We start from the raw sequence: 72,089 nt of genomic DNA, 5'->3' as shown, positions 1-72,089 counted from the left end.
CAACATTGCTGAAAATGTGCTACTTATTAAAAAAAATGAAAATGTAACGAAACATAGCAAAGCCAAAAGCGCGTGTTGGTCGCAAATTTTTTGCAAGTTCAGTGTGCGGTGGCGCACAATTACGCGCGATAGCCGCCCCCCGTACGTGCGCCGCCCCTGCTGACCTTCCTCCATAAATCCCGCGCCCTGGGGCCGGGGTCCCCGGCACGCTCCTGGATATCACGCCAGTTATCCGTTACCCATTCCGAATGAATTATTGAGAGCTATGAATGTCGAATTCCCATTTTCGTTTCCACTACAGGATAATTGCTCTTGGTAGGCGTAAAGGAACCCCAACTCTCAGGATCGGAGCTTTTTTATAGTGACGTGTTCTTTACACTACACATGTATGTGTGTGCATATTATTATATGAGGAATCGATATCGAACATCATGTAAATGTAATGGATAATTTAAAATATATGTAAACAAATTGAGTTGTATATATAATGAAACATTTTCATTTTAAAATAATTTAATAGAATATATTTAAAAATGAGTGATAGTGAAAGGTTTATCCAATAAATTGAATAAATCTTAAGTGTTTCGCAATTGTTAATTCGCATTAATAATCTCAAAATTTTTGCAAAAATTGCTGCAGAGTTTGGCTGTCACCGATGGAATATTTGCAAGACTGAGCGATGACGATGAAGATGTACATAAAGTCGGGAAGAAATTAATAGTTTTTAGACAAATTTCATAAAAATTCAGTTTTACTATTATGGTAATACTTTAATATATTTATTTCGGTTTTTTTCCGTTGCTTAGTTTACTGTAAATGCCTGAAGTCTTAAAAGGTATTCAAGTGTTACAGCATTATTCGTATTTCGTGTTCAACGTAAATATAGAATGAGATGGGTACTAGAAATGCCAAATTGCTCGACTTTAAGTACGTGGGTAGTGTTTTCCTTGTATGTATGTACTTGTACCCGGAAATTCCGGGAATCCGGGAGTTAGGGCCAAAAATTTCAAAATAAAATACTGATTTATATATGATGTACATATATGAGTATAGTATATACAGGGATTTTGACACTTTTGCAATGTTAAGAACTCGCTCGAAAAGCCTAATGTCAAAATGTTATACTAAGCTACTTATCTAATGCTGAATCTCGTAGTTTTATGAACGCCAAATGTTTTTGGTCTTACACTAAGACAAAATGCAAAAATATTGATTTGATAAAAACAGTAAATTTGAATGATAGTGCTTAGATATGTGTGAATTGTTTTTTGAGTTTTTCTCATCTGTACACAGCAGTGATGATTGCTCCTTTTCATATATGGACGCTCACACAGACTATTTATTGCTCGTATTGCCTGGATAAGATTCATATATGTACATACATACATATGTACATATGTCGATGGAAGGGAGATTACTAATATACTATTTAATTTGGATGTAAACAAAAGAGCTGGACCTGACACATTATCAAAGCTTGTTAGAACCTTTATTTATAATATTTAACAACTCCACCATAGGCATGTTTCATTTTTTTATTTTTTTGATTAATTGATTTTTGATTTATTTGATTTTTTGATTAATCAAAAAAATAAAAAAATTGAAACATGCCTATGGTGGATATAAATAGCATATTAAAAAATAATTTGGAGAAGTCTAATACGTTTGTATGGATAAGGCGCTGGGGTCCAGCCCTCTTAATACTCGTACACAAATGGATGTAAAATATACAGATCTTAAAAAGGCCTTTGAAAAAGTTAATCATGGTTTTGCTTATTCTAAAGTGATGTTAATTTGGAATTCATAGCAATCTATTTAGATGGTTAACTTCTTATATAATTTTTTTTTTAGATTTTTTAACTAGTTAGGTGAAATTGCTGCAAAAATTAAAATTATGTTGTTTTGTATGTATGTACACATATACATATATTGACTTGCATATTTTTGTAGAGAAATGTATTTAAATAAAAAGTATTCAGTCATGTGTCGCAACACAAAATTTTTTTATTGTCGACAAATGACTGTCATAAAAAGGTTTCTGGGAAACTCAAACTAATTTATGCTAATGAATTCTGTTCTTGTGTACAAAATAAAGTCGTAGTGCCAGCTCTGTGCTCTCTAGGCCTTATCTTCGGCGTTTGAGCCATAACAGTTTTCTTTTACAACGCGTTATGAAACCGGGCAATTAAGTTGAAATGTACATGCACATGATAAAGGGGATGAGAGAGGTCGAAACACACCACCCCTTTATATCCCTTGAAGTTACCCCCAGAAAGGCTTTTTGATTAAGCGATATCATATTGGACCCTGCATAAAATCCCCATCAGAGGTATCGAAATTGGGACGCAAGTATACAGGAAAAGGCGTTTAATCTGACAATATGATGATAGCGTATAACCTTTGCCTATATTAAATTAAAAAAAATGATTTACCCGTGCTTTAATTAAAAAAATGTTTTTATATTTATATATATTTAATTATGAAAATTGCAGATTCGAGATACAATAGCAAGGTTTATTTGTTAGACTTAAAAATATAAGTTTGACGTAAATTATATATATATATATATATATATATATATATATATATATATATATATATATATATATATATATATATATAAAATATATTTCACTTAAAAGTCTTCAATTCAAAATGTAATATACATATGTATGTAACATGATACTTATATAAGCTAATGAAATTCATAAACGTACGCTGAAAGCATTAAACAAACATTAAAAATTGATGTGAAGCATTTGCATAGTTTTACTCAGATGCGATACGAGAAAATTAGATATGGTATAAAATTCATAAGCATATTTATTTTATCTACTTATTTGAATACTATAAAATGCCGCGTGAATGGAGGCAGCAAATCTGAATAATTTTGGCAAACATCAATTCCAGACGTATTCGCCGCCAACATGTAGTAGGTGCAAATCTGATTTCATCCACTCAATGCGATCGTTTTTCCTCAAACGTATAAATTTTGTATGTGTGTGAAGGTATTATATTCGGTTTGGGGTTATTTTGGTACTCCACGCACGGACGACTGCTCAGCTTATACACCTTTGCCGACCTGTAACAAATGGCACTTGATAATACAATTCCACTTATTCTGGGAAACAAAAATCCCGAGATGCCGGCGAGAACACATCGAATGCGAAAAATCTAGGATTTCGTTTATAGCTCGGCATTACGTAATATGGAAAGCGGAAACGAGGAGGAAAAGCGGAAGGGAAAAATATTGTCTTGTGAGGACGCGCTCTTATTATAAAAAAGAATACCATTCAGAAAAAATGTTCAAATGATATAAATTTTTACAATACTTCTTTATATTGAAAAAAAAAAATGCTATTTATAATATTTCACGTGTGTTAATTTTAAATTTAATATTGGATAGGTGTTATACATAAATACATGCTTTTAAAATTTTCTTTTGAATAAATGTTTCTCTTTATTTGTTACAAAGACAGCTCAGCACAACATTTTACGAGTAAATTTTTCTATGACTCTGTGAGTTTTAGTGGAAAAAAAAATGCATTTCCTAAGTGCATGCTCATAAAACTCTTTATTTTGTGAAAAGAAAACACGCAAAACTGCCCACTTATTTTAAACGTCGTATGAACTTTCTTTTTCAATATTATTATAAATTTAAATGAAAAACTTTGAAATATATACAACACACTTTTAAAGGAACGTTTTTTTTAAATCCCACTTTCTTGAACATTGATTCTTGGATTACAATTTTTCAGTTTCTTCAAGATTTTCTCGAGCACAGAACTGCTGAAAAAAAAATAGAAATAATACCAACTCTCTATACTTATAACACAGAAATGCGAAATAAAACGTAAAAATCATAATAATTTTACTTTTTATTAAGTGTCAAAGCTAAAAATGATTTTAGTGAAAATTTAGCAATCGAAAATTCTACACATATTTACCTGAGTTTTATGGTGCATATATGCATACTTATTTACCAATTTAGTTATATATACATACATATGTATGTATATACATTTTACGTCCTGTCAGTGCACCTGAGAGTATTTGCAGCGGCTGCCTGCACGTTTCTGTTCAGATAAGTGGGTTTAGCACCGAATTAAGTTACAGCCAGCCAGTTTCTTATGGGGTTGAATCAACCCTTTTCCTCCTAGGAGAGAGATACTAGGATCAGGGGCGGGTTTCGTGTGATGCACCCGAATAAATACCGTTAACCGTTGTGCGGTCCGTCTGACTACGAGCTACGAACGTGCAACTCGTTTCCGGTGCGATTTTCCAACCCAAAACTATTGCTTTGACTCTTTGATTTAGGATAAAATTTATTCTCAATATTTTTAAATTAATCCATCGACATTAATTAATTTACTCGATAGCGTGATTTTGATAAATTACGATTATGTTTCTTATGTTTTCAAATCTATGCCAAAAAGTAAAAAGAGGTGCTCTACCTACGCAAATTGAGAAAAAAAATCTGAATGGAGTTTATTTTGAAATCGATTTCGTTCACAAAGGAAACCGTTTGTTTCGGGAGCTTCTAATCGAATAAAAAGTGGATTTGGCTTAGAGTTTGAAATTTTACGGACTCGGTTCGAGATCGAGCGTTAAATTCGGGGCTTACGCTTAGTCGAGTCGTTCGAACTTCGATTCAAGAATTCAAATGATACGGATCAGTTACTAAAAATGCTTCGTATTATTTAATTCATTACTTACTTAATGTATACATAAAGTTAAATTATATACATACAAATGTACGTGAAGTTTTGATTTCAGTGACTAAGACAGAGCATGGTTGAATTATTGATATTAAATGGGATAAATCCAGTGGTGTCCCTCTAATGGTTGCAATGAGTTTCCGGAATCCCATTGTTAAAAATCAAAAGTTTCCGGAAGCCCGTTATTTAATATGAAAATTCATAAAATTTTTGTCAAAAATTGTACAAATCTTGAAAATTTTATGAACTTTCATGTAATAGTGCCGTTATTCAATCTAAAAATTCATATAATTTTTGTCAAAAATTGTACAAATCTTGAAAATGTAATGTACTTTCATGTAATAGTGACTTGGACGAAAAAAAATGTATATACATATGTACATACATATTTTCTAAATAATTTGGAATCCCGTTGTTCCAAAATTGGGGTGATACCACTGGATAGATTTGTAATATTTTTAATTTATATACGAGATAACAAAAATTTGGATGTGTTTTTGAAATTTTGACATTTTTGGCGAGAAGATTGAGACAAGACAGGATGTGAAACAAAATTATTTAACCTAGTGTTAGAAATTTTGACTACTTCCGCTTGGCCTTGTTAAATTAAATCATAATATATTATTTAAAAATAAAGTGAAAATATCAATACAAAACTAAATAAAATGATTGCCAGCAAACTTTCCAGCCGCTTTGAACAAATTTCAAGAGAAACTTTATCATTATTTATCATGTGTTCATATGATTGCATTTCAGAATGAGTGTTTGCCACACAAAGTTTCACATTCTCTACTTTCAGTCACAGTCAAGTCCTGTGTAAATACAACCCCCGTAAGCGTGGACCAGTTAGCGACCATACATACACACATACATACATATATATGTATACAGAGTTATGAGGGTGTGCATAAAGTCCCTTATTCAGGGCACGCACGTTCAATCCACGATGAGGGTCGACAGTCCGTCAATCGGCAAATGGAGTTTCGACTTTCCGCGCCTACGGAAGATACCTTGACACACGAGAGCACATCACATAACAAAGGGGGACGCTGCGCGCATATTGTTAGCCAGAAGCCATTCATGGAAATCACCCGCCACCTCCATACACCCACCCCTAAGTTGAGTCCTTAACCTGCCCCCGATACCTTTCCTCGAACACTTCGCCTTAACGGGCACTAAAACCAAGCAATACCGCTCGTCAAATCTGAAAATGTTCCACATAAACCGCGTACACATCGTTCCTTTCTTTGAACGAATAGAGTGATTGAGTCATATTTCAGACGACCTTATCCTGGCAGCTCAAAAATATTAAACTTCACACTGAATAATATAAAAAAGTCGGCTGACGGACTATTGGCCGAATAGACACTTGACCGACGGAAATTAGACCAGTGGCATGGATGCTTAGCATACAGTGGCCTCGGTTCGATTCCCACTAGTAGCTGATGGCCAGACCTTGGTTTGTGACTCCAAGCCGATCGCTTACTATCAGAGCTTGCCAATTTTTCTGATTATCTGTAAATTGGCATCTCTTTCCAATCTCTTTTGAGAATATGAAGTTATTCAGCGTCTTGAGGATCGTCGGTTTGTATAGAAAAATGCTGCAAATTTTTTTCCATAGATATCACTATGGATGATAATTGTATGAATTCGCATTTGCATAAATGCTTGTATTGATCGTATTATATTTGCATCAGTACAATCGTTGCTTTGGAGCATGTTCGAATGAAATAAAAATAAAAATTAGGCCGATGGATGTTTGGCCGAACGGACACTAGATCGACGGACATTTGACTCAATTAAATTTTTAATTGGGTAAATTTATCTTGTTCTTCTTCTTAGTGTTTTTTCCGCATCCGGAATTTGGCGACCACTTCGTCGATTATTTGTAGGTATATGCAACGGCTCGAAACCACTTTCGGCGCTCATATCGGTCCACATGCGCATGTTTCGAAAGCCAAGACCACTTTTTCCTTCCAATTTATTTTCTTCCCATGGTTATCAAACGGAGGAATTCATATTTTAGACCCTGCATCATCCGAGGTACTCCACCTTTCTCCGTTTGATGATAGACACAAGTTCCCTGCCTCTCCCTATCATGCTGATGCTTGAAATGGCTTCAATTAAAATGCACGCAATTTTTTCAATTGATGTTGGTTATCAATGTGTAATCTTATATTAAAAAAAACGTAACCATTTTGAAAAAATCAGGAAAGGGTTTGAAAATTGGTTTTGATCGGATTTGGCGACCACCTGAGGGCGCGTTTGTAATTTCACACAAAGCCTTATTTTCAATTAGCCTTCAATTAGGCATATTTTGAACGTCGACTTGGCAATTACGCCTTCATGCCCCCACTCGAAGTCGCTTCCTCCCTTACTTTGTCCCTTGATCTTTTTCGCTGTGTTCACGTACACGCACACCAGCGCACACATTTCTTACCCTCTTTACAAAGGTGAATTTTCGGGGTTTGCGAAAACTTTTGGCTAGGTGAGGAAAGTAGGGGGTGAGTGGTGAAAGTTGGCAGGTCGCCCCACTTGACACCAGCCGCTTGTTTGGCAAACTACTCCGATGACAAAATGTTATTGAAATGACTTGCGAAAAGTTTAGGGGCGCGAGAGCGGGGCACGCTTTCGCTTGTTATGCCACCGACGAAAAAGCTGTTTACCAATATAAATAAGCTTTCGACGCGAAAATTTTATTTCATGTGGGAATTAAAAAAATATCTGAACAACCCTTTCAAATAAAAATAAGAAAAAAAAGCCAACAACAAATGGGTCCTTTTTCAAATGGAAGTTTTTAACCGATGCGATTAGGTAGTTTTATGTGAAGAATTTAAGGCCTTTAATACCTCTATTACTTATGGAAAATAAGTTTCATATATAATACATAACATAAATTCAATAAATGTACATATATTTATCGAATTATAAATGTTTTTAATAATGCAATCAGACAAGACTGCTTCAGACGAGTCGATGTAAACTTTTGCAAATCATAACATTTGAAATTTTAACGAACTTAATTTACAATTTCCATTGAAATGTATAATGCAGAAATTTTAATATTAAAATTTAAAGTTAGCCGTATAAAATGGAACGGGTAAATGTTTTGTAATAATTACAGTGTTCGTGTTTGAGCAAATTTTGAATTTTTTTGGCATTGTATGTATGCAATATATAAGTACAAGTAATTTTTTTCTAATTAAAAAATATTGAATATATACATTATATATCATTTGATATATGTATGTACTTACATACATATGTACATATGCACATTAGGCCGGAGCGAAAAACGTGAATTTTAGATTTTCATCGATGGACCTAGTGGAAAACTGTCATCGTACCAAGAAAACTTTAAATTAAAAAAATCATTGATTTTAAACTATGTCCTATGCCTCCACCAATCGATTAATTTCGACAAAAATTTCTAAAATGTCGGTTTTTTTTTACATATATCTCAAATTATGAAAATAGTTTATATATTTTAACTATTTTAAAAAATAAACGCTTAATACTCACATTTTGAAGTGTATTTGGGCGGATTATGGTAAGTTTTAACAGATTGACGAGAAGTTAAACTCCCCATACAAATCGCCCCGTGCTCACAATGGGTGTTTGTATGGGGGAAACGTTATTATAAGAAAATCGTCATTTTTTTCATGTTTCCATGATCTATTTGAAAATAAAAGTCGTCAAGTGCTTCTTTGAGTATGCGGCTTTAATTTGAATACTCACGAATAAATAAGAAAAAAACTAAAGTAAGGAGGCCAAAATGACCGTAAAGCATGACATTTTTCCGTTGTCGCATATGAGAATAGGAACTAACCACTAACAAGAAAGAACGTTTTTGGTAAAACTGGCAAAATTCTTATGAAAAGATCTAAAAATACCAATAATTTGAGTATACAAAAATACATTAAGTGCAATGAATCAAATAAAGCTAATTTTGAATGTAACGATCTCGTCTGGTAGATAAAATTGCTTACCTTTAACATGTCAATATTCATCTGAATTATTAATTCCATTCCAATGTATGTATTTTAAAGCTTGGATGATCCATTTATTAGAAGTCAAAAGTGGATCATATACTTTTAACTAAGAAACCATACCAAACTATACATTCACGTAACTTCAGAAACATACATAATTACTATTGAACGTGCAAAGCATGCCATTTAATTTCGCATGTCTCGAGCTGATTTTGAAAGCTAAATAAAGTTGGGATGCGGTATATTTGACGTCAAGTTCGTTCCAGTTTCAACAAGTCGGTGGTAAATATTTGTTGGATGCTCAACTATTTAAACACCTAAAACCACCTCTCAATTTTGGAAATTCTTGCATACCCCACACAACTAAGATATCGCGTTTTAATCTTCAGATATGACAATATTTGATTTAATGCCATAAATAGAAAAATGTATTCCAAGCGTATTTTTTTTTATAATATTGACAACATACGTTTTGCGCGCTGCACACGTGCATGCAGATTTTGGATCCTCCGCGAGATGTACATACACAGTTCTAGAGCAGATGCTGAAGAACATGCAGCAAGTTTTCTTGTGCACCATATTAAGTATCGAAAAGCCTCTTACGTTAAAATGCGCTCCGATGTTTATTTCTACGGCTGAGTGCACCGTGAAGCTCGACACGACAATAATAGTACTTGTCACGTCACTTAAAAGTGCACTTTAATTTATGCACACACATGTGTACTATTACAACTGACAAGTGCACCACGCGCTGTACAATTTCACATTTTCACATTTGCCCCTGCATTGTATGAACTTATGTACCTACATATGTATGTATATATAATATATGTACATATGTTCATACATATAAAGTGAAAAATTTTCGTGTTTGATACAAATATATGTATATATGTATATATATACATATATGTACAGGTGTCCGGTAGGTCGATACAAAGCCTTGAAGGGTTGATAGCTTTCATAATTTCCAACATTTTGAGCCACACATACCTCAGTCCAAAGTCTTACGGTTTTTTTTTAATTTCATTTTTAAAGATTTTTAATAAAAACACCAAAATCTCACAGTTAATTGCTAATACTGCCCAAGTTAAAAGAGGTATGTTTGTCCGTTATTATTTAACATTATCAGAATGTTAAATTACAGAAAACGCAAATATCGGAAGGCAAAGATCGAAAATCGAAAGATCTCAAGTCGAAAGATCAAAAAAAAATGGTGCATGGTAAACGGAATTAAATGTACATATATATAAAAATGAAAGAAAAATAAAAATATACATTCATGCATTGAATTTTTTACTGTTAAGCTACGATATGAAGTTTTATTTATTTGTAGATATTATGGTATGAAAATTATTTTTTTATTAAAAAGTTTTGGCGCCTCCCCTGGCAATAGTCCGCGCCTCCCCTGGGAGGCGCGCCTCCCAGTTTGGAAAACAAAAATTTTGATAAAATTATTTATTGTTTATGTTCAAATGCCAATTTCAAATGCATACTAAAAACACGTACTTTTCATATTATACAATTTCAACTGTTTCGGTGTTAACTTCGGTTTCATAATTTTACTATTATTTTTTATTGCATAATTTGATTGGCACAACCGATTCACGATTTCTGTTTCATTCCGATTCCGATTAATTATTACTATTCATATTGTAACTTTATTTCAAATCATGTATCAATCCGAAAGCACCCGTTGAAATTTCAACAGGCATTAAACTATATGTAGAATAAAAATGACGTTTATCAGCGCCAACTAATGTATTCAAAATTCTTTCACTCGTCATCGTGATTATTTCCGTCGGTATGGATGGATTAGTGGAGAATGTTGAGCATGAAAGTTGGGTTCCGTGTCGAGTCCCGGTCACAGCCGGCGGGTCAAAGGTGACCGTGTGCCTAGCACCAGAGGAAATTAAATTTCGCAGGCTCCGCTAATCTTTGTCCAACGACCGAGAGACGGTCTAACGGCAAATTTCATTGGAGATCGCCCGAGTGCTCGACCCTGCCGTCATTTTTATCCCAATCCCCCACCGTCCACCCCCACGTCGCCCCTTCACATCCTCCCCGATACGTTCATACATATATGTGGGGATAAATTTATTAAAGCGGAGCTTTGCGACAAAAAAGCTTTGCCGCCGTTCAATTAGTGACTTCAGAGAACCGTGGATAAAAACCAGAATTTAAGAGTCGAAATATTAATATTCGTACATGTATATCTCTTTTCGAAAACGATGACAGTGTTTATCGCGTACGACCCGATACTCTGGTATGTACATACATATGTACAATATTGGATGTGTAGATTAAATTTAAATTTACAATATATGTATGCATATGTACTTCGCCGACATCAGTGATTCGTTTATGATACAATGAACTCTAATATATGTATATAGCTACATAGACATATACACAATCGTATATTCAAATCGTATCTTTATGATGGAAAACTGGCTACCATAATGCAACATGAGGAGTATAAGTCTTTTTATTTTTTTTGTGTATGTGAGATATATTTTTATGGTTTTGATTAGCGTGGACTAGTAGTTAGTATATTATGATTTCAAGTCGAGTGGTCACGGGTTCGAGTCTCACTAGAGTCAGACCTTGGTTTGTGACTACAGGTCGATCGTTTCCTATCAGAGTTTGCCAATTTTTCTGATTTTCATTGAAACGGTTCCTACAAAATTGGCATCTCCTTTGCTATCTCTCTTGCAAATCTCAAGCTATTCAGCGTCTTGAGGTTCGCTGGTTCGTATAATAAAATTTTATGTCACTGGATGATGTATGAATGGATGCCACTGTGAATGATGTATGAATTCGCACTATTTAAAAATGCTTGTATCAATTGTAATATTGTATTGTATCTGTATGAGTGCAATTGTCGCTTTGCAGCGATTTGTAAAGGCGAGTATACATACATACGGCCCAGCATACATACATATATGCAGGGCCGACGAGAGGGGGGGGGAAGGGTATGCGAATAACCTGGAGCCCGGCTATCGAAGGGGGCCCATGGCCCCCGTAAATAATATGTACATTTTTAGCAAAAGTATAAAAACATTATTTGGCCTTAGGGTTAAAAGTTTAGCTTTTTTGGCCTTAAGATTAAAAGCTCTTAGAGTTTTTTGGACACCAAATAAAATGGTATATCTGTTTTCGAGTGACGGATTTTACCTACTTTTTATGGCATAATAAAATTTAGGGAAAGTTCCGTTCTGGTGTTCAGAATGGTCATTTTCCTCGTCACAATATCCAAAACAAAATAGTAAAATAACCCTTGGCCGATTCAAGCAGGTAACAAGCGGACAGTTAAAAGTCGAGATTAGTGCACTTTTACATCGATAATAAAGATAAAATCTTTCACATTTACCTATTTGCAAATTTACTATGAAACTTTTAGCTTAAAATTGCAAATGTGATGCACGCGCTATTCCTAGAATCATTTAACAGAAATATACTAGTAAATGATTGATTTTGATCGTTAAAAGTATCCGTTTGTCTTTCGACTTTAGGAAAATACGTTATTCAAACACGTTAAAATTTTGGTGTCTATTTGGATAGGTAGACTGGATTTAGAATATTTTAAATCAAAGTTAGTTTTTTGATTAATAATATTTGTCGTTTAAGAATTCGTATTCTGCGCGCGCACATTAATACGGGAGGAAAAGCCTGTTCCTCTTGTTCCTGTTGTATCCTGCTCGCGCAAATTAAGTGAGTATGCACCGTTTACCATGCACTATTTTTTTTGATCTTTCGACTTAAGATCTTTCGATTTTCGATCTTTGCCTTCCGATATTTGCGTTTTCTGTAATTTAACATTCTGTCTCCTCACGGAGACCGACATATTTTATATATTATTAACGCTTAATATTGAAATTCGCACCACCCCCGGGCTATCTTTTCTTCATCATCGTGCTACAAGAACAAATATCGATCAATGCATCACCCGGACTAGGATTATAATAATAATTTTTATTTATATAAATGAAACTATTTTTTAACGTGTGAATACATATGTTTTAATAATTTAATTTTTCATTTTATTGTTGTTATATGTAGTTTATTGTTGTATTAAATTAATTTAATTTGTTTTACCGTATTGTATTTATGTATATAAATTAATATGAAATATATTTTTATTAATTAGCAACGTTTTTAATTGAAATACCCACAACAATTTTTTTTTTACTAAAATGGGTTAAGGGGGGGAGCGAATTTTCAAATTTGCACCGGGGCCCAAATTTTCTCTATACGGCCCTGCAAACATGTTCATTTGAAATAAAAAAGGGTGTTTTTTTTTGTAGATGTTTATGTGGATGATGTTTGTATAAATTCGTATTATAGAAATGCTTGTAATGGTACTTTGTGACGTTTGAGCATAGATGTTGTATATAATGTAAAAAATATAAAATTATAATTATGTATTTATATATAATTTAGTGGAGTTCGGTCTTTCGTGTCATGCGGGGAAGACGTGCTTCTGCGTTCTCCCCGCTATTACTCGCTTAAACCCGGCTATTGCACGAAATTTAATCTAAAAACTTAACCATCTACTCACTTATTTTAATAATTGCATCCTAGTATAATTTAAGTGTAAAAATAAACAGCAAATCGGTCGTAAAAAGCGGTTTTATATCAGTTATTTCGAAAAATTTTGTGCTAATTTTTGTGTCGAATCTGAGCAAAAGCATATACGAACGAGATACATCTCCTAACCTGAATACAAAAAAAAGGGTCCTTCGTCAGTCAATGTTCGGTCCCACAGAAGCAATAAATCTTCCACATAATTGCTTCCAGCCAAAAGAATTTTAACGAACTTTACTTAATAGAATAATAGCAAACAGAAACGGTGTTTCCCAACTGTCTGTCAGTTCTTTTTCATATTTAAATTATATTAAAGTAATTCGTGTAATTTTATATTCTTTACTAAAGTTATTATTAAAATATTAAATTGCAAACCGCACTCACATATATAAATCCGTTGTCTCCAAAGAGGCGTCTCACGATAAAGATTTGTAAAAGTAGTATAACAATTGCTAATCTATTATTATCATAACTAACTACTTCCACTTACAAAGTAACCCTGTTAAATGGCATGTAATAACCCATAAGTGATCCAAGTGATACCTAGGATGAAAATCCGACACCTGACCTGAATACAGAGAAGAGTCTACGGCGGTTATGACTCAATCCTTAAATGGAACTCTCTCTCAAGTACCGCCTTTTTCTCAACACATCTTGGATAAATTCGAGAAAAATAATATCCAAACCTCCAACAAGGTAAGAGTGACGATGGATGATAGCTTAGCTTATAGAAATCTGTATGTAGCTACATACAATGTAAGAACGTTATCGAGTGAAGGAAGTGTGCTTGCATTAGAGAATGAATTAGAAAATATCAAATGGGATTATAGTAGGACTTAGTGAATGTACAGACTCCAGGGATGTTCAACTCGAGAGCACCCCCGAAGTCGGTTTTCTGAGATAGCTAGTGGTAAGCTTGGGCGGGACTGGTTTCCTCACGGTGCCTTCCTTCGTCGTCGGTGGTCTGGTCTCTGCTGATGTCGGCTGCTCTGCTATGTCCCTTTCTCCTTCGTAATGTGCGTGGGATGCGTGATGTGGAAAAAGGGAGGAAATTGTATAATAATAAAAACAGGTTGTAATTCTGTTTGTATGGTGACTGTATTTTATATATGTATAAATACAGAGAATAAGCAGGGGGGGGGGGGGAGTCCGTCGTGAAATTAGCGCGCACGTGTTCGAGAGGTTATGATAACCTCACTCCTCACGTGACTACGTGATCTGACTTCGACGAAGAAAGACCAGGATTTCCTCACTTCTCACCGGACGTATACTGAAGCTGTACTTCCAGTATCGTCTGCCGATCCAGGCTGAGCTGATCGGGACTCGGTGGTGGGAACAAACTCGGTAGCGAACAGAGATGTTCACTCGACCGAAGCGGAAAACGAATAGGAGGCGGGGACGCGCGCTCGGCGCCGATCTCCCTCCAAAACGGCTCCTTTGGTCGTAACGCCACGAAAGCTGACCATGAAGACTTGGTCGGAACAGTGAAGTAAGACGAAAACAGCAAAACCAAATAATCCTAAAAAGTGGTAACTGTCTCTACTGGAGAGGGCTACCAAATGGTAGAATAGGAGGAGTAGGGTTTCTTATCAATAAGAGAATAGAAAGAAATATTATAGAAATAAGCGACATATCGGAACGTATATGCTATATAGTATTAAGAATCTCGAGCAGGTACACTTGTCGAATCTTCCAAGTGTACGCCCCCACATCTAGCCACCCAGACGAGGAAATAGAAGACTTCTACGAAAAAATACAGGGCGCATACGATAATAGCCGTCACCACTTTAAAATAATCATGGGCGACTTTAACGCAAAACTAGGACAAAAGGCAAATACAGAAAGAGCAGTAGGCAATTTTGGTACCGGCCAAAGAAACGACAGAGGCGATCGCCTCATAAAATTCGCAGAACACAACAGGCTCTTTATCACTAATTCATTTTTCAGGAAAAACACCAACAATAAGTGGACTTGGGAGAGTCCTAAAGGAGACAGAAACGAGATCGATTTCATCCTAACAAATGCCCTGCACTCCGTTAAAGACGTTAGTGTTTTAAGTAAAGTAGATATAGGTAGCGATCACAGATTAGTCCGTGCCAAGATGGCCATTAATATAAATTGCAAACGTAGGAAATTAATAAAAGGATGCAGTAACTCTCCAGATTTCGCTCAACTAAGGTCTAGGAAAAAGGAATTCGAACTCGAACTTGGAAATCGATACGGGAAATTAAACCCAGAAGCAGACATCGAGGAATTGAACACTGTAATTAGTTCGGTTCTAACCTCAACAGGTAAGAAATTAGTTGGACTCAGGAAACAGATTAAGCTAAGTAAAATTTCAGAGGAAACCAAAAATCTAATTAAGCATAAAAGGAAGTTAGATAGGGATAATAATAAGCAAGAATACAATCTAGTAAATAAGGAAATTAAGAAGAGAATAGTCAGGGATGTCAGGGATTTTAGCAGCAAGCTAATAGAAAATACCATTAAGAATAACCGTAGCCTGAAAAAGTGCAAACAAGATCTTTTCTTAGGCAAAAACCAAATGATCGCAATCAGATCAGAGAGCGGAGTAATAATTAGGAATAGAGAAGAGATCATAGACAGAGTTTATACGTTCTATGCAAAACTTTACGAGAACAACAACGGTCAATTTCCCGTTCCGGAATCGACACACGGCCAAAGGGTTCCTGCAGTATTGCCTAGCGAAGTAGAGGCCGCGCTAAAAACTGCAAAGAACGGTAAAACCCCAGGGGAAGATAATATTCCCATTGACTTACTAAAATGTGGCGGCCCCCCCCTAATTAATATCTTAGCTAGGCTTTTCAGCAAATGCATCCAGAACCAAGCTATACCAGAAGGATGGAATAACGCAACTATCATTTTAATACACAAAAAAGGCGACAAAAGCGATATCAAGAACTACCGATCCATTAGTCTACTTTCAGCGGTCTACAAGCTCTTCACGAAGGTTATTACAGAAAGGCTGAAGAATATCCTCGACGAGAACCCACCTATAGAGCAGGCAGGGTTTAGGGCAAATTTCAGCACAATGGACCACCTCCAAGTAGTTGGCGAACTAATCGAGCGCGCCAACGAATATCAACGGCCATTGTGCCTAGGTTTCGTCGATTATGAGAAAACCTTTGATACTGTTAGTCATAATGCAGTACTTAACGCTCTAAAAACACAGGGAGTGCCGGAACCCTATGTGGGACTGTTAGCTGCAATATATAAGAATGCCACAGCTTCGGTTAAAATTTTTTCAGGTACAGATAGATTTAGCATAGGAAAAGGAGTAAGACAAGGAGATACAATCTCGCCCAAGTTATTCAATGCGGTGCTTGAGGGAGTTTTCAGGAAATTGGATTCGGATACAGCCGGAGTAAGCATCAATGGTCGCTTTTTGAGTCACCTTCGGTTCGCAGACGATTTAGTTTTAGTAGCTCGTGATTTAGCTGACCTACTTATCAGACTAACACAGCTGGACAGGGAAAGTAGAAAAGTAGGATTAAAAATTAACGTAGATAAGACTAAACTAATGTTCAATAGTTATTGTATGCCTGATAGCATCCCCTTAGATGATAAACCAGTAGAAGTAGTAAATAATTATTTATATTTAGGTCAAATAATTGACATGTCTGGTAGTAAAAATGAAGAGATAAAGAGACGTATGAAATTAGGGTGGAGTGCATTTGGACGGATGAATGCTGTTTTTAAATCAAAAATGCCACTCTGCCTGAAGAAAAGGATCTTTGATCAATGCGTTTTGCCAGTGATGACGTATGGATGTGAAACTTGGACACTGAACGCCAAGATGCAAAATAAAATCCAATGCACTCAAAAAAGTATGGAACGCTGTATGCTTGGCATAACGAGGAAAGACAGGAAGCGGAACACGTGGGTGAGAAATATGACAAGGGTAGTGGACATAGTGGATAGAGTGAAGAGATTGAAATGGCAATGGGCGGGCCACGTAGCTAGGAGGATGGACGAAAGGTGGACAAAAGAAGTGCTTGAATGGTACCCGAGAGAAGGCAAAAGAGTAGAAGGAAGACCGCAAGGAAGATGGGTGAACGAAATTAGGAAAATGTGCGGAATGAGATGGATGAGTGTTGCGCAAAACAGAGACGAGTGGAAGCGTGTTGGAGAGGCCTTCATCCAGCAGTGGATGGCGAATGGCTGTAAATGATGATGATGATGGTATAATTTAGTATTTCTTGACCTGTATAAGTACACACGTCGCTTTGGAGTGTACTTATACACATAAAGAAATAAGACGAGTGTATGTACATACATGATCGATTGAATAAATAAACAAAAAAAATAAAATCGCCTGTTCGGTGAATTTTTTATTTTTACAATTCGTTGACTTAATTTATTCGTTTCATATGATATATACTTTTCTATACAATTTTCTTTTTGGCTTGTTTCAGAATGCGATGTGAAACAACTAGAGCATAAGATATATGTATGTATTATATGTACATACATACATGCATACATTTTATGTTTGTATGTACAACATGAAAATGTATGTCTTTCTCGGTTTACTCCTTGAAGACGTTTATTGCCAAACGCATTCAAAAGTATCATTAAAATAACATCCTAAGGTTTTTTTTACTTAATTGGGTATATGGTTTTTTCGACAGGATTTTTAAGTGAAATATTAGACTTCTAATTTTACGTTTATCGTAAGTTTGCTAAGTAGCAATGAAGTTTTGAACATCCTTCATGTAAATTCAGACCCTGCTGATTGGGATTTTTTTTAATAATTTAAAAGACTACAATCGAGATTTTTTCTTAAGTGACTAAAATTTGTTACCAATGACAGCTGACGAAAAGCACTCGATAAAATCGAAGAGGCATCGAGTGTATCACTTCAAAATGTCAAAAATTTGTAAAGATCTTTACATTAAGACTTTCACTTATTTTTCATTGGAGGATAAACGAATAAGTGAATTATGGGAGTATCCACGAATTTTGAGATTTTTTAACAATGTGCGACGAAATGATCCTACGGTGGGTGTTGGGAAGAATACAAATTTTCTATCGACTCGCATTTTAATGTGCTCAGAGGTACATAAATGAAGATGGAGACCCGGAGCGGCGAGGGAGTGTCAGCACGTCCTGCCACTTCTTCGGGAATACTTAAAACAAGAGGACGCCGGACACGGAAGCTGGAAAACAGTGTTCCCATTTTCTACCTGAAAATATCCACAATTCGTTTCCCTGGGGAGTTGAACCGACTCTCTCTCGTTAATCGAAAAATTTTTCATAATTGCCCCGCTTAATTTTTAATGTGGCTCTCTCAGCGCGAATTAAAATTGCTACGCGTCAGATAAAATGTTAAATGCATTCAGTTTGCCATTAGCACTATTCTGAATAGCTTGCAGGAGAAATTTTATATGAAATTGTGCGATAAACGCAATACAATTTTACCAGAGGGAAATTGGATAAACTAGCGTGTATGTACATACATATGTATAGTATATGCAAGTCACAAGCAATTGTTTCATGCAATATTAAATATTATGATACAGAAAATAGTTCATCGGTTAATAAAATGGATTGAATGTTGAACTTTAAACATACACACATATGTACATACATATACACACATGGCTGAATTCTGAATTCGAACCCAACTTTCAATTTTTAAAATTTAAATGTCAAATTGAACAGTTTTTCTATTTGTATTCTCATATGTATATAACTATTCTAGGTACACAAATATTTACAGTCGTAAACTCTCACCAGGTATTTAATGTGAAGAATGGGTTGATTTTCAAATATTTTTGGTGTATTAATACAGGTGGTGCATATTAAGTAAGCTGATGCTAATCATAAACTTTATATTAATGTATTTTTTGTGATAAAATTTAGTACTCTATGAAACCAATTTAATATTTATGAAACTAATAAAACGTACACGTAGGTGGAACTCCGACATTTGAAAAGTTGTCAAATGTCAGGGTTCTCCAAAATTTGACATAAACATGAGAAAAAGACAAAGATAGAATCACCGTGTTCCAGATCTGCATACATTGGGTATTGATAAGTCACTCTCGTCGCAAACACAGCTCTACACATTCGTTAGTAATTCAATATCCACGTGCATTTTTAAGCAAAAAATAAAATAAACAAACGTGATATCTGAATCGGTATCACTAGATTTTTTATGACTTCATACTTTCTTAATATTTTTGAAATTATTCAATTCAGATTTTATTTAGGGTATCACCAAATTTTCCCTTCCTTCATATCGATTATGTATGTATATTCATAAAGAGAAATTTAGGGCAATTTTTTTCTGTTCTCTTCTTCGATAAATATTCAGTAAAAACGACGAGATAATTTGTCCACAAAGGTACTAACTCTGTCGATTACTAGTATATGTACATATATCATATCATCTTTCCATGGTATATATGTACTAGGGTTTCTGACCCGGATTAACCCGGGTCAGAACATCCCGTGTTCCGGGAATTCTTATCTCGAATCCCGGGAAAAATATTTCGATCGAAATATTATTTAAATGTTATAATAAAGGCGAATGTCCATTCTACGCTGAAACCATTATGAAAAGAGTGCATCCTTCTTGTATTGACAATTTCACAATGGAAAAAAATATTTTAGAATCTCATGAAGATGAGACAATAGTGTGTTTGATGATAAATAAAGAGTTATCAAAAACAAATCTACGAAATAACTTAATAATAATAATTTCAAATAAAAAGAAATCAAAATATGCTGACAGGAGAAAATAAAAGATAGTTAAAAAAATGCACAGCCATGGACGCAGAATTATTTAGCGTATAATATATTGAATATATAACGTCAGGTTACATTGTAACAGTTGGGCTGAAAAGTTCGTAGGTTAGCATATAAAAAATCCTTTTTTTGTTAGAATTCGATTTTATTATTCACTATAGTTGCCTTCGAGGGCGATACAACGATTATAGCGGTCATACAATTTTTCGATACCATTTTTATAGTACGATTTGTCTTTAGCCTCAAAATAGGCTTCAGTTTCGGCGATTACCTCTTCATCGGCGCAAAATTTCTGTCCAGCGAGCATCTGAGAACAGGAAAAAGTCGCTGGGGGCCAGATCTGGAGAATACGGTGGATGCAGAAGCAATTCGAAGCCCAATTCATGCAATTTTGCCATCGTTTTCATTGATTTGTGACACGGTGCATTGTTTTGTTGAAACAGCACTTTCTTCTTCTTCAAATGGGGCTGTTTCTCCGCGATTTCGTCCTTCAAACGCTCCAATAACGCTACGTAAGAGTCGCTGTTTATGTTTTTTTCCTTTTTAAGATAGTCGATGAATATTATACCATGCGCATCCCAAAATACTGTTGCGTAGGGGTGGGTGGAGGATCCAAGTAAAAGGCCAACAGTCGTTTCACAGCATTTATTGATGATTCAGGAGATACACGCAGTGTCACTGCTCCGTCCAGAATGACCTGATATCGCCTACGTACCGCCTTATAAGGGGTAGATCTCTCAGGACGTCTAATCTGTTTACCTACTGTATAGTCACGTATTTGGATATGTATTCCCACGGTATGAGAAGTGCAATCATTGTTTAGCTTTCATGCACTTAGCTTGTCGCTAATCCCTTAAACCACTTACACCGGTCTCACGGTATGCATTTAGTTAATCCGTTAACAGATATCCGTTACAGATAATCCAGTCCCATAGGTTCGGTCACACAGTCTCTGGGATTCTATTCGCTTAATCCGCGGCGTACGTAACATTGCCTCCCTCTTAGGTCAAATCGTCCCGATTGACCAACAAATCCGAACTGATAAATCTACAGTAGTTACATTTATCTTTGATATCAGTCACAGTTACATTTACAATTACCGTCGTTGTCTTTACAGTTACAATGGAAACAATGACATTTAAATTCTATTACCGTTACATTAACGTTACCTTTACAATTTAAATTCTGTTACAGTTAGATTAACGTCACCTTTACAATGGAAACAATTGCATTAAACTTTCGTTACATCGTTTCGTTACGTCAATATACGTCACCTTTACAATGGAAACAATTACGTTAAACTTTCGTTACACTTCAATTTACGTCATCTTTACAATGGAAACAATTACATTAAACTTTCGTTACACTTCAATTTACGTCACCTTTACAATGGGAGACAATTACATAAAACTTTCATTACACTTCACTTTACGTCACCTTTACAATGGAAACAGTTACAGTTACATTTCTAATCGCCTAAAATTAGTCATCCGATGTTCTACATTTGGATATCATTATTTGTTAGCTCTTCGGTCCAAAATTTCTCACGTGTTTGGTCCATGTTGCTCGTATCACCAAAGTCCAAATTTGCTATGGCAGCCCCGTATTCCTGTCATGTGGCCCAGCATCCTGCTGCAGACCAACGTTCAACCCAGAACGTGCTCCAAAGCCATGTCCCACAAGAATCGCTCCCATCCTCACAAAAGTGACTTGGTCCATTGCTCTCGTGTCACCATCGTCCAAATTTGCTACGGTGGCCCAGTGTTCCTCTGTCATGTGGCCCAGCATCTTGCTGCAGACCAACGTTCAACCCAGAACGTGCTCCAAAGCCATGTCCCACAAGAATCGCCACCATCCTCACAAAAATGACGGTTGACCCTGGAAAATGTGCACCCAGAGATACACGCAGTGTCACTGCTCCGTCCAGAATGACCTGATATCGCCTACGTACCGCCTTATAAGGGGTAGATCTCTCAGGACGTCTAATCTGTTTACCTACTGTATAGTCACGTATTCGGATATGTATTCCCACGGTATGAGAAGTGCAATCATTGTTTCATGCACTTAGCTTGTCGCTAATCCCTAAAACCACTTACACCGGTCTCACGGTATGCATTTAGTTAATCCGTTAACAGATATCCGTTACAGATAATCCAGTCCCATAGGTTCGGTCACACAGTCTCTGGGATTCTATTCGCTTAATCCGCGGCGTACGTAACAATACTGATGCCATAACCTTGCCAGCCGACTTTTGCGTCTTTCCACGCTTTGGAGTCACTTCATCACGTGCAGTCCACTCCGCTGACTGTCGATTGGACTCCGATGTGAAATGATGGAGCCATGTTTCATCCATTGTCACATATTGACGCAAAAATTCGGGTTTATTACGATTGAACAGCTCCAAACACTGCTCAGAATCATCAATTTGTTGTTGTTTTTGGTCGATTGTGAGCTCGCGCGGCACCCACTTCGAACAGAGCTTTTGCATACCCAAATATTCATTCACGATATGTCCAACACGTTCCTTTAATATCTTTAGGGTCTCAATTATCTCAATCAACTTCACTTTACGTTAATCCAAAATTATTTTGTGGACTTTTTTGATGTTTTCGTCGGTAACAGCCTCTTTGGGGCGTCCACTGCGTGCATCGTCCTCGGTTCTCATTTCGCCACGTTTAAACTTAGCAAACCACTTCTCAACGGTTGATTTTCCTGGTGCAAGGTCCGAATAATGTTTATCAAGCCAAGCCTTGGCTTTAATAGTATTTTTTTTCGCCAAAAAGCAATGTTTTATTAACACACGAAATTCCTTTTTATCCATTTTTTCAAACTAATAAAAGTTGCTTCACTCAAAATGCTATAACTCACAAACTAATATACGACAGCTGTCAAATTTATACACGTGTCTTTTGAAGGTTAGGGCGAACTAAAAATCATATGGATTTAATATTAGTAGCGCCATATATGTGTCAGCCTACGAACTTTTCAGCCCACCTGATACATATGTGGTTTTTGATCTCGCTTCACTGATCTTGAGGTTCTCGACAATGCGATGCAGGGGTATCGGAACATTCGCTTTACTGAATCAACCAAAGTCGTCTCCTTCCAAGTAAATTTTCGCCTTTGTCGAATCCCACTACTGAGTTGTGCTTAAAAAAAGCAAAAGCTGATATCCCAAAAACAAACGGATGCGAAAAAATTAAATACGTTTATCACTTAAAGTGTATCGATAAAATCGTCAAAAAAAAAGTCTTTGAAATAAATTTAAAAAATCAAAGTAGAATTTTCAAATATTTGTAATGCTCACCCAATAAAACATTGAGGTACAAATGTATGGCTCCACACAAATAAATATTAACTAACGATTAAATGTAAAATATGGAATGATGTCAATTTTATAATTATTAGAAAAATACATTACCAAATTCATTACGCGCATATTGACATATGAAAGGAAACTAGCTGTAGAATATTTCAAATCTACAATGCCCTACGACAATCGTGAGCTTTTTCAAATCTACAAAGCCCTACGACAATCGAACAATCGTGAGCGAATGATGTAAACAGATAATAAGTGAACAGGTTAATTAATTACTATAAAAACATATACAGTCGCATTTGCTCTATTCATTGAAATACGTTAGTATGTATGTAGGTATTATTGCTATGCAAGTGATAGTTTTGGATTTATAGCGACTTTTAAGGTGAACTTTTTTCTAAATATGTAACTTCAAAAATAAAAAATAAATATAAAAAAAATATTTTTTAAAAACTGACCTCTTCTATATTTTGTTTATAAAATTAAGACAATATATAAAAAACCTAATTAAGAAATCATCAATTCTGTCCGTAAACTTTGATCATGAGTATGGAAAAGTGCTCAATCTGCCATAGCGAGAGGGGGGCGAAAAGAGAAAAAACTATTAGAACATTGTTGACAAATGGGACAGAGTGGACGATAGACGTCACCGTGAAGGAAGATGCAGTATTTTCAAACGTGTCTATTACGATTATTTTTCACCATGGTAAAGGCCTACGTCATTTCCATTTATATTGATGACTAAACCGAGCAAAATGGCAAAGTTTTAAAACGATCGGATAAGAACCCAAACTTCGTCAGACGAAACAATATTCGATTCAGAAATAAGAAAAGGTTAGTAAAAAGTAGTCCTACGTCAAAATTCAACACCCAAATTTTGTATGATTTATACACCAAAATATTTAAAACCATTTAACTTCAAATCCATCATAAATATTATAAATTTACGTTTATATCTCCACAAGTAAAAAAAACGCCACTTCATTTTTAAATTTGACACTACCTAAAGTAACAATCCATAAATGAAAAAATCCAAAAATCCGATTCCTAGTATAATGACTAAAGCCCGGACCCAGAGCGCGCCGTTCATTGTTCAAATGTTGTAAATGCATTGTTAAAGATTTGCCGAACATAATGACATTTCATCGAAAATACAATTTTATGCACGCAAAATAGACTGCGTGAATGGTTTTTTTTTTTTTGTTAATAGTCGTCGCCGATTGTAAACGCGGTTTAACTACGGGGATCGGACTCGTTTAATAATAGGGCCCAAATCCGATTTGGCCGTTGGGGTCATTAAATGTGGAGGGGCACCTCCGATCCTCCCCCTCGAAATCGGCGCGTTTTGTCAGGCCTTGAGGGGACACGCGAGCTCAGCCTCCCGGCCTTCTGCACCCCCCCCCCCCCGGTGCCCCTGATGATAAACCCAAAATTGGATTCCATTCAAAGTGCAATTTGCCAGCGGGGAATCGTTTTGGCAGAACCTCTAAAGCCTGTTTCATACAGTGAGCGGCCTCAATTGTTGTTTCCGATAATTAGAGCCTCGAACCTTGTAAACGAGCGCACGGTGGATAATTAAACATTAATTCATCCGGTTCACATGAACGCCGACCATAATTATCGTCCGAACGTTTTACAAGAATATTCGACACTGCGATTCTTCGGAATAATTTGCCAGTCGAACAATTTCGGCAAAAGGACGGTGAGCTTTAGACGCAATATTGCATTCGGAAGGCTTCGATTTTAACATGTACATCTTCTTTTAATTGGTGTCTATTGCAGATTTCTCGGAATGCGAAAGAATTTCAGCCACTGGCAATTTCATTTGATCAAATCGTGTATTAATTACAACACTCGAAGCTTTCCGACAATTTTACATAGATTGGTTTTTGAAAATTGATATGCAATTTTTATGTTTTCATATAATTATATATTTTCACATCGGGTAAGCATTTTCCAGTAGATTGGAAATAATAATAATAGATATGTTTGATGACATTTATGGTATACTATTGTTGTGCCCGTTGATTTCAACGGGTGGCTTCGGAAAGGAATTGATACACAAATTAAAATAAATATACATATATGTTATATATAAATAAAGTGTAAGGTAAATTATAGGCACGCGCGCGTATTAATAGTGAAAATTCCAGTTATTAAACGCTTGCCGTTCGCCCGCGTTGAAATGATGAATTAATGTGTGTACGCTCCCGCGCAGCGTATCTGACGCTGACGACACCTGTTCCAACTCAGGCGCTCAATATCAGGAGCACATATCAGACGCTCAGGTCTCCACTTCCTCGTTACCCCGCTTCCCTTCTTTCCCGAGTCTCCTCAACACGATCGGTCGTCACGCCACATCCCTATGCGTAAAGTATACTATTCGATATAATAAAGTATACACTTTTTATCGATACCACTCGATAAAAAGTGATATTTTCTACTTAATGTTGGTGTTACACATTGCTGCTGACTATGGGTCCAAAATAGCACCCCCCCCCCCTCTCCCATCACTTAACTACTATTTTTATTTGTTTTTACTTTTCATTATTATTGTTATTTAATCAAAGTTGTACAAAAGTCTTACATTTTAACTACACTCGTTGGAACAAAGAAAGAACATTATTAATTTCTCAAGTTTGTTTTTAGTTATAATAATAAATATGTATATAGGTTAGTTTTTAGTTATTATAATAAATATGTATTATAAGGTTAATTTAAATGTAAGATGTTTGAAATTCGAAAAAATTAAACGAAAATCGAGAAAACGAAATTCAAGCTTCAATTTAACGGTTACTTGAATCGAGATCAACGGTAAATGATAAGCTAAATTTTTATTGAACGCGCGAGTAAGATTGATTGATTTCCATTCATTTTCTTGTGTACGCAAGCGATCGGAAAAGTCGCTTTGTTATTGAAATTTGCTAGTTGCTTTTAAAAACCTGGAAGCGTGAATAAATATAGGATAAATTAAGTATTGTGATTCAAATATCGAGCCGGGCGGTTTCGACAGTAAAGCAAGGATACTAGATGATACTGTTGAAATTTGGTTTTAAGTGTAATTCAATACGCAAAACACTCAATCGGAGTACAAAAAGATAAATTTTACATTTTACATATGTATTATCACCATTTTGGAATACAAATTCATATTCATTTATTTCAAATGCATATTCATTTTGCTTTAATTGTGAAGTCAATGCCTACATACATACGTAGGTTAATTCAATGAAATTTAAAAATCAAAGATTGCATTCGTAATGCTATTTTTAATAACATACGTAATTTTGATCATTAAATTTGAAAACAGTTTAAGGGTTGAATTTAATTTTCAAAAGATTGATTGCTTTTCCGAGGTGGTAAGGTTACGAAACTGTTGTAATTAAGGTTCTATCGGTGGTTTCAATTTAACTTGTTTTCAGACGTTAAGAGGCGTAAACACGTATCGATTTTAGCACTTTAAAAACTTTCATTAAAACCGTTTGGCACTGATTAATTGCGCATTTTACTTACAGTCTATGTTGTGTAGGATATTACCTACTTTTGGATCTCTGCCAATTTTAAACGCTTTGAGAGCAAAAAGAGCACATTTACAGGTACACACGTGCACATGTATATACACGTGTACGTTCATGTAAGTATAGAAATAGACTTAAGCGTCGAATGCGGAAAAGGAACTTATCTACGGGGAGTCAGTCATTCGATGGGATTATCCCGGGAACAGTGGACCGGGAAAAACGTGAAACTTTTGAGGTATAGACGGGGTTAACAGCTTAGTGTGGCTTACTCTATGAGAGCTCAGTGTGAGTATTTTCGTGTAAGCCAACCCCCGTCCAGTGATTGTTGTTTTGAAAGAATTTTATCAGGGCTTTAGTTTTGCTGAGAGCAGTACTTCGATTCTTTTTGTTCAAATGCGTTTTGAAATATAGACCAGATATTTCCAAGTATATTAGAAAAACGTCAAATAATAATCTACCAATGTTTCGGGCTTTATATTATATTTTCACTTTCTGGACATACTGAGAAGAGGTTCTGAGCCAACCCACCCACCAAATATCCCCTATAGTTCAACCTCCCTAAATTTATATTTTGGAAACGCTATATATATATAGCACAACTGCTAACTGGTTGCAGTGTCGGTCTTCCGTTAATCGGGTTAAATTAATGATAATTTAACCGTTTCAAAAATGTCTGTGTTTTGCTAGATTGTAAATATTAAATATTAATAGTGTGATAAAAAAACCCACTTGTTTATAATAGTGAAGTGTTTTAATTTCTTATCTGAAAATTGTGACGAATTTTCAACATGAAGAATTAATAAAATTTTGTCATTTGTTTCGGCGTGTAATAAAAATAATTTGAATTTATATTTTTGTTTAATCATAGTGAAAAAGTGCTTGTGTTGCGTTTTTTGTTTGATTTCAATAATTTCGGTTATCAATAGTTTCACAATGTCTCGTTTTGAGTGCATTCACAGACTGTGTGACTCAATCAAAGACGTTCTATCTGGGGGAAATCTCCTTTCCAATTCCAGGATTTCTGATATATTGGTTGCCACCTCTCAAATTGTCACGGTCGCACGTGAGGAAGAGGAAGCGCATAACTCTCAGCGACTGATTGACCTCAAGCTAGCAATTGATGGTCTGGTGGAGGATTCGCGTGAGTTCAAGATATTCTTCGCAGATTCCTTACGTGCCCTGACTGCTCAAATGGAGGCTGTAAGGATGGTTTCTACTTTGTCTCCGACCCGTGCTCCACCTGCAGTGGCGCGGCCGGCCGATCAGGGCATAAGCAAACGAAAACGCCGTAACAAAGTGTCAAAGAGCGCTTTGTTGTCCCGTCCAGACTTAGCTGCTTCTCTTGCTGCCGCTTCTCCTAAGACTGCTGTTCCTGCCGCCGTTCACAATGGAGCGTCGCATTCCAGCTTTCCATTACCTTCTCCATCACCTGCGCCAACTCCTGCACCACGGAAGGCTTCTCTGATAGATGCAGTTTCTAAGTCTCCAATTCAGTCTCAACGGTCTCAGAGGCAGTCTTTCATTCGTTACTCGGCTACTCACAATGGAGCGTCCAATGCCAGCCTTCCAATACCTTATCCATCACCTGCGCCAACTCCTGCACCACGGAAGGCTTCTCTGATAGATGCAGTTTCTAAGTCTCCAATTCAGTCTCAACGGTCTCAGAGGCAGTCTTTCATCCGTTGCTCGGCTATTGAAGATGAGCATCTAAAAGCTGTCTCCGATAAACGTTTTATTCGTTTATTCTATCTGAAACGTGAGTCTACAGAAACTCAAATAAGGGATTATATATGTAGGAAGTTGGGACGAATTGATCAGAACTTCACAGTTCAATCACTATCAGCTAGGGGCAGTTATGCTTCATTCAAAATAGGAGTCTGCACAGCTGACTTTTCTGTGGTTTTTGATCCTGCTTTTTGGCCGCGGGGAGTCGGGTTGCGTCGGTGGCTTTTTCGGAAGACAAAGGCCGCAATTTAATAAGACCCGAAAGGAACGGGCGCGCCTTTGTGAGTCCTTAAATGTTTACTACCAAAATGTAAGGGGACTTAATTCAAAGACCGACATTTGTTTATCTGCTGTTCTTGCTCAAGATCATGACTTAATTGCTTTTTCTGAAACTTGGATTTGCGATTCTGTCTTAAATGGCGAACTTTTCGATGACCGCTATTTAGTTTTTCGGAGGGATCGTTGCAGCAGAGGCGGGGGAGTACTTCTCACTGTACGAACTGCTAGTTTTCAATCTGTTCGCCTTTTTGATCAGCTCAATACCATCGGTGAACATATTTGGGTTGAACTTCGCTTAAAGAATTTTTCTATTTTAATATGTGTACTGTATTTTCCTCCGAATGAATCTCCTCCGAATTATAAATTCATTTTTTTTCAAATTTGCAAAATAATTTTAATGTTTTGGCTGGCAGGAAAGTCATGATCTTGGGTGATTTTAATCCTAGGAGTTTGAATTTTGTTCCTAATGAATTAATTTTTATGTCAGAACTATTTAATATGAGTCAATTGAACTCAATAACTAATTGTAATGATTTATGTGTTTATGTGTATATGCATGTATAATGTTTGTATGTATGGATGTATGTATTGTATGTGTATGTGTATATGTATATATATATGTATATGTATGTATATGTGAATATATATATGTGTAGGTGTGTATGTATGTATATATATATATATATATATATATATATATATATATATATATATATATATATATATATATATATATATATGTGTATTTTTATATTCATGTATGTATGAATGTGTATTTGTGTATACGTGGAAGTATTTGTGTATATATGAATGGTGTACATATATGTTTATATAATTGTCTTTGGCCAGGAAGGCGCATTGGGTTTACCTGTTAGGCCTTCTTGGTGTAAATTAAATAAAAAATAAAAATAAATAAAATATATATATTGGCAGAAATTGTTCCAAATACAAGATTCAAACATCTATCATATAAATATTCATATTATAATTATGTGGAATATTAAATACAAATCAAAAATTATTATTTCCAGAACTATATCATATAGATGAAAACAAGTCTTATAGAGAATTGCTTCATTGCTTTTTAATTCTAAAAATAATGGTTACTTTATATTGGTTGAATTTGAACCATTTTCACTCCTCCAATTGCTTTGATATTTTACCGACATAAGAAATTTTACTTCTAATAGGATAAGCTAATGTCTCCGCCACTAACGAAATCAATAAAAATGACGTCAAAATCATCTGTCAGATCGACATGATGACAGCTAACTATCATATGTGCTTTTTCGCCACCTCTTTTTAATTTAACAGGTTACATAATTGAACAGTTACTGTTTTCACACTATCTCATTTATTTTACCACCTGCTTATATAACTGTCCCTTGGAAAATAGTGACCAACAAACTTTTAATTAAAACTTTAAGTCACTTGATACGAAATTTACTTACATATGAAATTTTGATTTTGATTAGATAAATCATACAAATATGTATGCCAATATGTGTAACTTTATTCGAAATCCAACATACTTTCAATATTGATAGTCGTTAAACATTGAAAACATGCTTGCAAAAATACAACTGGAAAACTTTCAACGAATAATCGCAATGACAACTGCGATGCGTTGTATTATTGGAGAACTATTGTTTTAATTTACATAGCATCAGTGGGCCATAACAGTCCTGAATCGAATCTCACTATTGCAAATTTGCTTTTAACAACCCGTTAATGTGCGGTGTACGCATGATTGTAAATTTACACAGCCAAAATAAATACCCCCATTGAAAGCACTACCCAAGCATATATTTCCGTAATTGTTTTAGGATTGAATTATTTTTGCATTGGAACTACTAAACTACTATAAAATTAAAATATATTGGTTACTAATATTATGCACTGTTTTTTAATGTAAATATATATATATATATATATATATATATATATATATATATATATATATATATATATATATATATATATATATATATATATATATATATATACATATATGATTGTTATCATATCTAAATTCACATATTCAATTTTATCATATCGTATGTATACATAACAGCTTATAGTATTTTTAATGGAAAAATCCTTCGCCATTCGGTCGTAATGGACGATGCGCCTCTCAATGGAGGTTGTACGAATAGTGGAAAACTTGAAAGAAAACTCACATACGGGCTCCGATGTGTTGACAAATCCTGATGTGGGAGTGAGTGGGCGGGAGGCTACGGGAGTGGGCTTATGTAGACAAAGCCGCGACACGACATTCATCATCAGCGGTCTATTGTGTCCGTCGTCCAGCGGCCATAACTCACATCACCAACACCAAGGCGGAGATTGCCTTTAAAGATTAACACTTTTTGGACGAAAAAAAATGTACATATTTTTACATGACGATGAAATATAATCTGTATGCACGCTGTCCATGCAAAAATTCTTTTAAACCCTTTTAAATCCAAACGCGCGGATTTTAACTATTACACAGTGTAAAATTGTTATGTCGGATCTCAATGGATTATCATGGAACTGCGTCACTCTGTGCCCGAGAGAATAAAAATGTTTTTTTAAACAATATCATGATACATTTTATAAATAATTGTAAAAAAATTAAAGTTCGAAAAAAAATGGTATTTGGCAATTCCGGTTGATGGATCTACAAATTATATGTATGTATATACTTTTTGCTAAGGCTATTTAACCATGTACATAGCTGATCGGATCGACATCGTCATATTTAGTGTTTCTTTTGATCAATTTATTAGATCCATTCAAAATATTGTTTTTCCTTAACATTATGATTTTACTATTTTTCCTTTTTTATGTTTTTGTCATATATGTATGTATGTATGTAGGTAAGTATGTTATTTGATCAACCACATTGTTTCCATTGATTTTTCTATTGATACTGTTTTCTTTTATTGTTATTTTTTATATTATGATTTACAGAAATGTGTTTTTACACGTGAAAATAAATAAATGATGAAGAAATTATTATTGTAATCGACAAATATGTCTTAATTGTTATACTGTATTCTAGATTGATTGTTTAACATTTTAAAAATAAATTTGTTATATGCTTAAGTAATGTCGTGCACACCTATAATTGATGTATATACCAGAATCATAAATGTGTAAAGACTATATTGTGTTATGTATGTATGTACATTGTTGGTGAGCCAAAAAATAAATATCAGATACAACTTACAAATAGGAAATTATTTTTTTTGATAAGAATAACAAAACTACACATGTATATTCTTTCAGTTCAAATATGATAAAGGTATGAAAAAATATATTTTAAGCATTTCAATACTTTTTATATGTACAAAGTAAATAAATCCAATAATTGGCTTATAAGAAATATCAAAATAACTAAAAAAAGCCACCCATATCTGTACATACGTACATATGTATATATACAAACATATCAGTGGCGTGCCGTCTCGGGACTACACGGACTAAGTAAGTAGTCCCCTAAAATCTTTTACCTACAATTAAAAAATATCAACAATTCAATTACACTATATTAAAATCGTCGTTCCATATTGATATTTTTCACTTTGATTAGCGTAGTGGATTTTTATGGCATGGTCCACCACGTCGTTCACTTACACGAACTACATAGGCGTTCCGTTGAAGACAATAAAAATAATTTACTCGTGTCTTCAATTTGCATTTATGGAATTTTCAATAAGAATATTCTGATCTGTGTCTATCAAACATCATTGTGAACTATTTTTTTTGTTAAAATGACACATATTTACTCAAAACTTCTTGAGCACAAATGTGGCAAAAGATTATCTTGGAATAAATCAGTGCGGAGCGCGCCGAAACAAATGAGACTTATGTAGGAATGTTGCATTCTCAATCGATTTTTCGATAAATTAAGACGATTAAGTTTTGAAGGCAAATAAGATGTTATTAAGAATAGTAGGCTACTTAGAGTTATATAATACTCACCACTTCAAAACAGATTATTATAATTCCAAAAAAAATACATACTTTTTTTATTTATATATATTTTTTCGTCCATATAAAGTCATACCATTTCAATATATGACCGAAAATTTAGATTTTTTTTTTTTTAAAGAATTGTAAATAGGTCTTTGAGCTATTTTTACATGCCTCTTATGCGTTTCACATGGTTTTTCCTATTATGCTGTACATTAACATTAGAATAATATAATACTATGATAACTAAAAAAAATAAATTAAAATTGTAAAATAGAAAATGATCAGTAGATCAGTAGCTATTAAAATAGATATAAGATGTATTTTGAACATAATTTTAGTGATAATAAAAAGCATTTAAAAATCAAGAATCAAAATCAAGATATTTTTTTGCAATGAAACATTTGCCATTTTACTTTTCAATACAAAGTTGAGTTGTGCTAGAATTGACGGTGACCGAATTATGTATACGTATATGTACTTGCAAAACATAACAGAAATCTTAGTTTATGTACATACATATTATCTAAAACCACAACAAAATGATCAGGGATCAATACTGGATGAAATTTTACAATTGATTTATTGATTTAATTTATTATTATTGACCAATCTGTTCGTCGTTTGTCAAACTCTCAGGGCTCTAATTTACATAGAATCGTTAATGGATGTATTATATGTACATAAGCTTCTATAATTATAGTATGACAGTTATAAGATAGCATTGAAAGCCTTAATTGCCAGAAGCTAACCCGTCGCGTCGTCGCATCAGGAGCATTCAATCACCTGGTCATGTGGGTGACTGACCATAATGTCTGCTCAATCTGGACGTTAATTGGATACAACCGCGACATGTACACGTCACAAGACTTAGTGGTGGACGAATTTGCTGTGTCGACAATCAAAGCTCGTGGGCTACGTCCGTATATACATACATATATCGATTAAAATCAATCACGTTAATATGTATTTATATCGATTAAAATCAAACGACTAAAATTGAAAAGTTAGGAAATACATAAACGTTTTCTGGAGGCTGGGATGGGAAGCGCATTTGACCGCTCAACGAATAACTCAATTTGTTAGTTACTTCTTTATCCTAAACAATAACAATTAATAACACTACCCAATCCCTCAGCCAACATTCCTGCGAATTGTTTGTCGAAGAATGTAGAGCGGTTGTGAGTTGTTTCGGAAGTTTAGATATTTCGTTCGATCTAAATGTTTCATAACTCTACCACTGCGCATAAAGGCATTTGAAAATCCTGAAATATTTCTCACGCGGTTGATGCACCTGATGGTTTTGTTTAACGTCGTATTATTGAAATATTAAATTAAAAGTTTTAACACATATTAAATGTGCCTCATTTCTTCAGAAGCAACATTTAATGGACGTTAGGCTTTTTTTTGACAATAATACATAAGATCAGTATATTCGCATCTCAAATAATATACATACTTGGAATATTCCAATATGAACATGTTGCAACTTTTTATAGAAAATCTGATGAATAAATGCTGTGCAAAGTATGATGCACGAACAAAGCAGGTTTTATGTTATATGTATTAGAAGGAGAGTAAATATCCCAAGAAATAAATGAAAAAGACAAACCTACCACTCTTTGTCAGCAAAAGGGTTGCAATATTAAAGTCAGTCTTCGTCTTCATTTCCAAGTGACAATCACAATGGAAGAAATATGTAATTCATTCATCACTTCACTTGCACCCCTTTCTTTGGATTAATCCGGTTTGATTGCCGGTCTTATAACGTGAACGACCGCCGATATTCATGAAATTTTCCTCCTTTTTACAGGAAAAAATGCTTCTGTTCGAGAATTATCCGCAGAGAATGGCGAGAACGATTCAATGCGTTCCATGCGTTACGTTGATAGTTTTCCGCAAATCAATTATATTTCGAATGCTTCGGATTTGAAATTGCTTAAACTTTGTTCGTGTATGTTCAGATGATGAAAATAATGGAAACCGTGACTTTAAGCTGATTTGATATGCTGTCGATGAGCTCCAACGTAACCACACCCTGTTCGATAACGTCGAAAATTGGATCGTGTGCAATATAAGGCTCGGATATCCAATCTTTGTACAAGCTGCATACATCCAAACACGAATATATTATCTCTAGATGATATTAACGCGGCAAAATGCTATGCAAATTATTGGGGTGAATGATAATTGATGGAGGTAAAGTTACATTATATACATACATACATGCGAATGAATAATCGGAAATCTTAAATGCACTTTTGCCGAAAAAGAAAAACCATATTTAATATTTAATTTTATGTATGTATGTTAATATGTAGTTTCCTATATGGCATTATTTAACCATATCGTATTCGCGAGACTACGGATAGGAGAATAAACAAATACGTATATGTAGTTATAATTTTTTTTTCCATTTAAATTATGAAAAGTGAAATTCAAAATATGAAGTCTTATTACATTCAAAATTATTTGAAAAAAATGGAATACATTTCAGTTTTACTGTTCTTTAGACCTAAACTCATTTTTGAACGAACTTTTTACTACTTAATATCTAGCAGAATTTTTTCAAAATTTGTAAATGAAAGCTAAGCGATTGTTTACCATTCGAGTGATCACAAACTTTAATCCCATTCTAAATCTATTTATTTATTTTTTCAAAAGTAACTGTCAGTAGTTGTGTTAATGCCAACCTCCGAAAGGTTGCTCGGTTCAATCTCGTGGGTTGACCTTAATTAAATAGAATTAATTCCGAGTATAATCTGTAGTATAGCTGGTCAGACTTGGATATTTTTGACTCAAATTCAATCGTTTTCTATCAGAGTTTGCCAAATTATCTGATTTTTTTTTTAAGCGGTTTATATAGTCCATCCACTGTAGGATGACACTTAGGTAAAACGCAAATGCTGTTCTTTACACCTCATTTCGAATAGCATTTCGCGCGTACAATCTTCTACTGTCTGCATATATTAATTAAAACATTGGGTCGCGGAAGGATATGATGTAAAGGCAACTGAATTGTTGAAACGATTCATCCATCAGATTGGAAAAAATGTCACCATGTCACCACTATTCGAACATGATTTCAAAATGTACATATAAGCCATAAATGTATATATGTACAAGTTAAATACCATAGATATCGCTCAGGGTTAACCGTTAATGATATCATGGACAAATATAAATTAAATAAAAAAAAACTGAATATATCACTCTTGATACGATTTAAAATGAATTCAAAAAAAATTAGCTTTACCGACTATATGTACATATGTATGTATCTAACAGAAATTGTTCAGAAAAAATTGTTAGACAGACACTATCCTCTTAGAATTGGAAATCTATCCACTTAAATGAAAATAAATTTCCATTTTCCCACTTATATACTTTCTGCTCAAGAAGGCAAATTAGAAATCACCGAAGAAAGGAACATTTCTTGAGAAAATAGTACAAATATTTGACACGGTGAAATTTTATGCGGTTGGAATTGAGTATGCATTAAAATGCAAATATTTTACATAAACTAATAATAGAGTTAATAAACTAACAAACTAATAATAATTTAACAAATTAATAATAGAGTTAATAGAATAAACTAATAATCAATTCAAACGTACATACATATAAAATGTTTCTATGTATCCTATATAATAACTTTAATAAAATGCTATGTTTGGAGTTATATTATATTATTTAGGGTTACTAATTGTAGTTGTGTTAATTATGTTAACTATGTATGTTATATTATTGTTGTGAGTTTAAGTTTAAAATTGTTAGCAATTTGCTATTTAATAATAATAAATAAATAAATAAATAGCTATTGTATTTCTTTACGTAGATAATGAAAATTTAAAAATGCTTACATACTCGAATATTTTCAAAAAAATCACATCGTTTTGTAGTACGATGCTGGAGATTTATAAAGCATTACATATTATATATGTATATGTAGGTACATATGTACATAATAGTGTATAGGGGAAGGATTTTAGAAATGGATAAGCAATTTATCTACACGTACACATACACGTCCATACATATACATATATTATATGCATGTATATAAGAGGTTAGAGTAGGTGTCGTTTTTAAGCAATTTAGAGCGGGGTTGGTTCGCTTCGGAGTGCATTAGTGGCGTTGCCACCCCGTCTCATCCCCCGCGCTTCTCTGACCCAGCATTCCATTTATGGGGTCGGAAGGACCCCGGGTCCGATTAAAACGGTTGCCGCTTACAAATAAGGCCATAACTTACTCGTAACTCAGATACAAATCACGACTCGTAAATAATAATACGAATCTTGCGGTGCGGTGGCAACGCCTTACCGCCCGGCTTACCGAACGTATGGACGCGGTAATATACCAGACCGGACCACTTTAAATTTTGCACAAATTTATGACCGTAAAACCCATCCCCGGTCGGTACACGACTGTGAAAGCTGCAGCCGAACCGAGCGCATCTCTGCAACTAATTCGCGGATTATTTGCAGCGCGCTTATGCATCCGATGCAAAACCGTAAGGCAATCGCCGGATTAATTTCGCATTGGTAAGCTTTTTAACTTTCGGGAATAAATAACCAAACTTGTCACAACGAATACTTGAAAGTCACATAGTTCCATTTTTCATTCATTAATAGATAATGCAAAGCTAAACTTTTATTTTTTATATACATATGTATGTACATCTATACGTATTTAATATATACTGCATATATATGTACATTAATTCGTTTTGTTCTTCAGCTATTACGTGTATTAATACATCATACCTGTCGTTGCTGGAACAGTTGGGACTTTATGTCCCTAATAATTATGTGTGTGGTAGACATCATCATTTGGTGTTTGTACCTCCAGCTCGCACAGTTCTTATTCGAATGTCTCCTAATCCTAGAGCTATTCGACTTCTCAACGAAATCGTTGCTGCTGAGCCTGAATGTGATATTTTCCACCTTAGTGAGCGTAAATTATCGGATATTATTCTAACCCATTTGTATGTTAGCCTGCGCTCATCATTATTTTCATAATTGAATGTAATTTATGAGTGGAATTTTTTTATCTTCTCTCTTCCATTTGACCTCGCAGGGATTTTTTATGTCTTTACATACATATATACATATGTATATGTTATATAAATGATATAAAGTTGCGAATGTCAAAAAAAATTCAAAATAAAACTTTAATTGTGAACTGACCTCAGTAGGCAAATAGATATCTACATACATGTGTAGATTAAAGATATTATACTACCCTACTATAATATGTATCCTATTATTTGATATTTTTTATTCCGAATTTTCCTTATGTTCAATTAATTATAGAGAAGTACTATTTTCCTTTTTTATTTTTTTATCATATTTTTCTGTTTTTGCTTTTTATTTCTTTTTATTATATGTATTCATTTTTTTTCTCTTGTTTTCATATTTAGGCCATTGTGGCGCATTCTTCCTATAATGCCACAATAATCCAAAACTATAAAAGAAATAAATATTTCATTTTGGCCATAGGTGCCATAACAGATTTCCCCGAAGCGATACCTTTTGCCAAACTTGTACATACATACTAAAAACATTCTACAATATACATACATGGATATATGTATTTAATAATCAAAACATTCGGATATGCGATAAATTATTGAGAATTAGAGGGAGAGGAGAGGGTGCTGATTTTATTGGATCCGTCACAACAATTAATTTAGATAAAATGGTAAACTCCAACAGGTGAAGGTCAATCTGGAGTAATAGCCAACCAGATCTTGCCAGCAGCGTGTACATACATATATATTACGTACATAAATCGAATAATTACTCGATACCAGCTGGAATTCTAACCCTTGACCTCTACTGATAAACAACGACTTTACCAGTGAGCAACGCTGTGATTCACTGATTAAGTGTATGGAAATTTCGAAAGTAAATATTCCTCCATCAACTAGTTTTCTTCAATCACTTAACTCATTCGACCCCTGGTCGTTGATGATCGCATTTATTTTTTTATCATTGAATATTTTTATTAACTGATGATATCTGTTGCCAACTAATAAAAAATAAAGATTTATGTTATTGTTACGTGAGAACATGAGAGAGAGTATTCACTGTCCAAGTGCATTCATGGGTGAAAAATATAGAACCCGATCAGTAAGAGCCCGAACAAAGGATACGCTGGAGTTCTCACTGACCTGGGCAAGTGCGTTCGTAAACAATGACTCGCCAAGGTAGACCTTTAAGTGCCTAGACAATAGACTCATTAATGGATCGGCGAAGCTGTGCTGGGCAACTTATCCTTTATAAGGAGGTACATACGGTAGATCAGATTATTCTGGAGTGAGCGGTGGCTACGGTTGGACTTCCTGAATCGTTGAATAAATGATTTGAAGTGACTTTGGCCTTTAATTTGGATCCTGAACCTACCCATAAGCAACACTATTTTTAATCATTTTTTACACATACATATATGTATGTACATATATCGTACAATTTTTACTATGATTAATTTTTTTTTACTTATTTGAATAATACAAAACTTGTCTTCAACAACTTAAATTAAATACGGTTTTTTGGTTTATAATGAAAAAATATAATAATATATGTGTATTTTATGAAAATTGCTCTCACATTTGTATACTTTGATATATAGAAGTTTTTTAATTTAAAATTATTGAGCTAACAGAGAAACCTGTTATAAAAATGACATGATGTCAATTGAGCTCATCTCTTCAATTGAAGTGGTAACCAAAGATGATAAAAATCATTCAAAATAATGAGTTTGATTTATTGTAATATATGTATATATGTATTCATACATTTAGGCTTAGTATGACACATGACAAAAAAAATCATCATTGCAATAGAAGGTATTTTACTTTTAAAATCAAAAGTTAGTAAAATTATTAATTGGAATATTTATGAACGACAATTGCTCTGAATTGTGTCAAGTTGGAATAAATTTAAAATTTAATAATACATATATAACAAACTTGTTCCATTTTTGTAGTGAAGCTCCCATGGTACGTATATTTTATTCATTTAATTCTGGAGCGTATTCTAGAGTAGACATAATACAAGCCTTGTTTCACAGTTTATACGGGGAGACTTTAGTACAAAAGTTACACATTTCACACACAATAAAAACTCATTTACTTCAGTAATAAAAGTGAGAAGAAAGACGAAGTTTTTCGTATTAAAATATTATATTATTAAATAAGACAACGCTACTCATTTTTTTTTCATTTCGCAACGAAAGATTTCACCGTTTCCATCAGCAAGACAAATAGAAAAACTGAAACGCTGTCCTTTTGTTGACATAAATCAGTATGGGAAAATCTTCTTCTTGACCAAGTTTTGTTATGACGGGCAAACATCTTCTGAATAGATGATGCGGGCTACCTCGTTTTCAGCGTTCAATATCCCTCATGAGTTTTGGCAGTATCGAATAGTTAGTTACACAAATAACAAAACTTTTCACCATAGTTTCGACTCACCCCACATACCCACGTTCAAATGTTGGAATAAAACAAGTTGCACTCAATAGTCCCGAAACTTCCTCAAAACATATAGCAAAATTATGAACTTTTACACAAACATACATTTATAATATATTTTCATGTTATGTGTTACTCGTAAAAAATACTTGCGAAACGAGTTCTGAACACCCTCATTAATATGCCAGCTCACTTAAGAACGAACACTTAAAAGTTTCCGTCGAAGGAAATGTCTGAACGGATAATGCCTAGTCATCAAAATTAATATTCTCCCATTATTAAAAGACGCCACAAAACATCCTAAAAACTTTGCTAATTTTTCTTCATGGGCTTCCCTCCTACGAGGGAATTCCTCCAGCTTTTTTTTTATTCTGATCGATTTTCAGTATAAAAATAAAACCAATTTGGTAGACGTGCGAGTAAATTTAAACTGCTAATTTAGTTAATACGAAATTCGTAGTTCAAACTTTGTTTAATCAGAACACTGTTGTGAATTATATGTACATGAAAATTACACACTAGAAGGGCAACAATGTAGAGTGTTGGCTATAAAATTTATCTCACTTTGGGATCTCATTTCTACTTCTCCAACACTCCTTCAGCCACCGAATATAACTGCTATAACATTATTTAAATGGTAATACGGCTCCTAAAATGTTCAATTAGATTCAAAGTGCAAACTTTCTGGTAGTGAACCTTCACAGTCGGATTCTAGTTCAAAGCTTTGAATGTTCTAGGAATTACCTCGCTGAAGGAATCACAGGTTGAATTCAGTCGTTGCTATTTCGCACGTTTATTTTATTTAAGTTGTATTACAAAAAAATCTAAATTTAAAATATTTGAAATTAATGTTTGAAGTTAATATTATTTTAATATGAAATTATAATCCAACTGAAATGAAACGTTTTTAAATGAAGTCTAATTTCTGTAGTTATATAATACAATGTGAAAAGCGTTTAGTGATATTGCATTTTGAAACTTCAATTAACATGCAAATTGAGTCTAGAGAATTAGCTTACATTGACAAGACTGCCATTCTATGATATTTTCTATAATATTCACACATACATATGTATATAAACGGTCAATTCATATTGTTATACAAGTATAAGAAAACTAAAAAAAATACTTACAGTTTGATTATCTCCGCAGGTTAAATAAAACCTCCTACCTCCACTTCAACCTAAAAATTTAAATATAAAATTTTGGATTAATATACAGGTTTGTATGAATAAAATTGATCAACAATATAAAAATGTGAAAGTTTACCAGCTATATGAAGTCTCCATAGCAATAGTTTAAGCGCCTTTGCCAATCGTCTTCTTTAAATATACATATGTATGAAACATTTCAAAATATTGCACATAATTTAAAAAACACTGTTATTTAGTTTTGGTAAAATTTATAATTATATTATTTATTTTTTAAATTTGAATTCACATTATTACAAAAACAAACGAATTTATTTTCCACTCGCGAATGAAAGTTTCAACACAACTAAATAATTAAAGTATTATAAAACACACGCACTGATTTGACTTGTATAAAAATAAAATATAATGCAATATGTATCTAACAGTCATCAATAGCCGATGCAAAAGATCATATATATGTATATATATATATATATATATATATATATATATATATATATATATATATATATATATATATATATATATATATATATATATTTTAACAAAATACGCGGATGCTGTGAGCGAAGCACGGATTCGCAGACGAACACATTCAATAAAACTATAGTCGACACTTGAATTGCATTTAATTTCCTTGAAAATTTTAACGATATCAATTTGTACTGATTTATATTTTTGATAATGAATTATACTGTTAAATATTCGCGTACAAGTTTTGCTTAGTGTTAGGCTCGTCCGATATTTGTTGACTGAAATTGAATAAAAATAAACAAGTGAATTAAATTTATCAAATTCAAATGCACATATGTACATTTGAGATGTTATTTATTTTATTTGATAATATTTCCACCACTGCAAGATTTGCAGATAGATTATTTCGTACTTACGATACCTCTACCCTAACTACTAATTGCAATCGCTCTTACTACTTTTTAGTCTTTAAAATTTTATCAAGCCACTGAATATATTTGCATAAATAAAACAAAATAATAATTTCAAATTTTATAAATTACCTTATTCCATAACATTTCTAATACTCAACAACTGGTTGGCAGTCAACAACTGGTTGATGAGAGCCGTCCCAAAGTGAATCATAAATAATCCTGTCTAGGAAATCCGATCCCGGGATTCCGGATCCCGGGATCCTGTGATCCCGAGCGTTTTTCGATATCTGTGAATCCCGGGATTAGTAAACGTCATCCCGATTATTTTCAAATCGATATATTTTTGAAATAATGATATCTAGAGGAATTCTTCACTAATAGTGATCTACTTTCTTTCGAACATAACCTCTAATCTTCGGTGTGCAGTTTCACATGAGAAAAATGCTTTTATTTCAAGGTATCGTCTTATTTCAAAGTATTTTTCTGATTGATTTATATTTTTATTAAATATTTTTGACCCTTATAGATGGATAAACAACTGAAATTTCATATTGATAAAAAAAGACGACGAAAGTAATTAGATATGAAAATACTTTTTGACATCAGTGAATGGAGCCATAGCAAAGTATGAAAAGTGCAATGCAGTGTTAAAAACTGGTGCAATTATTAAAATAAAATTAATTCATTTGAAAAAGTGCAATGCAGTGACTAAAACAGATCCAGACTAAATGACGAAAACTCTCGATGCTTTAATATTACTTCGGGCATATTTTCAAAATAATATTTGAACTATTTAGTGTTTTATTTTGCCTATTTTTCCATTATCTACGGAGTAATATGTACGGAGTAACAATAGATGAAGTTTTGTGATCATGCGAAAATTCAAACTCGAGATTTTGACTTTTTCGAACTCTGAATCGATCATTGATCACGTTTTCGTGATCTAGAATAAATGTGTGTGTGTGTGTCTGTTTGTCTGTGTATTTTGGGGATTTTTTGAACACCGTTCGTCCTATCGAACTGAAACTCTTATAGATAGGACGTAAAATTTTTAATATGACCGAAATGGTATTTTCCCTGTCTTCTTTTTTATTTTATTTTTGTACTGTATTTTTATCTTCTATTAATAAAATAATAAAAATTTTATCTTCTCTTCTAAATAAATTTATCTTCTAAATAAATAAAATCCTTTCATTTTTACATTATTATTTACTTCATAAGACCTTGTATTTCTAACTTTATAGACACATATTAAAAGCTTATGTTGAACATATGGACAAAAATATATTAGTCAATTTTGAACAAATTTCTAAATGTAAATTCTTAAACTATTTAAAATAATCAAAATCCCAGGACTGTTCCCGAGATCCCGAGATCGTCTAATTGTAATCCCGAAATCCCGGGTTCCAAATTTTTCGCTCGGTATTGAATTCCTTATTCCTGCCAAGATATACAGATAAACTATTTTAATACTGATAATTAATTACAATTGCTCAAGAAAAGAACTGTTACTGGCAAATAAAATATAATAAAAGCCCATTATCGCTACACGAGTGTCGAAATAAGGCCACTTTTCCAAGGATTTTCCTAGTATTTTTCTGAGAAAATTTATTTTTAAAAATTAAAAAAGCAAGTCTCAAGTACAAATGATAGCAAAACAGTAATAAAAAAATGTAAAAATCGCGTATCGTGCTATTAATCATCGTGGGCCATGGCGAGACAAAGCGGCTGTCTCCGGAGTCGCGTCGGTAATTTATGCGAGTTCGCCGAGAAGGACAACCGGTAAACAGAGCATGAGGACTCGGTCTGCGCCCCAAAAGCCTGACTAATGAAGTTTAAACATCCGTCTGTCCGGGGCTTCCCCGTATTTAAAAGCTTTCGGTTCGCCCTGATACGACCGATATAGCCCAAAGTCTTCCTTACAATATTTTTGGGACGAACCCACCCCACAGCTCATATATGCGATACGTAAATTCACTGTCACATCATAAAATCGTTTCTTGATGAGCATTCAGCAATATGATGAACACACAACGTGATTCATAATGCGACATAAAATAGTCACAAGTAATAAACTATGTATTTTGGACGTACGGCACACTTATTCGAATGTTACATGTTGACACAACGTAATAAAATGTCACATTTAAAATAATACATTTTAGATTATTTCTCGCATGGTAATAGAATTTATCTATGTCCTCAATAATAAGAGATCGTCGACCTGGTGACTTAAAATAAGTTCGCAATTTTATGCAAAATAATATATACAGGTATAAACCATCGCTATTAATGTATAGGTATAACAAATATTGCATGCTCGCTAGTATTATATTAAAAAATAGGACAGTAGAAGTTGGTAGAAATTATATATATTTAGGTCGAATCATGTCCGGTTATAAAGAATACGAAATAATGAGACGTATGAAATTAAGATGGAGTGCATTTGGGTGAATGAATGTCGTTTTCTAATATAAAATGCTACATGTCTAAAGAAAGAGATCTCCGATGAAAGCGTGCCAGTGATGATGTATGGATGCAAAACTTGGGCACTGAACGCAAAAATGCTGCGTAAGATGAAGTTCACTCAATGAAGTATAAAATGCTGTATATTTGGCATAATAAGGAGAGATATGAAACGGAATATGTCGGTGAGGAGTATGACTATGTTGTGCGTCAGAAGTATGACTGTGGTTGAAATAATGGTGAGAGTAAATAAATTGAAATTGTTCGGGTTACGTAGCTAGAAGAGCTGGCGATAGATGGTCGAAAGAAGTGGTCAAATGGTACCCGGGAAGATGTAAAAGGGTCCAAGAAATGCCACAGGAGAGATGGGTGGATGAAATCAGACAAATATGTGGGATGAGATACATATGTGTGGATGAGAGCCAGCAGCGTGGCTCGGTCGTTAAGCTTCTGCTTAACACTGAGAGGCGCCGAGTTCGATCCCTTGAGCTGACCTCGATTGAAAAGAATTTTTCTGAGTATATCTGTAATGCTGCTGGTCAGACCAGGATTTGTGACTCCTGGTTGATCGTTTCCTATCAGAGTTTGCCAATTTTCTCTGATTTCATTGTTGAAACGATTCCCGATTAAAAATTGGCTAAAAATCCTTCCTACCCACTATGTCACCACTATTTGAGTATGATTAATGTAAATATTACAATAAAAATGTATGTACAATTCATAGATGTCTCGTTAATTGTCGAGTTTAAGTCAGTGTCTCGTAATTTAGCGACTTATATAATAAAAAATGCTGTATTGTTTGTAATTTGGCCAGGAAGGCGCATTGGGGTTTACCTGTAATGCCTTCCTGGTATGAAATAAAATAAAAATAAATAAATAAATAAATAATGTACATGAAAGCTTCAAAAAACAGAGGTGAATGGAACCGTGTTGGAGAAGCCTTCATCCAGCAAATGTCTGTAAATGATGATGAAATTGTTGAAATTTCTGGTAATTCCAACGATGAGTTCAAAATAAATACAAAAGATTAAATAAGTTTATCTGTAAAAAGTCAAACATGATATTAGCCCTAAGATACAGTGTGCGTACTTCTATATATGCACTGCATACATACATATGTACATATATTAAACAAAACGGGGAAATCTAGTTCGGTGGTTTTATATTTAAAATATTATACAATTTGTGTATTTTTAAGGCTTGTATTATACTGGTAAGTATTTTAGTCTATTTTGGAAGTAATTCAAATATGAAATAGCCATTATTTACAAATATTAATCGACCAGTATCCATCGTTCAGTATTCATACCAGTAGTCATTATTAATGTTATAAATTAAATATTACTTTGACGAATAGCCAGTATTATTTTTTAGTTGGTATCACCCCAATATTGGTACGATCTTGATAGACAATTCAATTCAACAGGTATTGCTATTTGTTCTGGCAAATGTGTATCAGATTTTTATACTGTCCATTTGCTAGTTATGCTGACATTTAATAATATAATACTGACCATTTTGTTAGTAAAATATTAGCCGAAAACTGATTTATATCCTTATCGAAATTGATTAAAATACTGGCCATTTCATTTGTTGCCTATTTTTACATACATACCTCTTCTAACTTCACCTTACGATTACAATTTTGTAAAAATTTTGGCTCTTATCCGATCGTTTTCATACTTTGCCATTTTGCTCGGTTTGGTCATCATATAAGTGGAAGTGTCATCCGCCATTACGATGGTGAAAAATAATCGTAATAGACACGTTTGAAAATACTCCATTATCATTCTCGGTGACGTTTATCTGTCACATTCATCATTCACATCGGTAGTTTCAGCCTATTCTTATTACTTTTCGCCCTGCCATCTCGCTGTCAGATTTTAATTGTTTAAACGCCTATAACTTTTTCTTTTTTCACTCTATATCTTTATAGTTGTACGTATGCATGTATATATCATACATAATGTTATAATAATTTTGTAAAATTATGATATTCGGCATATATGTGCTAAAATCAGCAGTGAAATTGTTGTTGTGCATAGAATTTATTTTTATATAAATTTATACGGAAAATAAATATTTGACGAAAACGGTTATTTGACACTCTTCAAATATTTGCGTATAAATAAGATAACTTCGTTGTCCTTTGTGCGTCAGCGCCCTCAGAAGCGTGTGTAAATACCAGTTGCCGTTTCGTAGTTAAAATGAAAATTTCTTTTAAAAATGAAATAAATAAGTAATTTAGGAATTCTCTCAGTGTGTATGTTGTAAATAAATTGATACTTCTGATAAAGTTGCACAAATGAAGAAAAGCAATTAAATTGTATAAGTGCTATATTCATACAATTAATTAAATTACAAAATCATATATAAAAATTCGGGTGTGACCAACCCATGACTTTATCTATGTATTTGATGAATATAAGAAGGTTACAAAACAAAATTCGATATTGAACTGATGACTATGATAGCGATACAAATTGAGCGCAAATGTATGGAAACTTGCACAAAACAAAAGATCTACTTCCGGTTATCAGATTTTGTTCAAATTTTTTTTATTACTAAAAATCACTATCAGTATTATACTCATTAAATATCAAAAAAATAAAAATAATTTTAAAGGTCAAAATAAAATAATGAAATATTGTTTTAAAAAAAAATACTACTTCCGGTTTACAAATTCTGACCAAAACTCTACCAGCTCTAAGTTAGTACACAAAGGATAGAAATATAAATTTTCAGCTTAATACGTTCAGGGGTGTGGACGGAGTAGTGGGCACAACATTTTCAACCTTTCTAAGTGAAAAAAATCCCACTTCCGGTTTATAAAATTTAATAATTTTTTTTCAGTTTCATCAAATTACAACAAGAATTATACTTAAATTTTTTTGTGACGAACACACATGTTTAAGGGGTCGAAAAAAATAGTGGAAGAAAAATCGAACAAGAGTAAACTGCTACTTCCGGTTGACGGATGCTAACTAAATTTTATAATTAACTTGGTATTAAACTTAAACTTCTAGATATGAAATTTCAGTTCAATAAACCAAAAGGTTTCTGAAAAAAACATAAAAAACTTCGATTCTCTAGAGTAAAAGTACTGCTTCCGGTTCAGATAGAAATATTTAAAAAATATGAGGTTATAAAAATTATTATTTGTATTATATTTAAAAAAAATTCAGTCCGATTCAATTAGTGGTTTGGGAGATAATTGAATTCAAAAACTTAAAAAAAGAGGACACCTATAAGGCGAGGTACCATTTCCGGTCAACTTAAAAATTTGAAAAAAATTTACGTCGTGTCGATAAGAATTTTAGTAACCGATACTAAGTTTCAGTTCGATAGGACTAACGGTGTTAAAAATATCCCCAAAATACACACCCACACAGACACACACACAGACACACACACACACACACACATTTTTTCTAGATCATGAAAACGTGATCAGTGATCGATTCTGAGTTCGAATCAGTCAAAATCTCGAGTTCGAATTTTCGCATGATCACAAAACTTCATCTATTGTTACTACGTACATAGATAAAGTAAAAAGACGGTAATCTGTGTGTGTTTGGGTGTGTGTGTGTGTGTGTGTTTGTGTGGGTGTATGTGTGTGTGTGTGTTTCCTATGTAACTATCGCCGAACATAATGAACGAATCGATAAAAATCGATTAATTCATTTTTTCGACGAGACGACTTTGTCGCGACTCGAACCGATCACCCCAAATAGCCTGAATATGGGTCTAAATTGAGCTAATGGTCTCGGACATCACGCCAAATCCAATTTTTCATTTCGCCTTTTTTTTTTAAACATTAATTGAAATATTCCTTCTCGCCATATAAAAATACGTTATTTTAATAATTTCATTTAGCGAGGTTTTGAACCATTTTTTATGTATTTATTTTCAATTAAATTATAATTATAATTTAAATTATTTATATTTTGACGATATTCGAGAAAAAAATTGATTTCATTCACCGCGGGCGCCAGGAATCGAACCTCGGACCCTCCGATCCAAACGCAATGTCCTCATGAGCTCGCGTCGCACGCCATATCCTCGCCCAGAATACGTGTTGTAAATACACATCATATGTATATGCACGTAATTTGTTATGTGTAGTAATAATATTCAACGTTACGAGGTCAATGACCATTTGTGTATAATCGGAAAATATTACATTTTGTTAACGTTAACTTTAAGAATTGAAAATTATTACAAATAAAGAATTGAAAACTATCTATGAGAGTCTACGAAAATAACGGTTCCGGTTCCGGACTTTTTTTTAGTTTTATACGGGTATATAATAATTTTATACCCATGCGATGATATTTCATCGGGCTATTCACTAGTGTTAATAATAATCGAGAATTATCGTATTATTTCATTGCATAAGAGCATGCACTGTAATGTGACAAAAATAGCTATTATAATATCTCAGTCCAAGACACTTTTCAGGGGATCTTCTCACTGTGAAATAACAGTTTCTAATTACCCCGTATTTTGTATGCAGACGAAGTCTCTCTACTATAAAGTCCATTTAAACTTATAAAGGAAAACCATTTGGATTCAACGCTAGAAAAAAAACGTGAATGAGAGTGGGGGATTTTTCCAAGCATATGATACACATATAATGTACGTACTATGTATATCACATTGATATGCTATTTTTAATTTATTAAAAAAACAGTCACATGCGGGTAGATTACATACCGATAGCAATTACACACATACATTCTCGTTTATTGTACATACGTATTGCAAAGCCAATTATGATAAAACGTTTACAATGATTAACATTACGGTGTATTACAATTAGTGTTGAGTATTATTGAATTAATAATGAACAAGTTTTTGACAAGATAAACCATATCAAATAAATCGTATTATAATGACTTATTTCAATGGTTGACAAAGTTTAAGAATGTATAAATATATGATTTCTTAAAATAATGTAGATAAATTTAAATAATGTCAACCTCAGTAAATATTATTAAAAACAAGCTGTTAAATTTTACATGCATATGTGAATATGTAGATTCTAGGGCTTCTAATCCGGTAGAAACCGAAACGGAAAAGCCGGCTTTTTGACCATTTTTCAAAAAACCGAAAACCGGCTTTTTAAGGTTTTCATTAATTAATGTTTTTTCCTCAACATTAACAATTATGAATTTCAAATTTCTATGAAAGATCAAAATAAATGTGTATATCTAAATTCTCTTAGGTAATAGGCGTATATTTCTTTGAACAACAAAAAGAAGGTACAGCAGTTAGCGGTTTCTTTGAGATTTAGTAATGGACGAAGACCAGGTCATAAACCAATAAAATAATATTGAAAGTATGTCGTTTCAATGACCTACCCAACTTCAGGTATAGAAAAATTACCATTGCAAAACCTTGTACTTGACAACAACAAAAAAGTAGCCGTAAACTCAAATGCTTTATGGCAAAATGCATGAGAATTTCCAGAATATAATTGATTTTTCTTTGAAGGAATTGGAAGCCCTTTAAATATTGAGGCCACATACTCACTTTGATTATGGTTTTAAAATGTTTAAGATATATCGTTTCTAATTAATTTGCTTCTGAAATTTGCATCGGTTTGTAAATCTTTTGGATTTTTAAGCTAAAACAGATGCGTAGAAACAACTTTGAAAGATGGAAATATTTCAACGTTGAGCGCACCTCAGAGTGAATCTCAACAGTTCTTAATATCTATTCACGATTCCACAATTATAGTTTTCCTGCGAAGTTACACATTTTTTTTGTTAATAATATATTCTTGATTGTAGCTTATTTAAATCATTTAATTATTTGTGAGCATTTAGGGTTTGCCATTTGTTACAAATATTTAAAATAATAAAAATTGTATTATTTTAAATATTTGTAACAATAATATATAATAATGATCATAATGTTTATAACTCAATTTAATTTAAAAAAAACTATTTTTTTGCATAATATAATATATATTTACATTTTTTTTTTCGATATAAAAATTTTAAACTTAAAAAAAATATTAATTTTCTAAAACCGGTGAAAGCCGGCCAATCGGCTTATTATTTGTAAAATACCGATAACCGGCTTTTTCTTTCGGGCAGTTCAATATAAATTCTCATTGTACAATACAATTATTCGTGACATACATACATACATTTGTACATACATATATCTTGTGCCAAATTATATTTGATTCGCAAATCGTATCAATGTAATCTGATTTAGCAAAGAATTCAAAATTGAAGAGCGATTAATTTCTTAAGCCGCTGGATTAAATGATTAACAGCTTTAATTCCGAAAATATTATTGAAATTGAGAAGATATAAATGGGGATAAAATGATGTATTCGATCGCAGTACTGCTACGGCTATACCATGACACGGTTTGTGCTGCTTTGCCTTTTGGCGTTAATCTCAACTGCTGCAGGTATAGAATTTAATTTTTCATTTATTTTATAATAAAATAAGATATGAAAAAGCAATCTAAGAGTATCCCGTTTAACGTGAGCTAATCTAAAATTTTGGCAATTTTAGCGAAAGGTAAAGGTTTCGGTCCTGGAGAGCAGGACTACGGTTATGCGGATGTCCGTGATGGTGCTCATATGTTCTGGTGGTTGTTCCACACTACCGCAAATGTTACCAATTCTTCGGAGAGACCACTCATGATGTGGTTACAGGGAGGACCGGGTGCCTCATCCTGCGGTTACGGCAACTTCGAAATCCTAGGACCCTTAGATTTGAACCTTGAACCCAGAGAAAGCACCTGGGTAAATTTTTCGCAATGTTCACGCAACACGATAACACGCATTGTCTGTTTATCTGTGGTTTTCCCCATGTATTTCAATTAATGCTAATCTCATTAGCATCATTCGAAATACGTTAGTATCAGAGATTGATGACTTGATAACAATGACGAAACAATATTAATCACTTTAATAGAATTATTTACTTTATTAAAAATATTTATATGTTTGAGATTTGATTTTAAATATTTCAGGTTAAAGATTTTAACGTTCTTTTCGTCGATAATCCCGTTGGATCTGGTTACAGTTACGTCGATAGATTGTCTTCTTTGACTACAGATAACAAACAAATTGGTAATTTTTAATTATTTTTTACTACGTTACTCTCAAAGTTTTTTGGAATTTTTTTCGAAAATGTAGTGCTATTCCATACTTGTTCATAAACAATACATATAAAAAAAAAAATATTCAAATAATGCTTCATTTTGAAGATAAAATTTCCTTTCGAAAACCCCTCAAATGATTAGATGTTTTGCCAATCAAATATTGATTTTGTATCCCTTTTGATACAAAATTTTCTTTCATCTACATACATATGTATGTTCACACATTATTCAATATAAGCAAATCAAAGAAATACACACGAGTATTCAAAGCTTATTTATTATATGTATAACGGATACAAATATGAGCATGTCATTGATATTAAAACATAAAATACGAACTTAATTCCATTCATATAAATACGATCGTGTATGTATATTCTCATTGTGTGAAATAAGTAATGAATTTTATTTAAATTTTCAGCACGAGATCTTGTATCACTTATGAAATCTTTCTATGAAAAATTGCCTCAATTTAAAACGACACCATTTTATGTATATGGACAATCGTACGGTGGTAAAATGGCAATTGAATTCGCTCGAATGCTTTACGATGTATGTATGGACCACTTATAAATCTTCGTATAAAAAAGTATTCAAATGTAATGGATTTTATGAAATTTTAGGAAGTAGCACAAGGCAACATTCAATCGAATATCAGCGGTGTGGCTATGGGAAATTCGTGGATCTCACCTGTAGATTCGACTCTTTCATGGGGACCCTTGCTGTACGAGATGAGTCTCGTTGATGAAGGCGGTCTGGAAGCGATCAATCGTCAAGCTAATTATACAAAACAAGTTTTCGATCAGGGTCAATTTGCACAATCGACCAGCGAATGGGCTAGAACTCAAAACGTTGTATTCCAAAAAACCGACGGTGTAGATTTCTACAATGTCATCAACAAAGTTGAACGCGGATTTTTGAGAAGTGGCAGAACTATCATGGGTGAGCTGAATCTGTGTTCGTCATTTCTCATATTTTTGTTAATAATTCAAATTTATAACTATGTATTTATTCATTTTAACGTAGAAAAGGCATTCGATGTACAAACTATCACCAAACACTACAGCAGCAGAGCGGATAGTCTAGACACTCTAATGAATGGTCCTGTAAAAGAAGCTCTGGGAATTCCGAGTAACGTTAGATGGGGAAGCCAATCTAATTCTGTGTTTAATTATCTCAATGTTGATTTTATGAAACCGGTTACAAGTGTTGGTAGGTTGTTCAGATATTAAGGAATGCATACTTTTTTCGTATTTTCTTATGATTATTTACTTTAATTACAGTCGAAAGTTTGTTGAACGAAACTAACATTAACGTTCACGTCTACAATGGAAATGTTGACCTTATATGCAGTACACCTGGTAATTTATTTTTTCGTAGATAAATTATAAATTTAAATATTTCCCGTAAAAGAGCGTGTTTTATTTTATTTTTCAAGGACAAATGGTGTGGATAAATAAATTAAAGTCAGAGGCGACGACCATTTTTCAAACTGCACTGAGAAGAACCATCTGGGTAAATAATACAATGGAAGGATATGAAAAGCATGGAGGAAAATTCGCTTTGTTCTGGATCAATGTCGCTGGACACAGTGTACGTTTCATTAATATAAACATTGATTGTATTTATCTTTACTTCCAATTTGAATTTATTGGAAATTTTATTTTATAGGCGCCTATTGAAAACACCGCTGCTACAAGACATATCCTCAAATCAATGACTGGATTTTAATTAGAATATAAATAAAAATATATTTAAAGCATCAGAGCAAATTTTATTTCATATATACATACATGCATACTGTTATGTACCTTGCTTATCAATCTAGTCGACTAACCAGTAGGGATAAGACATACCATTGATTTGTGGCACACTTAATTTAATAAGAAGCACCATTGATTTGTGGCACACTTAAGTAACACCATTGATTTATAGCACACCTTAAACACTGAGTAACACTTCATTGTTTTGAAGAAGAGCATATAAACTCACTACTGTTAGAATTTAAGTTAGTCATCACTATAGATACTCCGAGAGTGGTAGTTGATATCATCGAAACTCTGAGAGTAGCAGTCAACATATCAGCAGCAGAAAAAAGTTAAATAGTGAAGTAAAGCTAAAGTGAAAGAGTTCTACATATTACATTTATATTCCATAATTAAATCTGTCGTTTTTCGAATATAATAAGATAAATGTAACATTTTAATAATAATAAAGAAGTCTTAGTTAGTTAACCAAGTAGTTTAAAAAAAAAAGAAAAATTATTTAATCTTTCATTGGAACGTGACAATACATACACATAATATGAATGTAGAACTGATAAACGTCATGATTTCATGATAGTTACCTATTAGTTTTGTACGCAATTTCACAATATTCACAATACGTATTTGAATCTTATCTTTCATTTAATCATTCGCAATGAAGTGGTGTATTTTTCTAATCGCCTCAGCACTCCTAGTTTTCGTCCAGGGTAAACAACTATTTGATTCTCATTTTGAAATATGCTTAAAAAATTGTTATTTAACTAATAAATATATTATATTAATTAAAGCCAAAGGTAAAGGCTTTGGTCCTGGAAAGCAAGATTATGATTACGTAACTGTTCGAGATGGTGCTCATATGTTTTGGTGGTAATTCCATACCACTGCTGATGTGGCAGATTCTTCTGAAAGACCGTTAATAATGTGGCTTCAAGGTGGTCCTGGTGCCTCTTCTTGCGGGGTTGGAAATTTTAAAATTCTCGGTCCTTTAGATTTGGATTTGAATCCGCGTAACACCACCTGGGTTTGTGTATTTTTATTATTATATATTATACAAAATTTGGCACGTTATCTATCCATCGATAACATCAACCACAAATTGACATGAAATGTTTTTAAGTACATATATTATAATGAAATCGTTAATGAAAAAAAATAATTTCAGGTGAATGATTTTAATGTGTTATTTGTTGACAATCCCGTTGGTACTGGATACAGTTACATAGAAAATCCATCTTTATTTACAACTGATAACAAACAAATCGGTACATAATTTATTATGATGTTTTTAGTTTTTTTTTATATATAATAATGAGTAAGAGAAATATTCTATTATATATTGGATATTTTTAGCCGCGGATTTATTGACGTTGATGAAAAAATTCTATGAGCAATTACCTCAATTCAAAAAATCACCTTTTTATATATACGGACAGTCTTATGGTGGTAAAATGGCTGTAGATTTTGCTCATTTAATTTACAAGGCTAGCAATTTTTTATGAAACCTTATTATAAATGGTTTGTTTGATTTTTAATCTAAGTATTTTTTTAGGAATCGAGATTAGGCAACATACAATCAAACATAAGTGGCGTAGCTATGGGAAATTCGTGGATATCTCCAGTTGATTCAGTCCTTTCATGGGCTCCCTTCTTATACCAAGTGAGTCTCGTTGACGAAAAGGGCGAAAAGGAAATCCTTAGTCAAGCTAAATATACTAAGCAAGTGTTTGACCAAGGATTATACGAACAGGCAACAGATGAATGGAAAACAACTGAAAGTCTTATTTTGGATAAAACCGATGGAGTCAATTTTTACAACATTCTTACAAAGATGGAGAGAGGATCATCTCATAACAAAAGAACGATAAAACGTTAGTAAAAATAATATATTATAATACGTCAGTATGTCCATGATATTTTTTTTATTGTGGAAAATTTTTCTCAAATAAATTTTAGAACAAGCAGTTGATAGACAAACTTACAACAAACATTACAGCAGCAGAGCTTATGATTTGGACCAACTTATGAACGGTATTGTAAAGGAAGCCTTAGGAATTCCAAGAACCGTACATTGGGGAAGTCAATCTGGTGACGTATTCGATTATCTCGCTGTTGACTTTATGAAACCGGTGATAGATGTTGGTAAGTTAGCTAGTTGGTAAGTTAATATCTTAAGTACGTTAAAATTCAAACTTATAAATAAATTTCCTTTTGATACAGTGGAAACATTGTTAAATGAAACAAACCTCAATGTGCACGTATATAATGGAAATGTGGATCTCATCGTCGATACACCTGGTATGAAAACAAATCCTAATGTATCACGTATCTTAATACGAAATTCTTACAATCACTAAAAATATAATTAAAGGTCAAATGGTTTGGATAAACAAAATGAAATGGAACGAATCAGCTGATTTCCAAACTGCGCCTAGGAAAACTATTTGGGTAAACAACATTATGGAGGGATATGAGAAACAAGGTGGAAAATTCACGATGTTTTGGATCAATGTTGCTGGACATATGGTTTATGTGTATTACTTTTGTACTTAAAATATTTTGATAAATTATAATACTATATATAAAAACGGACTGTCGCTAAATATATTTGTATATTTGTATATTTGTATATTTGTATGTGACGGACGATCAACCATCAACCAGTATGGGGAACAAATTTTTTTTTTTTTTTCATATTTTTCAGTTTTTTAATTTTTTTCATTTTTTCAGTTTTTTCATTTTTTTCATTTTTTCAGTTTTTTCATTTTTTTCATTTTTTCAGTTTTTTCATTTTTTTCATTTTTTTCATTTTTTCAGTTTTTTCATTTTTTTCATTTTTTCAGTTTTTTCATTTTTTTCATTTTTTTCATTTTTTCAGTTTTTTCATTTTTTTCATTTTTTCAGTTTTTTCATTTTTTTCATTTTTTTCATTTTTTCAGTTTTTTCATTTTTTTCATTTTTTCAGTTTTTTCATTTTTTTCATTTTTTCAGTTTTTTCATTTTTTTCATTCTTTTCATTTTTTCAGTTTTTTCATTTTTTTCATTTTTTCAGTTTTTCATTTTTTTCATTTTTTTCATTTTTTCAGTTTTTTCATTGCCGGGGGCGCTGGCGGCGCTGGGGGCGAAGCCCCCGGGGTGCCAAAGGCATCGGGGCGCTGGGGGCGCCGGAGGCGTCGGCGGCGCTGGGGGCGAAGCCCACGGGATGCCGAAGGCATCGGGGACGCTGGGGGCGAAGCCCCCGGGGTGCCGAAGGCATCGGGGGGGCTGGGGGCGACGGGATGCCGAAGGCATCGGGGACGCTGGGGGCGAAGCCCCCGGGGTGCCGAAGGCATCGGGGGGGCTGGGGGCGCCGGAGGCGTCGGCGGCGCTGGGGGCGAAGCCCCCGGGGTGCCGAAGGCATCGGGGACGCTGGGGGCGCCGGAGGCGCCGGAGGCGTCGGCGGCGCTGGGGGCGAAGCCCCCGGGGTGCCGAAGGCATCGGGGGTGCTGGGGGCGCCGGAGGCGTCGGCGGCGCTGGGGGCGAAGCCCCCGGGGTGCCGAAGGCGTCGGGGGCGCCGGAGGCGTCGGGGGCGCCGGAGGCGTCGGGGGCGCCGGAGGCGTCGGCGGCGCTGGGGCCGAAGGCCCCGGAGCGACGGAGGCATCGGGGGCAAAGGCGGCAGGAGGTCGGCGATGCACAAAACGTAGTTCGTAATTCGTAATCACTTCGTAATTCGTGCATCAATTTCTTTCCGAAACCAGTCGATTCAATATCTTTAACTTTATTTTTATTCGAGTTTCAATTCCTTTTCGAAACCACCCGTTGAAATCAACGGGCCCAACACTAGTAATTGTAATAATAACGTGTGTTTTAAGGTACCACGTGATAACCCAGCTGGTACAAGAGCATTTTTGAAATCTATGACAGGATTTTAATTTAAACATCTTTTATATTAAAATGCAATAAATTTAATTACAATGATTCATTCATCGATATTTAACCTCTATTTATCCTTGGCAAAATAAATAATAGATAAAATATATTTTTTTTATTTGCACTCTCATATCAAACTGGAGCACCGTCAAAACTCAATTGGAATTATAGTTCTAATCAGTTTTAAATGCTAATTTTAATTCTGATAATGAAATCTATTTACATGCTAAGTGGGTAGGTATCTATAGTAATTATATTATAATAAGGTTCACGCAACTATTAATAAATTCAGATTATGGTGATTATTTTGAAATTCGGAAATATTTATGTTATACATTAATGTAAATATTAAATAAACATTCATTACATATTAGTTTATCTGTATTCTATTTCATATCTGTTATTTTTAATATATGTATATTATAAATAAAGAAACATAGATATATGCAGAACCGACGAGAGGGGGAGGAGGGTATACAAATAACCCGGGCCCGGCATTCGAAGGGGGCCCGGGGCCCCCGCAAATAATATGTACATTTTTAGCAAAAGTATACAAGCATCATTTGGCCTTTATACTCTTAGGATTTTTTGGACACTAAGAAAAATGGTATAACTGTTTTCGAGTAACGGATTTTACCTACTTATGGCATAATAAAATTAAGGGAAAGATCTTTTCTGGTATTCAGAATGGGCAGTGCCCTCGTCACAATATCCAAAACAAATTAGTAAAATAACCCATGGCCGATTTAAGCAGGTGATTCCGACGGTTAAAAGTCGAGATTGGTGCATTTTTACTTCGATAATAATAAAGATAAAATCCTTCACATTTACTTATTAGCAAATTTGCTATGAAACTTTTAACTTAAGATTGTAAATGTGACACACGTGCTATTCCTAGAATAATTCAACAGAAATATACTAAAAAATGATTGATTTTAATCGTTAAAAGTATTTGTTTGTCTTTCGACTTTAGGAAAATACTTTATTCAAACATGTTAAAATTTTGGTGTCTATTTGGATAGGTAGACTGGATTTAGAATATTTTAAATCAAAGTTAGTTTTTTGATTAATAATATTTGTCGTTTAAGAATTCGTATTCTGCGCGCGCACATTAATACGGGAGGAAAAGCCTGTTCCTCTTGTTCCTGTTGTATCCTGCTCGCGCAAATTAAGTGAGTATGTATCGTTTACCATGCACCATTTTTTTTGATCTTTCGACTTAAGATCTTTAGATTTTCGATCTTTGCCTTTCGATATTTGTTCGGATTCTGTTGAATTATTCCTAGAATAATTCAACAGAAATATACTAAAAAATGATTGATTTTAATCGTTAAAAGTATTTGTTTGTCTTTCGACTTTAGGAAAATACTTTATTCAAACATGTTAAAATTTTGCTGAATAATTGCGAACGGTAGTCTGGATTTAGAATATTTCAAACCAATGTTAGTTTTTAAATTAATAATATTTGTCGTTTACGAATTCATTTTTATTATTCAACTGTTTTCTATATTGATTACACTGTTCGACACGAAAAATGGTTCAGAGACGATATATGACTTTTCTTATAGATTTATGACCAGTAAACACGAATCTGGTAATAAAAAATGTTGATTGGCTCGAGATTCAGATATATTATACATATACATATGTGTTTTTTAAATGAGCGATTTTTCTATATCTTCGTGTTATTCGGTCGATGTCTCAAAATCTGTCAATTTCCTGTTCAAAATGAATATTGGAATCTATAGTCGGCTATTTTATCTTTCATTTGTAGTACTTTTTAGCTTTGAAATCTCTCTAAATCGTCGTCCAGTTCAAACCATAAGTCAATAGTACGTATTTTCACTTGGAATTTTTTCCCACTATTAATACAATTTTATATTGAGTATTTTCTATTGAAACAATTTTATGGTGATAGTTTTCTGGCCACACTATTTTTTGTTTTCGTTTAAAAGGGTTAATTGGAAGTGCGCTGAATTTTAAATCATTGTAGATTATCAAGAAGCAGCGATAAAAAAATATTATCTTATAGAAAATTATCACTTGTGTATCAACTTTTTCTTATTAATTTGTTTTAAACCATCATGAAGGTGATCACGATACTAGTGATTCTGTGTTTATCGACTGTCAAAGGTGATTTGTTTGAAAATTTAGTATTAAATTGAAATTTTCATCTCTAAGAAAATTTTCATTTTCGTAATAAAATAGGCGATGCCACAGGATTTGGTCCTGGTGAGCAAGATTATGGATATGTGACGATACGTGAAGGTGCTCATATGTTTTGGTGGTTATATCACACTACTGCGAATGTGACGGATTCTTCAGAACGACCTCTTATTTTGTGGTTGATGGGAGGACCTAGTGGTTCATCTTGTGGACAAGGAAATTTTTTGCTAGTCGGTCCTAGAGATGAGATGTTGTATGAAAGAAAAAACACATGGGTTGATCCCTATTATATTAATAGTACATGGTTTTAATATAAAATATTAGTGTTTATAGTAAACGATTAATTTTTACAGGTCACAGACTTCAATATACTATTTGTAGATTCTCCTGTTGGTGTGGGGTTTAGTTACGTAGATAGTTTACGATATTTAAATGAAAATAATAAAGAAAGTGGTAAATAATTTTAAATTTTAAATAAAAATGCTGTCGATGAATAAATGATGCCAATTATTTAGTATTCAAATTTTAGCGGCTGATTTACTGGAGTTGATTAGAGAATTCTACATTCAATTGCCGAAGTTTTCTAAAACCCCATTTTACGTATTTGGAGCTGGATATGGAAGTAAAATTGGAACTGAATTTTTGGTCCTTCTAAATGACGTAAGTTTCTTATTATATTTATTTTTTACATAAATCAGTTTAAGCCACATTCAAAAGTGCTGTGTTACTTCTAGGAGGTAAAATCTGGAAATATAGATTCAAATATTAAAGGTATGTCTATGATGGGGTCGTGGATTTCACCTGTTGATACAGTTTTAAGTCTGGCTCCATTTCTATATCAAACAAGCTTAATCGACGAGAATGGAAGAGATAAAGTTGAAAATCATGCCGAGTATTTAAAATCACTTTATGATGATCGTCATTATTATCAAACTACTTTGGAATGGTTTAATTTATTGAACACTATTTATTACGTTACTGATGGAGTAGATTTTGCAAATATAATTACTAAAATGGAAAAGACAGGCCGATTAGATAATAGCGATTTTAAAGGTTTATCAGTGTTTATTAACAATTTGTACATATTTTTATGTGAAATTCCATATTTAATAAAACCAATTTTTATAATGATTTTCAGAAATTATGATGAATAAAATGACCGGAAATGATTTCCGTGTCGATAGTGCAACATATTTGTACCTTCTGATGAATGGACCAGTGAAAGCCGCACTTAATATTCCAGATAAAATAACATGGGGATTTACAAATGTCGACGTTCTTAACAATCTCTTAGCAGATTTTATGCTTTCTGTTACAGACACAGGTATTAACGCTCACCATACTACATATAATAGTGGTTTCGATTCGACATACATATGTATTTATCTCACAGCTTAAACACAATGTACGAATATAATACGAATATGATAACACATCAAGAAAAAACTTCTTTATATGTATACTGTTTGGTAACAATGTTTCCTCTAGGGCAATAGTCTAGAGCATTAAGCGCCATCTATTGAAAATTTTATAAATAAATAAATTAATTAATAGTGTTTTATATTGTTTATATGTAGGTAGGTAGATAGTTTTTACCATTTTTTTCATATTAAACATTTAAATATATTTAAAAGGTATTTAAAAAAAATTCGGATGTGACCAACCCATTACTTTATCTATGTATTTGAGGAATATTAGAAGGTTACAAAACAAAATTCGATATTGAACCGTATAGATAGATTATGAAATACTAATAACTATGACAGCATTTTCAATACAAATTGAGCGCAAATGTATGAAAATTTGAACAAGACAAAAGTTCTACTTCTGGAAGTCAGATTTCGTTCAAATTTTTTTCTTACTTAAAATCACTATCAGTATTATACACAATAAATATCAAGAAGATTCAAATAATTTAAAAGGTCAAAATAAAATAATGCAATATTGTTTTAAAAAAAATAAAACTTCCGGTTTACAAATTCTAACCAAAACCTTATCAGCTCTAAGCTAGTACATAAAGAATACAAATATAAATTTTCAGCTTGATACGTTCAGGGGTGTGGACAGAGTAGTGGGCACAACATTTTTGACCTTTCTAAGAGGAAAAAATTCCACTTCCGGTTTATAAAATTTAATGATTTTTTTTTATTTTCATCACATTGATACAAGAATTATACTTGAATTTTTTTGTGACGAGCACACATTTTTAAGGGGTCGAAAAAATAGTGAAATAAAAATCGAACAAGAGTAAACTGACACTTCCGGTTGAAGAATGCTTACCAAATTGGTATTAAGCTTAAACTTCTAGATATGAAATTTCAGTTCAATATACCAAAAGGTTTCTGAGAAAAACATAAAAAACCTTGATTCTCTATAGTAAAAGTACTACTTCCTGTTCAGATAAAAATATTTAAAAAATATAAAGTTATAAAGATTATAATTTCTATCACATGTAAAAATTTTTCAGCCCGATTGTGTTAGCGGTTTGGGAGATAATTTAATTCAAAAACTTAAAAAAAAGAGGACACCTATAAGGAGAGGTACAATTTCCGGTCAACTTAAAAATTTGAAAAAAAATTACATCGTGTCGATAAGAATTTTAGTAACCGATACTAAGTTTCAGTTCGATAGGACTAACGGTGTTCAAAAAATCTCCAAAATACACAGACACATTTATTTTAATTTTTTTTTATTTAATAACTTAATATGCCATGACCCATGCGATGATATTTCATCGGGCACAGCACTAGTATATAATAATAATAATAACAAACACCAATAAATAAGAAATAATTGTATGTAACGGCCTATATAAAATTTGTTTTTGGAAACCTCTATACTTGTCAGTTCAATAAAACACACACACACATCCGCATATCCCTTTCGTCAGACTGTTGATATTTATTTATCTTTTACATAAAAGTTGAGATTTTGCTGAATAATACTGATATCAAAATACACATAAAAAATGGAAATTTGGACTTGGTTTCAAACACACCTGGTTAGCATAAAATAAGCCATTAAATGGGTATATTTTTAATTGAAATTTAATTAAATCATTGTAATGTATTATTATTCAGGCCAATTATCGTGGATCAATAAATTGAAATGGAAAAATGAACAGGAATTCAAAAACGCTAAAAGAAAAACTGTCTGGGTTAATAATACAATGGAAGGATATTTGAAACAAGGTGGAGGATTATCATTCTACTGGTTGAATGTAGCAGGACAAGATGTAAATACACATAAAATAAATCAAATGAACTTGAAATTAAATGATATAATTTTTTTTTAAATTTCAGACAATAAACGAAAATCCTGAAGGAACGAGAGAATTTTTGAGAACAATGACTGGTTTTTGAAATGTACAAGTAGATTGTATTATATTATGATAAAAACTATTGATAAATTGGAAATGGATTAATTTGATTTTTTTATCTTATCTGTATTATTGTATGTATCTTATTTGTAAATATACTGTATGTAATGTCTAATCCGATTTGTATTGGATATACTTTTCATATTACTCGAAACGATGATCGTGTTGGCAATAATTATGCTGGCGATATTTTCACCTGCCTTGGGTAAATATGATTTGCACACATTTTTTATTTGCTGTAAGGGTATTTATTTAGCAATAATTTACTAGCCAAACGAGGTTTTGGTCCTGGCGAACAAGATTATGAATATGTGAATGTACGAGAAGGAGCTCATATGTTTTGGTGGCTTTACCACACCACTGCAAATGTAACGGATTCATCTGAAAGACCACTTATACTATGGCTGATGGGTGGTCCAGGTGGATCATCGACAGGAGTCGGGAATTTCGGTCTTGTAGGACCGGTCGATGAACTGTTACAACCCAGGGAATACAATTGGGTAAGATTCTAAGTGCGTTTTATTTACCTTAATGACACTTGTGTAATTTTATCTCTCTGTAATTAAGGTTAAAGACTTCAATGTGCTATATGTCGATAACCCTGTAAGAGCAGGGTTTAGTTTTGTTGAAGATTTACACTTCTTGACTACCAACATCTCTCAAATTGGTAATGTATTGTTTATTTAAATTAAATATAAAACAACAAAAAATAATTAAAACAAAATAATGTTTTAGCTACTGATTTGGTTGCGGTTATGAAAAATTTTTATAAACTATTACCGAAATTTAAAAACACACCATTATATATCTATGGAATTTCTTATGGTGGAAAAATGGGAGTCGAATTTGCTCAGGCTTTTCACAAAGTGAATGCTTTAACATCATATAATTTACAATCTGTGACTTAATTTTTGTTTATAGTGAAAAATGATTTAATTTATTTTAGGAAATACAAGAGGGGAATGTGGAAGCAAATATTGTTGGAGTTTCAATGGGTAATGCTTGGATATCTCCGATTGATTCTGTGATGACTTGGGCACCTTTTTTGTACCAAGTGAGTTTAATTGACGAAACGGGATTTGATTTAATCGATGAACAAGCGAAGTATACGAAAGAAAAATTAGACAATGGACAAAATATGCATGCTGGATTGGAATTCCTCAGAACGCAAAATTTAATTGAAGAATTAACAGACGGGGTAGATTTCTATAATATATTGACAAAAATGCCAAAATCCAATCGTGATGACCGCAGTTTTGATGGTAGTTGTCTCTCAACAAAAGTTTTCATATTGTTGAATTTAAATAAAAAAAAATGTTGCAATTTTTTTAGAAAGGCTGATTGCTAAATTTTTATATGGTAAATATGAAGAAAGGGGAGAAATCGATTTAATAAATTTAATGAATGGACCAGTTAAAGAAGCTTTGGGTATACCTAGTTATGTATCTTGGGGAATGCAAGCTGCAAACATATTCAATTATCTTCTCGAAGATTTTATGTTACCTGTAACCGATATTGGTAATGGCATTGTTTTACTCATTAAAATCTGAAACGTGAAGATATATTTATATATTTTTTTCATTTTAGTTGATGATTTGTTACATAGAACGAATGTCGAAGTTCATATTTGCAATGGAAATATGGATTTAATTGTCGACACACCTGGTAAATTTACAATTTCAATATTACACGACTAAATATTCATGCAACCTATTGATGTGGTATTAATGTCTTCCAGGTCAGTTGTTGTGGATTGACAGACTAAAATGGAAAAATAAAATGGAGTTTGTAAATGCTTCGAGGACAACTACATGGGTAAATAATACAATCGAAGGATATCAAAAAAGTGGTGGCGGTTTGTGGTTTTACTGGTTGAATGTTGCTGGACATGGAGTAAGTACAATATTTTATCGATTCGATATTATTACAAAAATCTATATGTAATTTTCAATATCGAAAATTTATTTTTTATTTAGGCAATTATTGAAAATCCAAAAGGGACGAGAGCTTTCTTAAAAACTATGACTGGGTTTTAAATTTTATGTCATAAATATAATTGAGAAACTTTGAAGCCGATAACTATGTATGTACATATAATTGAAATATGTACTTATACGTAGATAGTTGTTTTTAATCAATTATTTTGTGAATGTTAATATGTTTAGCTTATTAATATTATTCAATTAAACATGTATTTTTAAAAATAAATAAACAATAAATTGTTTTAAGATAACATAAAGGAATTGATAAAAAAAGCTTACAAGATAATTAAGTACCTTATTTGATTTTCATAATCAACTAATTATAAAATAATTTTGTGAATAATGTGGTTTTCCCAAACCACATTATTTTACACATACTAAAATTATATAAAAATATACTCTAAACTGTGATTAATCAATGTAAAATAAAGATATCCATTTTTAAATTTTCACATATGTAAATCGTTACATTTCTGTTAAAAAATAAATGATTATTTTTGAATGAATATCATTTTTTCAATCCTAGCACATTCACTATATCTAGTGAAGAAAAAATTGTCCTACTAACGTAGATGTATAAAATTTCTTATAAATCGGTGAGTGGCATATCATGTTCTTTTATTTCTCCTACATGCGATACCTTTTATTTAATTCACCCCTCGTCTATCTTTATTATTGTACTTCCGAAATTTGTCACACGTAATCATTGACACTATGAGAACTACATACATATATTGTATAATTTATTTCAAAAATCAATTTCTTTATTCAATGTAAACTATTCTTTCGTAACCAGTAGGTTAGCTACATGGTATTTTATTACCAACTAGCTGAACCCGGCATGCGTTGCAATGCCACAATAGCGCATGCAATTCCCGTTCCCGTTCCCGTTTTAAGGTCGTGGTAATCTAACTTATCCAGCATTAAACAGTGAAAAAACATATTTGAAATTATTCAATTGTTCGTTTATTTTACCCTAACAACGCAGGTGGCGATGCGAAAACATTTGAAATTATTGCGTTGCATGCCACTCATTCCCGTTTTTGGGCGATTTTTTTTTACTTTCTGTACCATCGCGAACATGCACACAATAACTCATCGCAATCAGTTGAATGTTATAGGAACGCATACGTGACAGTCAGACAAACATTGATTTTTTACTAGCCTCTTCTTACTTCAATTACGATTTCTTCGTCAGAAAAAATTTGGGTTATTTTCCACACTTTTCTATATTCTAGTTGTTGATTTGAAAATGTGGTGACTTTAAACTATGCATAATTAAATATCATTTAGATTTTCCTGTATTTATCGGATCTCTTGATTTTGCTTGTTCACAAGCCTATTCTAATATTTACTAATCTAATGATCATCGTCTATTTTACCCTTTTTATTACTAGCCTCTTATTAATTCGATTTCGATTTTTTCGTCTGACGAAATTTGGGTTCTTATCCGATCGTTTTCAAACTTTGCCATTTGCTCGGTTTAGTCATCAATATATGTGGAAATCAAAACTGCCATTACGATGATGAAAAATAATCGTAATAGACACGTTCGAAAATACTGCATCATCTTTCTCAGTGACGTCTATCGCCCACATTGTCGCATTTGTCCGCACTGTTCCAACCTTTTTTTTCCTTTGCACCATCATCTCGCTATGTCAGATTTCAATTGTTTAAACGCCTATAACTTTTTCTTTTTTCACTCTATATTTTATTTATTTACATATATGTAGATAAGTAAAACAGTGTTTTGAGTTGTTTTATTTTATCAAAGTATACATAACGTAAGCATGTGTAATAATACTTAATTTTACAATTGTTCAAATATCCTTTGCAATTTCCCTGTTGCACATCTTGCTAAGATAATGAACCCATTAACCGCAGCATGCTGTTAGACAACCACTGACGCACCACGTGCGAAAACCAGCTCTCCTCAAATTATCCGTCGCGGTTAACTAACAACAGGATCAAAATGTGAATGTGACAGTCCAGGCAGAGCGTTTAATTTTGTTTATATCTTATTTAAATTTATGTATAGATATATTTATATATTAAAATTAGGAATTTTACCAACAAATGGATCGCGGTTGTCGTGTGTTTGCTCTCGTAAAGCCCAAATCAGCAGTCTCGTCACGAAGCGATCCCTCTAAGCCTCCTTTTGTGCTTTATACTATACTTTATGTATTTTTGCTTCTCATATTCGAAATATGGAAGTAGTGAGATTTTGCGGATACGCTGAACGTTACAAAAAAAGGAAATGCGTAGAAAACGTATTCATTTTTTTCCTTAAAAAATACATATATTACATTATACGCGGAAAGAAAACACAAGAGCTTTAGATTATATGATTTGAACAAGTTTCGTATTCAAATGAGTAAAGCAGAAATATTGCAAAGCACCGTCAAATATCTTTAATTTTATTTATAAAGTCAAATTGTTACGAGTCCAAATTTATGTCGTAGGAAAACATGTGAATAAATATATTACTTCACATCCGATGATATTTTTAAGTTCCCTATAGAGATATAGTCTGAATATACATATATTTGTATATATTGAATATTATGCTAACATATGACCTTGTATTTCCATTTCAAAGATGAACCAACTGGTTATATGTGGGTATATCATACATACATACTACATACATAATATAAAGTAATGTTTAGACCAGTTTTTCTTAACATGGAACCGTGGGGGGAAATCTGTATATTTTAGGGAGTGGGGGGGGGGGGGGGTAGCAATGGGAAAATCTTTACGAATAGTTGTTATTTGTTAAGTACGATCATATTCCAATGTCCAGTCAGATCTCTCCGAAATTCTTCATTATTTCACGTTAATTCATGTTCTACCAAATATTCCTGCAATTTCTTTTTATATAGATCTTGCTCTTCTTTTAGCAATATTCCCCTTCATGGTGATCTTTTTTGTTGTTTCTTTTCTTGCTTCAAATATCTATTGTTTGGTCATTTTTCTTAGCAAAAGATATGTACATATAACCTATATATACCTGTGTTCAATGCTTTTCTTCTTTTTTTTCATTGTTGTTATTAATCTTTACAAAATTTTTATTATCTCTCTAAATCCAGACTGTTCCACAACCAAACAATCATTTATATTAATGAACTCTTTCATCTGAATCATCACGATTTCCTCCAGAATCTTCTCAACAATTGGCAACATATTTATATGCCTCATTTCACTGGCTTTATGTGTACCTTTGGTACCGGTACGATAGTGGCCACCTTCCATGACTTTTTTATGATTTATGACAATTTTTTATGATTTATGACATAATATTCGAATTTGCGAGCGAATTGAACGGTTGCAACGAGAAATGACAGCGAGAAAGAGAACGATATATCAAACTTCAAACTCATATAATAATCGTAGATAAAATGTGCGAAAATTATCCTGATTAAAATTTAATTACAATTAATTGCATTATACATCAACAAGTACTGTGTAAAAATGTGTTAAAAGTTGGACACGATACATGTGTTATTAAACTTGAAAATTTAATACGATCATGTGGCCTGAAACACCGACAATTCATTGGTTTTCTTCGAGATATTGAATCGGAGTACAGTACACATCATATCCGATAGTTTAGCCTAGGAAAAGTACTTCGGCGAGTATGGTCAATAAAATAAGTTATATTTTATACATATATAGATGTAGTTCTATTTTTAGAAATGAAAAATATTATGGACTTTCTCTAATTAATTGATAATGACTGGCTTTATGATTTTGAATTTACTCTGGACATCGTGACACACTTAAATACTTTCAACACAGTGTTACAAGGGAAAAATTTACATGCCCATGATATGGTGAAAAGTTTGAATGGATTTAAATTAAAACTCCGGCTGTTTCCAAATTTAAAAAAATATATGTTGTAAATCCTTTCATGATAATAAATAATGAATATCTAAAAATAGTATTTTACTTGCGGCCAGCCGCTCATTTTGAATTTCTAATCTGGCCCTTCATCCAAAAAGTTTGCCCAGGCCTGGTTTAGGATGTACATAGACACAATTTATTGAAAAATTGAGAACATGAAAATTCTCAATAAAGACGGATGCATCAACTATGTAGAGACAGTGAGGCCGTATTGATAACTTATGTTGACCTATGATGGCTTACGGCCTTCCATGTTGTTCTAATGATGATAGAACAACGTGGGAATTTTAAGATATTGAAATGGGATGTGTCACAAAAAAAGGTTAGGAAACACAGACTTGATATTATTTCCCTCGATGAACTGAAACATACTTTATGGTAAGCACACCGAGTGAGTATTTGATTTTTAATATGATTAAATATGTAATACTTGGAATAATTTATTTATTCAAACGTTGTACACTTACGATGCATTTCCGTTGCATTTCCTTCCACGTCGCTCTACGCCGTAGCGTAATATTACCGCCGAGGGAGTATTTTGCACGAAGGCGATGGTAATTTTTCTCAGTCGCTTTTGCCTGTAAAGGTTGGCCATTATGGTAAAAATGCGACCCATTTCCAAAATTTATGACACGGTAAACACGAGTATGACGCGCCTCTAGTTTCTGTTTATTTCGATGCTAGTTCCGATACTCGAGACACGGTAAAATGTCATTTTTCCAAGAAGTTTACATTTTATATGAAAAATATGTAGTTTTTTCTCACAGATGTATATTTAACAAAATTTTTTGTACACTATGAACAGTAGAAAATATGGCATCGACTAAATTGGTCAACCTTTAAATTTATACTATGGAATCAATGAAACCTGGATCTTTGAAATTTTTGTATCAAATTTCTATAGGGGTTTGTCACATTCACAAGTCGTATAATATTTTTTCCCTTCAGTTTCTTGCAAATTCGTCGTATATCAAATTTGTTGATTTACCACTTTGTCCATAGATGACGCTATTGTATTGTATAATGATAAGAATGTGATATTTTCCACCTTGGGGAGCGTAGATTATCGGATATTATTTTAACATATTTATCTGGTAGCCTGCGCTCATCATTACTTTCTTAATTTGAATGTGATGAATGAGTGGAATCTTAATCTACTCTCTTCCATTTGGGCCTCGCTGTGATTTTATTTTTATTCATATTTTGTTTTATTTTATTTTACTTTTTCTTTCTCCTTTGTACATTTTTATATACTATTTTAATTTTGTTCAGTGTAAACAAAGAATGGGATTTATGGATTTTATTTTTAATTTTTACACTTTTGTTATTTTTTTTCTCTCTGAATGATGTATTATTTTCCTTTTGTTACTTTTTTTTTTATTATTTTATTTTACCATGTTTTCTGCTTTTGCTTTTTTCCTTTATTTACAGTTTACTGGTTTTTATATCATGTTTTTATATCTTTTTCAAATGTAGGCCATTGTGGCGCATTAGGTTCTTCCTGTAATGCCACAATGGTCCAAAACTATTAAATAAATAATAATTTAATTGTAATGTTAAGTACTTATGTATAAAAGTTTGACCATTGTTGTCACCTTGGGAAAAGCTGTCGTGGCACTTACATATGGCAGAAATGAATGTATAACATATAAATAAATAAAAGCTCTACTAATTTGGACATCATCGTAGCCAGCAAACGGTGGGAAATAATTACGCATTCACGCAAGTCTACACTACAGCTTTTCACGAATTGTAAAATCAACCCTCTACGCTGTAGACGTCGTAGCAGGCGCCCAAACGCACCGACATAAATATTCAAGGAGGAACGACCCTCGGATGTAAAACATTGCCGGCAATAACAAATTACAACGACAAGTTCCTCCCCCCCATCCTTCTCCACCCACTGCAGCCTCCCACACTGCCTTCCCTCCCGCTGGGTTTATTTGCGCGGTACAAAGCAACGGTATAAAGGGCCGGCCCTGCGTTGTGGTTGAACTACCTCACACCATGGAATAAATCTGAGACCTTTTGTCGTCGCCTTTGGAGGTCCCGTCTTCATTAATGCGAACCCTCGATTGTCTCCCCTGATCGTTAGCCGGGACCGCGAACCGCGCACGTGTGAAACTCGCCGTTTGAAACATCATAATGTAAGATTCATATTTGAATTGAATCAACTGTTGAATGCGGGTTTCGTATTAGGGAGTGTAATATTTAATTTATTAAAAACTAGTGAAAATTTCTTCAGGTGTATTATAAATAAGTAAAAACTACCTACCTACCTACATATGTACGTATGTACTTTATTTATTTTATTTTTACATTGTAAATATATACCAGGAAGGTCTAACAGGTAAAACCAGAGAAATTTTATAATACTAGAAGTGGCTTTAGGCTTCGTATTGTTGTCAAGTGGCAAAGGTCTGTGGTCATTTCATAATAATTTGCCCGGCAGTCGTATTTGATGATTGGTGCTCGACGTACATATGTCCGATTGTTTGTTAATTTTACTGGCAAGATGGGCAATTGCATCGTTAAAAAATGCACAACATGGGATCATTAATCATTTAAGTAACATATTATTCAATTCAAATCGTAGTTTGACAGTTTTTAAGAGTGTCTACATACAATTTCAGGGGTGTTACCAGAGAAATGTAAAAATTGTTTTTAAAGAAATGTAAAAACATTTCTCTTGGTGACACCGAATATTCAATTATATTAATAACCAATTATTTAAGTTCAATTAATATAAACATCGTTCGTTTTATATTACACATATTTTGCAAACCAAGCGGGCGCATGTTCATTTCGCTGCATGCTCATTTAATACTTTTGTCTCGGCTTTTGCCATTTTAAACTTGCCAGAAAGATCCAACTCAATTTTAAGAATTGCCAACCATCAATGTACATCGAAATGTCATCTGCGCAACCCCATGAATATCTCGTCTTTCGTACATGCTGAAATTCAAACAGTTAAAATGCAATCGAAATGGTGGTTTGCAA

The 72,089-nt window shown here is 33.3% G+C and overlaps 4 protein-coding genes across 5 annotated transcripts; all 4 read left to right on the top strand.

The window, feature by feature from the left end:
• Window positions 1-51,204: 51,204 nt before the first annotated feature.
• On the top strand, window positions 51,205-54,232 carry LOC143911700 (retinoid-inducible serine carboxypeptidase-like). Of its 2 annotated transcripts, none has more exons than XM_077430704.1 (9): window positions 51,205-51,285; window positions 51,393-51,625; window positions 51,856-51,955; window positions 52,409-52,539; window positions 52,611-52,929; window positions 53,014-53,199; window positions 53,271-53,348; window positions 53,426-53,580; window positions 53,659-54,232. In XM_077430704.1, the coding sequence occupies exons 1-9, from the start codon at window positions 51,234-51,236 to the stop codon at window positions 53,716-53,718; spliced, it is 1,314 nt and encodes a 437-aa protein (XP_077286830.1). In that variant the 5' UTR covers window positions 51,205-51,233; the 3' UTR covers window positions 53,719-54,232. The 2 variants fall into 2 exon arrangements, with proteins under 2 accessions (XP_077286830.1, XP_077286831.1); XM_077430705.1 differs by having other exon boundaries at window positions 51,230-51,285; window positions 51,393-51,641; window positions 51,863-51,955; window positions 53,659-54,219.
• A 176-nt stretch (window positions 54,233-54,408) lies between these two features.
• On the top strand, window positions 54,409-56,303 carry LOC143912327 (retinoid-inducible serine carboxypeptidase-like). Its single transcript, XM_077431612.1, is given in 8 exon segments — window positions 54,409-54,460; window positions 54,542-54,774; window positions 54,916-55,015; window positions 55,104-55,234; window positions 55,303-55,621; window positions 55,707-55,892; window positions 55,971-56,048; window positions 56,122-56,303. Coding segments are annotated over 8 exon segments (1,281 nt in total).
• A 3,440-nt stretch (window positions 56,304-59,743) lies between these two features.
• On the top strand, window positions 59,744-63,187 carry LOC143912326 (retinoid-inducible serine carboxypeptidase-like). Its single transcript, XM_077431611.1, has 8 exons — window positions 59,744-59,792; window positions 59,868-60,100; window positions 60,179-60,278; window positions 60,355-60,485; window positions 60,560-60,878; window positions 60,964-61,149; window positions 62,906-63,060; window positions 63,128-63,187. Exons 1-8 carry the CDS (start codon window positions 59,744-59,746, stop codon window positions 63,185-63,187), a joined length of 1,233 nt encoding a protein of 410 aa, XP_077287737.1.
• A 194-nt stretch (window positions 63,188-63,381) lies between these two features.
• Window positions 63,382-67,145, top strand: LOC143912325 (retinoid-inducible serine carboxypeptidase-like). The gene is made up of 9 exons (XM_077431609.1): window positions 63,382-63,409; window positions 63,475-63,704; window positions 63,772-63,871; window positions 63,940-64,070; window positions 64,151-64,466; window positions 64,537-64,722; window positions 64,792-64,869; window positions 64,943-65,097; window positions 67,071-67,145. Exons 1-9 carry the CDS (start codon window positions 63,382-63,384, stop codon window positions 67,143-67,145), a joined length of 1,299 nt encoding a protein of 432 aa, XP_077287735.1.
• Window positions 67,146-72,089: the final 4,944 nt, after the last annotated feature.

This window comes from Arctopsyche grandis, chromosome 5 (genome assembly GCF_051622035.1).
Source record: "Arctopsyche grandis isolate Sample6627 chromosome 5, ASM5162203v2, whole genome shotgun sequence".
Lineage (NCBI taxonomy): Eukaryota > Metazoa > Arthropoda > Insecta > Trichoptera > Hydropsychidae > Arctopsyche > Arctopsyche grandis.
The sequence above is the reverse complement of the archived record's forward strand: the minus strand, read 5'-3'. Positions and strand labels throughout refer to the sequence as shown.

What these genes read in the sequence shown, in the direction of transcription:
- LOC143911700 (XM_077430705.1), top strand. Translation starts at nt 51,234, where the DNA reads ATGACACGGTTTGTGCTGCTTTGCCTTTTGGCGTTAATCTCAACTGCT. An exon ending in TACAGATAACAAACAAATTG is followed by an intron (nt 51,956 to 52,408) that starts GTAATTTTTAAT and finishes TTAAATTTTCAG; the next exon opens with CACGAGATCTTGTATCACTT. An exon ending in GAAACCGGTTACAAGTGTTG is followed by an intron (nt 53,200 to 53,270) that starts GTAGGTTGTTCA and finishes CTTTAATTACAG; the next exon opens with TCGAAAGTTTGTTGAACGAA.
- LOC143912326 (XM_077431611.1), top strand. Translation starts at nt 59,744, where the DNA reads ATGAAGGTGATCACGATACTAGTGATTCTGTGTTTATCGACTGTCAAA. An exon ending in ATGAAAGAAAAAACACATGG is followed by an intron (nt 60,101 to 60,178) that starts GTTGATCCCTAT and finishes TAATTTTTACAG; the next exon opens with GTCACAGACTTCAATATACT. An exon ending in GCTTTCTGTTACAGACACAG is followed by an intron (nt 61,150 to 62,905) that starts GTATTAACGCTC and finishes ATTATTATTCAG; the next exon opens with GCCAATTATCGTGGATCAAT.
- LOC143912325 (XM_077431609.1), top strand. Translation starts at nt 63,382, where the DNA reads ATGCTGGCGATATTTTCACCTGCCTTGG. An exon ending in AACCCAGGGAATACAATTGG is followed by an intron (nt 63,705 to 63,771) that starts GTAAGATTCTAA and finishes TCTGTAATTAAG; the next exon opens with GTTAAAGACTTCAATGTGCT. An exon ending in GTTACCTGTAACCGATATTG is followed by an intron (nt 64,723 to 64,791) that starts GTAATGGCATTG and finishes TTTTCATTTTAG; the next exon opens with TTGATGATTTGTTACATAGA.